Source organism: Numenius arquata, chromosome 8, assembly GCF_964106895.1.
Source record: "Numenius arquata chromosome 8, bNumArq3.hap1.1, whole genome shotgun sequence".
Lineage (NCBI taxonomy): Eukaryota > Metazoa > Chordata > Aves > Charadriiformes > Scolopacidae > Numenius > Numenius arquata.
In genome coordinates this window covers 23,829,996-23,899,681 of record NC_133583.1, presented here as the reverse complement: position 1 = coordinate 23,899,681, position 69,686 = coordinate 23,829,996, and the positions used below count along the sequence as shown (strand labels likewise).

The window sequence follows — 69,686 nt, the reverse complement described above, 5'->3', positions numbered from 1 at the left end:
CCCATAAATTCTGTACGTGTCTGTAATGACCTGTGAGATGCATGAAATTCAGTCTGGGGTTGAAGCTGAGCTCCTTGAACAATTTGTCTTTCAAGTTCCTTTTACATATAAAGCGTGAGCCCTGATCTGAGCACTGTACATCCCACAGATTTACACCACCCTCGGGGACTGAATTTATTACCAGTTCAAACAAAAATATAGAAACCAAACAACAGACATACTCTCTCTCTCCCCGGTGCCCATCCAGCACCCCTCCCGGAGACCCCCAGCCACCCCTTTCCCTCTGATCTCTGCTGGAAAGAGCGAGGGGCGTTCGCAGGAGCGAGGTCGTGGGTGTTACGGGTTCAGACCCTGCCTCCACCAAGTCGGGGGTAGGACCCAGCCTGTGTCCTTCCGTGCCTTTGGGATGGTGCTGGGACATGCGGTTTGGGTCTGGATCCCCAGTCTTTCTCAGCACATGGCCTGTCCAGCTCTCTTCTGGGATGGTCAGGAAGGAAGGAAGTCCCCTTTTTTTGTTTTCCTAGGGAATAAGAGTTTATTTTACTGAACAAGCCCAAGCGGGAGCATGTGTTCAAAAGGGAAAAAAATGCTGATTGGTAATGAATAATATACTTCATTGTTTTACAGAGATGCTTCGGTGTGACTCTGGACTTAAAACTCTGTGAAATGACCAGTAAGAACTCATCTCCAATGTCTTTTTGTAAGTGAGTGGGTTTTATGGATTTTAGGTTTTATTTCTAATTCTCTGCAGCACTAAAATTTTGTCACCTCCTCACCAGTGCTTGCAGTAGACATTTGATGGCCAGGTTTGTTCAAATGATAATGCCAGGTTTTTTTCAGGAACAGAAGTGGGTTGGCCAGACCTAGAAAAATGTAGGGAAATAAATCTTGTCAGCTCTCTGCCCCTCCATGTTGCACACAATGTCAGCAATCCCTGCCTCACCTTGAGTGTCATCGCTGTGCGGAAGTGCAGGAAGTACTGGGAATGTCCCACCAGAGGTTGCTCATGGTGTATGTATTTGGCTTGACCCCTGTGAACCTTATTCTTCAAGTACCTCTGGAAGGGTTTTTGAGGTTCCTCACACCTGCTGAGGGGGTGAGTTACAGAGCACCACACCACCCCCTCTGCCCAAATTCACCCTGCCTCTCTTTCCAGTACAACCAAGCAGTAGAAATGGTGCTTCTTCATCCAGCATAGGTGGCAAACCAGATTTGATGACCAAGTTGATTAACTCATTAACTGGCTGCCCAGGGAGGTTGTGGAGTCCCCTTCTCTGGAGGTCTTCAAGATCCACCCGGATGCAGTCCTGAGTGATGTGCTCTGGGCAATCTTGCTTTATCAGGGGAGTTGGACTAGATGATCTCTAGAGGTCCCTTCCAACTCTGACAATTCCCTGATTCCATGATCACCTGTCTCAGACCTTCAGCAGCTGAGCAGATGTTGTAATGGAGGGCAAAATGGAAGCTGGATTTTTTCATGTCATTTTTCTTTCCTTGATAGTGCAGCTGTGCTCTGAGAAATGAATGGGGAGGGGGGAGGAATTGCCCCCTCTTTCTCAGTAGGTCTGATCTCCGTGTGTGTTAAGAACCCAAACTGCTGGCTTTAGCAAGTCAACTAGGACTTTACTGCGCTTACTCCTCGTTCCCTCTCCTTGGCAGAGCCAGTGCTGCAGCACATCAGAGCGTGGGTGGCCCAGTCCTCCCTGTCCGGGCACAGTGCTGGGGAGCATGCTCTCTCTCTTTTTATATTAATTTTCATTTCAACACCACTGCAGAAGGAAGAGGATCTTTCTCTGTCCTCTAATCAAGCAAAGACAGGTTCTAACAACATCTGCTACATTTATACATGCAGTAAAACCCAGTTTCATCAACCACATACACATTTGGATGACTGTGGTCATGGTTGGACAAGTATGAGAGGAACAATATTGCTGAGCGTCTCTTCACATAATCACACATATGAGTTCTTTAGTCTAGAACTTGTGGTTTTTTTATTTGTATTTTTTAGGACTGTTTTATTTTTATAGCTGGCTCTAAGTAGACCTCTAAATTTAAAATTACAGGATTAAAGCAATTCTTTTCTTTAGGGTAATCTTGAACTGAAGCGATGCATTCATATTTAAAATAAATACTAAATATTCAGAACCCTGTGGCCAACTGTTAGACAAGAGATTTGGTTTCCCTTGTTATTATCTTCACCACTGTTAATAATGCCTCTTCTTATCTCTTCTCAAAGCCATGCTATTGAAATTGGACTGTATCGCCAAATATATCTCCTGTCAGCATGAGCCAAGCTAGGAAGCACAGGCAGTACCTTTTTCATTAAGCTTTCCTACAATCTACTACATTGTCAGGTCTTTTTTTTTTTTTGCAAAGGTAGTTATATCTTTTCAGAAAACTACTCCAAAGAAAGCAGATGAGTTTCACCTGTTTTCACAGGAGCTGACCAAGGTAGAGCATGTCTTTGTGCTGCTTTGCTGATATAGGAAGCCCATTCATTTTATAATTACAAGCTGGAAGAAAAAGCTTTTTTGATATGTGGATTTTTCAGTTATTCCAAGTATTCAAAGCATTTTGAAAGGGGAAGTGCTTGATTATGAGCTAATTTTGTCTTGGGCAATGTCTCAGGAAACAAAAAATTCTGGTAACAGCTCGAAGGCTTAAGGCCGGTCTAAGCAAGTCTTGCTCAACAGGGGTGGCGTGATAGACTGGGTTGGAGGAAGAAGCCAGGGAGAGGCGATTTCTCCACCTGTTTCCAGCCTGCTCAGTGACTTGTGACAACTCTTCTAGTCTTTACTTATGCTTCCTCCTTTCACCTCTGTTTTTGAACATGGACCCTCTGGTTTGCCTCTGTCTCTAGGTTGTCTACCCTTATGTGCCTCAACAGCACCAAGCATGAATGGTCTAGGATCTTGGTTGGAGCCTTTTGTTGCTATTGCATATAAATTAAAATCTAGCCACAAATCCAAGCCAGGTCATCACTTTAGGGGATGCGTAATACACTAAATTTCCTGTTAAGAGTGCTGACAGTCCATTTAGAGGTGGGAGAAGAGCAGGAACGTGCGGGAAGACTGAGAATTGTCTGCTTATCTCATTGAGGAACTGTGCAAACCACATCAGCTCACTCTGAAACTATCCAAATGACAAACCAGGACATCTACTTTAGAAAAACCTTTTATGACCTCTTTTGTTTTTCTTTTCACCTTATACTGAACTGCTCCAGTTTCTTGCTAGTAGGCAAAACCTGTTTCCTTGCTATGAGGTTTCCTTGCTTAACATTGCTGTTCTTGCAACCACATGCACCAAGAAATGCAGCAGGACACCTGCATCTCATTTACAGTGACTTCATTAATATCAGTCCTTCAGGGGTGTGCATCCTAAACAAATAAAGAGAAATGCACTTCATGAAAATGAACACATTAACAAAGCAATGTGCAACAGTGCAGTAGCAAAGCACCCACAGAGAAAGGATGCGTGCTACAAAATGCTTTTGTAGTAGATTCTATCTTGGCCTCATCAGCTTCCTGTACCAAAGAGACCAGCGCAAGGGGCCCAGAGCACGGTGCTGCCTTCCTCTGAGAGCATCACTGCAGTTCCCCAGGGGGCTTGTCATAAATCCACAGCAGTACCTAGTTCTGTCCAGATAAAAAGGTGTAGGGTCAGGACCTTATTTTCATCCTCTTTCTTCATCTTCTGTTATTTGGAAGGAAGCAGGAGCTTCCAAAGCTGAAGAAATAGGAGTCACTGGCAGTATTTGTCATAAAAGCTGTAAACTTCAGACTTGACTTTGTCCTAAAATCTGCTCTTCTGAGTACAGCTTGCTTCCGTGCAGAAGGTCAGCACAGGGATTAAGCATCACATAAGTCCTATTTATACCTTCATATTAGTGCATAAATAAGATTTAAGCTGCTAATAGACCCTTTCTAGCTCTGCATAGAGCTGAATTTCATATGCTGGGCATGATAAGACTAGAGAAAAAAAATATAGTTGTGGCAGCAGCAGTCAAGTTTAAACAGGGAGCTGGAGTTAAATGGAGACTGAAAGTACCATAGTATGAAATGTCCTGATGTCAAGCACATCTCAGAAATGATGTCAAAACCAGGCAATAAATCAAAAACCTTCTCTGTGCATGAGGTACATGGTCTGTTGATCTGTACCAACAAACCACTTCCACTTTGCTGATTGCAACCATGAAGTAAATTACATTAGGTCTTTGTGATACCGGCTGACAGATCAAGGCCATCAGGCCCTACCTGCCTCAGAGTCACAAAATACCTTTCCTGAGGGTGGTCAGTGTAGAATGAAACCAAGCTGTGGAGTTCTGAGCCCTCAGGTACTGCAGGATCCCAAAATAATGCTGCACCCAGGAGCTAAACTTTTTGGATTTGTGACGGCTTGCTCGGTTCTTCCTGGCACAGTTAGGTGAGGATCTGCTTTGATTATCTGTTACCCAGGAGCCGCTGCCTCTTTTGGAGGTGCCCATCATCCTCCTTCTGCACTTAATTAAATTGATGTCTGTCATTTTTTTTTCTTTTTCTTTTTTTTTTTTTTTTTAAATTGAAACTCAGAGATTAAGGGGTTGGAACAAAGCTGGTTTTGTTTCGAGGCATTCATTAACAAATCAATTAGCTGTACTTAATATCATTCCAGCGCAATTTTCAGTCTGAGTGCTTTTCTATTAATTTTCCTATTCTGCTAAAATGTAGTGTTATGCTGGAAGAAAGAAGAGTTGGCAAAGGCAAAAACACAAACAAGAGAGATGCTGAGTGCAAGGGTAAAAGTGAGTGACAATGTGAGCAGATGTGGCAAGTCTTTGATGACTTATTCTCCTCCCCGGACGGGGGCTGGCCTCTGGCGGGTGTCTAATTTGGGAGGTGAGAAGCACGGGGATGAGGATGAAGAGTAACGTGCACTCACGACTGAGAGCCACAGCCTTCCAGGAGTGAGCTGGCTCCAGTCTGAATCTCGCTTCTCCCTCTGAGTTTTGGCCTTCGATACTGCGGTAGCTGAGCTCTTTATACCCACACTGTCATCTTTGCAGCTCGGACGAGACCTGCTGTCAGCACCGAGACTGCAGACAACCCAACCAGTCCTGAAAAGGTTTTTTTCCGAATAACTGTCACCACTTAACATGACAAAGAAGGAATGAGAAATGGTCAGGGTAGAAGTTATGTTTCTGCTAAATGATGAATGATGTGTGACCTTTTAATATCTTTGGCCCTGAATTACTTGGGAGTATCCATGTAAGCGGGTACATGGTGAGGAGCAGGAAACAGTAAGATGGATGGTCCTTGTCCACTGTGCCCGCTGGGACCATTGGCACAGGATAATTGGGCCCAGGGTTTGATAGAGGCAAACGAGACTCATCCATTCAGCTGGATTATTTAGTATTCACCTTCATCTTTTATAAAATGTCTAGATTTCAGTGTGTTTGTTTGGTTTATTCATCCTCCAGCCTCTGTATTGCCTACCAGGGGGCACACAAGGTTCATTTGACTTTTTCCAAAAAGAGAAGAAAAAATTTGAGGTTTTAGGAGAACAAGTGCCACCATTTCAGAGCTGCATTGTGAGCAAGTGAGGTCTTCTGCTAAATCTGAGCAACATGAGGCCCCAGGAGGGAGCACATAACGCGATAGACCCTGCGTGAAAACTGCCAGTCCCTCTTCTCTGACAGTGATGTGGAGATGAGTCCGGTGGATTTCTGAGGCAACCACCGATATCAGTCCTGGGCACAAAGCACAGCCAGGTAAGAACCTGTCTCCAACCATGGCCAAGAGCAGATGTGAAGGAGCATATGTGCTCTAGTGTGACAGCCAGCTGCCTGACGCTCAGAGACATCCCAAGCTAGAGGTAGTACCTGGCCTTCAACAACCCATTAGAAGATTTTTGTCCTAGAATTTAGCTCCTGGGGATTTTTCACTATTTTACAATATTCTGCGTCAAAGAATCCTGTAACTAAACTACTTCAAGGAGAAAGTACCTTCCTTGTTTGTGAGGCTGCCGCACTGGCACCTCCCAGGTCTTGGCCGGGGAGCAGCCCCGAACCCCTCCCTTATCCCTTCCCCCGCACCGAGTGGTACAGAGCACTCCCGGATCTTCCCAGACATCTCTTTTGGGTCTGAAGAGTCTGGCCTGCTTATGCGTCCCTTGCTTGGAAGCTCTGAGCATATTTGCCTCCCCTCTTTGAATGTCCTTTCTTTGAAGCTGCTCCCGTTCACTAGCACTCTTTTTGGAACTGTGCGGGGCAGGGGCAGCTTCATGGTTTTGCAGGCTCATCCCTGGTTTATACCGTGGCATAATGCCTGTTTCTGGTTTGTTCTCTCCCCCTTTCCAGGTGATTTCTTGTATCCTATTTGTAAATATATCCTCCCTGACATTGGTTAACGTTTACTCAGTTACCCCACTTACAGCAGGCACCTGCGTTTGATGGGGGGGGATGGAAGGGGAAATGTTCATACCTTTGTTACCCCTGCATGCAGCCTGCTGGCTGAGAGCTGGAGGGGTACAACAGGCTGTTGATAGGAGGAAAAGGAGTGAAAAAATAGCTCCTTTTGATGTTCTGCAGTGGGAAGTACTTTGGAAGTCTTCAATATTTCCCTGCTGGCTGACTGCTGCAGTGGCCTGGGTGACTTTCTATTTTTACGTGTCTGTCCCCAATTTGCTTGTGTCTGGGGCAAAAAATATTTTCCCTTTCTGGCGCCTCGTGCCATTTTGACTGTCTTTATCAATAGTGATGCGTCACTGCTTTGGTGGTTGGGATTATTTCCTTTGTTCAGGCCCTTTCACAAGCTAGAAGAAGAATTATTAACCAATATCAGCTTCAGGCTTTTTTGAAGTTGATACCAGACCTGTGTTTGCGTATCCTTCAAGCACTACCCTTTGCTAAATGAACAAATTGATGATGTTGCAGAGCATCTGTGCAATTATGTTTGAATACACCACTTAGAGACTATCTGACAAATCCATTGCATGAAGTGAAAAGGGCAAAAGGTTAAAATAAAAATGGCTTAATAAAATGAATCATTGCAATAAGCCATTTAAAACTGCACAAGGGGAAAAGCAGCACTGTGAAAAAACCTGAGCATTCACAGTGAAAAAAATATTATTTGTAAAAATGGACAGTGGGCAGGTCCTTGGCTAGTACAAATAGATGGATTTAGTTACAACTAGTCTGCTAGATTAGCTGAGGATCTCACCATATACTTCTGTTTGATCTTTAAGCATGACATAATTTCTGCCTCCTGCCAAGCCTTAGATAATTGGGGATTTGTATCCCAGCTTTTGCTGTCCCTAGATGTACAGGAGACTTGTACAGTTGTTCAGTTTCATGATACTGTTTCCCTCTTACAGCAGAGTTTATGAGGCTTCATAATTTCAGATGTCTTCTTTTCCCCTGAATGCAAAAGTGAAACTTTCTCCTGGGAGAGGCTGAGGGTGAGCTGGTCCGAGCAGGGACCCTGCCTGGGGACTGCCAGTGCTGAAGTCAGTGTGCCCACCTGGTTTGAAGCAGTGGTCCCTCCCCTCCGGTACAAGCTCTGAGTTGGACAGTCATGTTCCCACCAGCCTCCGTTAAAAGCACACGCTGCTGTAGGTGCGCTGTGGGCTGTGGCTCAGCGTCCCCAACCCCTGGGCACTGGTGTTTGGATTGCCAAGACCCTAAGTACTGGTTTGGTTGCCAGCCGGTGAGCTGGCTCCATCATGGGCAGGGTGGGCAGCAGCTTGCTGCTGATCAGCCTTGGCATGGACTAAGGGGAACAGAGGGGTGGGATGCACTGGCTGGGTTCGTCTTCTTGGCCTCCAGGATAAGGTCCTAGTCTTTGACGAAAAAAACCCCACATGTCTATGTTGCCAAATGCAGCTACCAACATTGAAGACTTCCAAGCTGGGGCTCCAAAATGTGTCCTTGTTTTTTATTCACAGGCAGCTGTGCAGCGGCTGGCAGCGGCACCGCCTGCGGGGACCAGCACCAGCCCCTCGGGTGGCCTGTGCTGGGGACCTGCCGCTCCCACAGCCCCTCCCCTGCCCACCGAGGACGGGAGGCTGAGCCAGCACACAGTGGTGTGGAAATCAGAGAAGGAAGTCTTCAAAAAGGAAAAAACACCCTATGTCATCTAATGGAAATTGCTAGCTGATGTGATGGATAGTTTTGCATAATTTAATCTATATGGATGTTGGTTTTATCTTGCTGAGACTCATATCACTCTGCCCAATTATCATAAGGCAAGGGAAGATTGCATTCCATACCCTATACATGGTGAAAACACAGCTATTTGTGCTGCACTTCTTGTGTTGAGTGCGATGGTGTGCTACGTAAAGCTGTGGGTAGAAGCAATAGTACCTGGATATGAATAAAAATATACTTTGAAAAATTATTACTTCATTAAACATTTTTTTCCCTAAAGTTAGTGATTAATTTGTGGTATTTGTGACATTCAGATCAGAAAGATGTAGTTAAAAAAGAAATGATGCTCTGCTTGTCAGGTCATTAGATACTGGTAAAGGTTCGAGAGAGCTGCCTTGCTGTGGCTGAGTGTGAATGTGAATTAAACTATTCACAGCATGTGCAACCCAGGGAAGTGGCAAAAAATGTTGCCACGAAAAGAAGTATTTTAGTTCAAGTTGGCACCTGCAACAGGAAAAGACATTATTTCTCTTCAGCTAAGTCTGAGGACTCCCAGAATGCAAAACTGAGGCAATTTCAGGATCTGTCACCACTTTCAGATAACAGTGTGTTAGGGACATGGTTGCCCACAGGAGGATGTCATTCCCCAAGCTGACCAAGTCCTTGGAAATGGAGATTTTGGGAATAAACTGAGCTGAAACTGTGCCCCAATGTGCTTGTAGGGCTGAGTGAATTTTGCAGTTGCAGCAACAAAAAAAGCTAGTCCTGTGACTGGATTGTTCTTTGAGAGCTTTACTTTTAAGTTGGGAATAATAATAGAAAAGAAAAAATAATAGAAAAGAAAAAAAAATCTTCGGGAAGGGGGATGCCTGCTCCCCATGGAATCATTTGGAGACCAGGTCTCATCAGACTTCCATCGGTCTTTGTCTGTAAATAGCTCTTCAGTGAATTTTCCCCAATTTCCATCAGCACAGGGACAACCAGCCACTACAGCTGTATTGCAATAGCTGCTTTTTTTTTTTTTTTTTTTTTTGCCTGAGAGATCATTTCTGTGTCAAATCTGTGGCATATTAGCACTTCCTCCCTAATTTCCAAAGTAAGCACTAGGCTTAGGATAATAATGCGTTACTTTAAGTCTGTAATGGAGCCATCACTTAGGAACAGTACACTAATGCTTTACTATATTTCTTAGAGATTACTTCCTGTTGCTGGTTTGAAGGGATAAAGCAAATCCAATGCTCATCTCGTGAAAGTTTCTAAAACAGGCACTGGTATCACATGGGTTCAATCCTCTTCTGAGTTACGCAGATCAAAATCCCCAGGACTCGTTTGACCTAGGGACTTGGCAGTTGCATGTCTGCCAGCTTCGTTACACAAACCGTACCCCGGCACCCTGGTTTGGGACAGACTTGGCCAGAGATAGAGCTGGTTCCACTAAGTGAATGGCATTTCTTTGAAATCAGGATGACATACTTGGTATCGGAGCAAGTTGCTCATGTGTCACCTTTGGCTCTCCCAAAAACCTCCCCAAAACACAGTAAAATTTGTAAAAAAATTGTGATTCTCACAAAAAAAGACAGGATGTATTAAAATCTAGTTACTATATCTGCACATTGGAACAATACTTAAGACTCGTTTTCACCTGGAGAAGAAACTTTAGCCAGACACTAGAGTTGGTCACATTTTAGGTAGATAAAACCAGAATCTAATAACAGCAAGTGTCAGGGCCAGTAGCCTTTGCCCGTGAGAGCCAGAACATTGACTCAGATAGTAGATGGCGTGGCTCTGGTGGCTCTTCCAAAGTAAGATGCTCTGCAGCTTTTTCCAGAAGTATGAACAAGATATGGTGACCCTTAGAGCCTTTTGCTGACCCAGGCCAAGAATGAGCTTAATGGGAGCAAAGTGGAAACGTCTGCATGTGGAGGCAGTATGGCACTGTCATAAATTTAGTGCTTTTTTTCCTTATGGACAAGCCATCAAATTATTATTTGGAGAAACTCAGGCTGAGGACCAAATGTTAAGTCTATTCATCCAGAAGACCAGATAGCCAATCTATTCTAAAAATATAAAAGTAATCACAAAAAAAAAAGACATTTCTTGTCAGCCAGTGTCAGAATGCTTTATAAAGTGATGGACCATGGCTCTTGAGATGACAAGGTGACAGCTTTCCTATATATTACCATTATAAAAACACTCTGCAACTGAATTTCAGTGGAAGACTGAGGTTGGTTGAGGTTATCTGCATTTCTTTAGAAATACAGTATAATTTTAAAGGGTGCCTGCATTAATATGAAGAATTGCATTTATGGAGGAAAATATCGTCACCTCTCTGTTAAGGGTTCATGGTGCCCTCATTCCCTATTCATGGTAACACAAAAAGCTGTTTTCAATTTTAGCAGCAAATATGTACGAAAACTGACTTTTAGTTAGTACTTTTAAAGCGGTACACAGAACCCCTAGAAATTGGAATCTAGGAAAGCAATTGATAATATGGTTTAGCAAGGAGCATGTGGCCTCTGTCACGGCACTGCAGGACCATAGCAAGAGGGAACTGTAAATATCAGCTGGGGTGTGCGTGCCCCAGCCCAGTAAGTGCAGGGCAGGATTGATATTCCCAATAAAATGCTGAGCAAGAGGAAGAAGCGATTATTTCAGCAATAAAACTGTAACACCTGAGTGACAATTTGTGTGAGGATTCTCCTGGGCTATGTTTAAAACCGTAAGTCTCCGGCTCTTTCAGTGGTGACACCATCGTCACAATGTCATTTACACGGGGTGTTTTAAATGGAGAAGCACAGCAGTGTGGTCTCACACATCTATAAGGCTGGAAGGGATTATTATCATTATCTGCTCAAGCAGACATGGACATCACTAGACTTCCCTTAGTTAATGTCTTTTAGGAAAACATCCACTCCTGATGTAAAGATTGCTGGGGCCTGCAAATTCTCAGCCATGTTTGGCAAATCCTGGCTTGATGGTCCCCATCGCCGAGGACACGGGTGCAGGCTTTCTAACTCCATGGGAGCTCAGCTTGGGCCATGCTTTCATGTTGTTCATTAGACCAGCAAGCTAAATAACTGTTTTTCCCCTGACTTAAGGTATTTATAACCATCCACGAAGTAATCCCCTCACTCTTCCCTGCAGCAAATCTATGAGATCTTATTTTTTTCTGGTATTTCTGGCAGACACTTCCCTGAGTCCTTTCCAAACCAACCATTTGCCTCTCACATCAACACCAGCACTAGGCACAGTACTTCAGAAGCTGGCATACTTGTGCCAGTTACAGAAATAATAGGCTTTTCCAGCTGTTTCTCCGTATTTCTGTCTCTGTAGTCATAGGTGGTGTTCATCCTTTGGGCCTTAGGCAGTGCTGGGAATACAAGGTCAGGCATTTCTCCATTTGGACACCCCAGCTGCCTTCAGCCACATCTTCCTGACGTCCCCATCCTGCAATACTCAGGGCTGACGCTCCATATTTTGTTGGTTTAAAATGCATATTGTTAGCCTACTTCCAGCTTACCAAATGAACTGGATTTCTCTGCACCAGTTACCTGTTTTCTTCTGCCTTTGTGCCTTTTGCCTTCTGCCTTTTGTAAGCTTCATCCAAGATAATTTTATATTTTGTCATCAGTAAAAATATTGCATGTTTCCAAGCCTGGCTCAGCAGGAATGCACTGGGAATAGCGATGATGATCCCCCAGTTGCAGTTGCATTTTAAAGGCTGTCAGTCTACCAGTCGTTAATCCATGTAAATCCCCCTGAAAGGAGGACTGCGATTCAGGAGTACGGCTTGCTCCCAGAGGGCTCACGTAGGAATTCAGCGTGCTTTAACTTCTGCACACTGACTTCATGCCTTTAATGGGTTTGTCTTCGTTTTCCAAGTGTTCCCACAGAAGTAGACTCCTCTGTGAGACATCCTCTTTCTGAGGTGGCTGTGACGCACTGGGTCTACGAGAGGCTAAACCTGGTGGGGCGGCGAATGAAACTGAACAGCAGAAGGGTGTTTGGACAAACTTCTGCTTTTGCCTTTGCTTCTGTTTAACTAGTGAAGTACTGGATTAACTCTGAAGGATTAATTTTCCAGAAAAATTAAGTTTATAAAAAACTAGGCATACTTCCCAGAAGTATGGTTACCCCTGTTTCACAGGATGCAAAGCTCAAATATTCAAGCCCAGATTTGTGGAGGTGTTTATATATGTAGTTCCTATGTAATAAGTATTAGATACATAAATAAGAATAAGGCATCCAAAAACCTTTGTCGAACTAAGCCAAAATTCTGGCCCTTGACTAGAGAAGGAAGGCTTTAGAATGATGAAAAGTCAAATCTTTCTGTTCCCACATCCCGAGCTGTTATCCTGATCATTCGATCTATGCTATGGATGCATCAGGGCCAGACTATTACAGGCATGAGACACCATCACACTGACTTACAACAAGAAACCAAGGGAATCAAAGCTAAAAGCTAAAAAAAAATAAAGAAAAAATATAATCAACAGATGTGTATATACGTATTATAAAATATATATACACATAAAAATATATACATATATATGTATGTCTGGTGCTCTGTGGGTTTGTGCATGTATATGTTATATGTAAATTATATCTATTTTTATATATAAAAAATTTGTAAAATATACATGCACAAACCCACAGAGCACCAGACAGAGCTGATGCGCTAAAGCGTTTTTGAACGATTGGCAAACTCCTGAGCACAGCGCTCCGATGTCTGATATAAATCAACCCTGTGCTGAGCAGATGCAGCCATCTAGAAAAAAAAGGGAGTTAAATCTCCTGAAAGGTTCCATTTCTTATCTGAACTCCCTCATGTTCTTCAAGTGCAAGGAGGATGGGGATTTGCAGAATGAGAAATGGTTTTAAAATGCATTATGAGATGGTTCTGCTCTTTTATGAGCCCTTTTCTGAATTCCTGTTAAAAACACAAAAGCAGAAGTCAACACCCCCCAAGATATACAATACAACTCTATTAGGGAAATCTCTGCAGGCACAAGTTAGAGTCCCATTGTGTTATGTGCTGCATGGGAATGAGGGTCCTCTGCTTGGAAGGGTCTGTTTTCTACACAGATAAGATAGCAAATGAGAAGCCAAATGGGGGCAAAAAGAGGCACATTAGTCTTTGTCTCTGCCATTTCCCTGATATTATCATGTTATTCATGGACTGGAAGCCTGAGAAGCAGTTGGAGCATAGGTAGCACCATTTGACTGGTACTGTACCAAGTGATCCTACTTCTTGCAGTATTGAGGGAAACTCACTTCTCTGGGTTAGACAGGTCAGAGATGTCATAAGAACATTCTTCTATTACAGGTAAAAGCCTGGATTTTGAGGCAAGTGAAAATGCAAATCACAATAGCACATGTATACACACTATGACTATATAAACCCTGATTTTTTTCTTTCTTTTTCATTTTTTACTTTTTTAAAAGAAATCCCTCCAAATGAAGCAGTTTGAGATGCATGCAGGCTGGTCCTCAGCTAAATGATCTCTTTGCACTGGTGTTGCCTTATCACTTGTGCAGCACAGGCTGCACCTGCATCTGAAAGCATAGGGTGCTCTATTAGAGAAGATAAGATAAGCCGCGTGTGAGCACTTCTTCTCTAATATTCAATCTATTAATGGAAGAGTGGACTTTGTAACTCCTGCTACTAAAAGCCACCATCTGGGGTGCAGAAAAGCTGCCCAGTTTCCAAGGCACCATCAGAGGGACCTTGAATCCTGCCTGGGGTGGGGAGGAGGGTCCAGAGGGGCATCTCCTGCCTGAACATCCCCATCGCGAGGCCCCTCAAGCTTCCCCTGGGGTCCTGTTCTTCCATGGGGGACACAGGAAAGCCAGAGCTGTGACTAAGGAGAACAGAGAGGGTGGATCAGAGGAGATGATGACAGGACACTTTTATTTATAGTTTAGCTAAAGCGGTGAGAAGGAGCTGTTTGGTGTGTGAAAGGGGAGTGAAATCACACGCCCCCTCCTCAGTCCCTTCATGCAGAGTGCTTCTAGCTTGGGTTTGGCTCTGTGGAGATTACCTGTCCCCTTATCTGCTCCCCATTGCCGCCGGAGACAGTTCCTGCAATTCTACCAAGGAAAACACACAGCCGAGCCCCGTGCCTTGCTTCAAAAGTGCAATTTGCTCCTTCAGCCTGCTACTTGTACCATTTTTTTTTCTCATCCTCACCCTGCCTGCCAAATGTGTTTTATTGCAGCAATTTGGAAATGGACTCCTTAATCTTTCACATTGTTAAGAGAATGACGGTAACTTCACTTCCCACTTCATAGAGAGCAAGGGGAAAATGATTACTGCATTATAATGTGATACTTGCTAAATAGGGACCAGATCAAACCCCTGACAGCTAGAATTTCTCCTCTTGAACTGAGGGGGTTGGGGAGACTCAGGCTTTCTTAGCTGCTTTGTTACTTTCTGGTAAAATTGCTATTATCTAAAACTATCACTGATAAAATGCTCAGAGTAAAAACTGTAGATTATGATTGCTATTCATAAGGTGACTCAGTATTCAGAACAGCCAGTGCTTCACTAGTCATAAAGAAAACCTGTGTCTGCTGGTGGACTATGCAGAACTCCTGAAGAAAAGTGGAATGAAATTTAAATAATTTGATCTGTTGTAATTCATGTATATCAGTTGCTGGAGTGATGACATATCCAGTTGTAAGGAAAGGTAGTGATTTTGTAAGATACAAGAAAAATATCCTCATTTACTTCTCTTCACCTCCAGCTTAATTTACTGCCAATTCAGACTCCTGACCTGGAATATCTGGGTTAGGTTCCCAGATAACTGCCTCTGCCAATAGGGGAATAGAGATGAATCTTAAGCAACTAATAAGGGAAAATTACATGTTTAGGAAGGACTTTTGTCATTAGTAGCTGGAAGCAGATGAGTGCATCCCCATGCTCTTGGGGATGTTAGTCTCTTTGGGAGGAGGTCAAATGCCTACCTTTGGTAATTTCTTCTGTTGTTTCCTCAGGGATCTGCTGGAGTACATAAGCACCTCCATAGTGTGTTTTCAGATTCATTACCAGAATTAAAACAAGGCTGCCTATTAAGGCATAGATCAGGTGCATGACTGTGTGAGATCAAGGAAAGAGTAGGACCATTTACAGCAGTTGTGAGTGCTCTGGCCGTGGGATATGTTGTTTAAATGATACTGTTTATTAGCAGCTGTAGCTGATATTTAAGGTTTACATTTGGTTACATTTCTTCCGGCTTCTGCATTTCCTTGCCCTTTTCTTAGTTTTCTATAGCACTTCATCCAGGTTTGGATGAAGGGAGTATATGGAAGACGCTGTTGAACTGGAGCAAATCCATCAGAGGACAAATAAAATAGTAAGAAAATTAGAAGGGGCAGCCAAGGGAACTGGGCTTGCTTAGAGGAGACCAGATAGTCACTTTCTGGCACCAGAACTTAACTGAGGTGCACAGCAGAAGAACAGTAGACAGCGAGTATAAATTGAAGCAAATGATGGGAGAAAAGGAAAAATATTTTTCATTTAGAGGATAATTGATCACAAGAACAGAAGCCCGCAGCACTCCAAAGACACCACTGACCTTGGAGGTCTTCATGTTCAGCCTGCTTTGAAAGCAGGAGGGCAGGAGACTCCAAGCTCCTTGCAAGCTGAAAGAGGCGCTGGCTCTACAATAGTTTATATTTAAGCTTGGCTCTGTTCAGCATCACTCAGGTTTAATTAGGACTGGGATCAGAGTTAGAGCAGAAGGAAAGGCAGAATAACAAATGCTGCTTCTTGCTGGATCTCCTAGGGCTTAAACTGTTAGTTATAGGCTGGTTTTTGATGCTAATATTATGTGTGTGACAAAATAAGACAACTCGGGCCACTTTGCTTTAAAAACCTTATGTAGGAGCTGAGGTTCCCACATCAGAATTGTCTTCTTTGTTTTGCTAACGGGTGACTGAAATGGCATGATGAAAATGTCATTACCAACTGTGCAAGCAAAGTTATCTTGTTTTTAGAATAATAATACAAATGAAAAGCAATATATAAAATTCAGAATTAAGGTGACACAGTGTGGGAGGAGCAGGGTCAGTCCAATGAGTTGCCTCGGTAGAATTTATCTGAATCTCTCAATGGGAGTAAAGAAGCTAACAAAGTTGTCCTGTGGCAATTTGGACACAAGACCTACTCCTGACCTTGCGACCATTTTGCGAGGAGGCTTGGGTTACCCCCACCGAGCCACACTGCCAGCACCGTCACTGCAACCTGCAAGAAACCAGCCAAAGTCTGGGATTTTATCTTTTATTTCCTGTCTTCTCCAAGGGTGAGAGCCTCTTTCCCATGAACTCAGGGGAATAGACATACAAGAGTCATCTTCAAAGACCAAACCTACTGGGAAGTAAGTTTCCCTTCTCATTTATTTAAATAAGGAATAAGAAGCAGAAGGTCCTATACATAGCTAGAGCTGAGATCTTGTCTGTCACATGTTGTCCTACATACCTCATTAATATTGCATATGTGAAAGTTTGATTCTAAAATACCAGATCTAGAAGAGATTTTATGACCATGAAAGCTGGAGGTGACTGTAGTCAACAGAGGAACTTATGTTTATGCTGGGAAATACTGCTGGAAAATTCTCAAACTTTAGGACATGGCAGGGAATGTTTCCTGCAGGACTGAATCCGTACCTCTGCAGAATACAGTGCTCAGGGATATTGCCCTGAGCGAAGTCTCTTTAAAAGCCCTCTAAAGCAATATCACATGGAATGTCCCTTAAAACCCATTTCTTTTAATTTTTCAAGTAAATACAGTAAACAAGTGCTGCGCAGTTGCGTTGGTGTGTGCAGAGGGCCTGCAGTGCTCTTCCCTCCCATGAGCAAGAAAAATGATTCTAAATGTCCTGTTTTGTTCTTGCATCTTCCAGATGTGCTATCCTGCCATTTCTGGGGCTCCAGAGAAACTCTGACAGATACAAAAAGCTCCACAGAACTTGCTTTACCGTACTTCTGCTTTGTTTTACTGGAGTAGATCAGTTAAAATCAAGAGAGGTCTTCTGGGCGAAATATTCATTTTATGGTCTTCTTGGTTTTAAAATAAAATATGAAATCATCTCTTAGTTCTCTCCAGTTTATCATTTCTTACAGGTACAGAGCAATGTCTTAGGCAACATTCATGTCAGAGTTAGAGGGAGCTTTTATGCTATTTAAAAACCTATCGAGCACAAATCGCCACCACGCTTATGCACTTAATCTAGATGTGAGGTTTGTATATGATGATGCTATGTGAATATGTATTCATATCCATGTGCATCCATCTATCTTTATAGAAAATTAATACTCACACATTTATAAACTTAGTGTTTCAAGTATACAAGAGTGGAACTGATATAAAAACTAAAATTACAAAAAGAAACTCTCTGCTTAGATTTGGGATATAGATTGAACTTCCTGGTCTAGAGAGTCTTTGCTGATAAGGTCTCTGATTTTGCTCTTACAGAAGCAACACGGTTTCTAGCACAGGCTGATGGTCTGGTGCAGCAAGCAAAGACTCTCTGCTTCTCTCTGTAAGGAGAACCCTAGGGTTTGTAATTTGGACATTTTTGCTGCACTAAATTTTATACCAAATATTGAATACAGAGGTTAAAGCTACCACAGAAACTCCCAGGGACAGCATTATTGTCGGACACAAGGAGACAGACCGGCTGCAGTCTGGTTCTGTTGAAATGTTTGCGAACTCCATCTCCTGCTGGTGCTCAGTACTCCGACGTTTGCAGGCGGTGGTGAAGCCGTATCATCTTGAAGGTTAAATGCTTCACCAGCCAATAAAACGTCGATATTTCCAGAGTTCATTTACATCCATTGATTGCTTCTATAATCGTATCAGACATTAAGATCCTTGAGTGGCAGCAATGGGTGACAAATGCATCTGTATGGTATAAGAAAATGGATATATTAATGTGCTTTCTTGGGAATACCATCAGTCCCTTCTGTACCTTATTTTGGCTATGGTTAGCTCCAAAGGCAGACCTCTCTGACTCCAGACTGGCTCTGGTCAGGGCCCACTTTTTCTCAGCTGCCTGTTGGTGTCCTCGGCTCCCCAGCGCTGCCATCTCCTGCCCCGGGCAGCCGAGGAGTCTGCTGACGGCTCTGCACACACCATGGCGGTTAAGGGCTGTATACATCGAGGTGGCTGAAGTTTCCTTCTGTTACAGCTGAAAGGGCTCTTTCAGAGAAAGCAGTGACAACAAAAAAGAAATATTTGCCCAAGGGATAAATGAATAAAGGTTTCTTCCATCACTTTTTCAATACAAGGAGGAGAGATGTGTTGGAAATCCTTTGTGGACTTTCTCATTTGGTGAAATGTTCCCTTCCCTGAATTTTTTATTTGATCATATGTACCCTTTCTATTTTTAGGTTATGTTTCATTCTGCAGATTCCCATTTTTTCTTTTCCTAAATTGGAAGGCTAATTTAAAAGAATGAGACATCATTAAACCCATTGGGTCTAGAATTCTCGTCAAGTAATTTTGGATTTGTAGGAAATTATGTTTTCGGCTTTAACTCTCTAAGTTCAATGGCAGCAACAAGTCAAACACTTCTCACAACTCTTTTCAGATTATGTTTATTCCCTTCTATGCAGTTATTTTAAAGGTAAGCTAATTTAGGAGATTGGGATCTCAGCCTGTGATCATAATCCATCCCAAGATGAAGCCACCGTGCCAGTCAGTAGTTCTTTCCTATCCAGTTTCTGTTGGGCCAACACCTGAGGAGATAACATATCGTAACATTAGGTACCATCTATTTTGTTGGCTAAAGAATACACAGGGATTTTTTCTGTGTCCAGCAGCTAAAATAGAATTTTCCTTCCAGCTACATTGATTGTGTAATAGTTCATTGTGGTACATGTGGTGATGGAGTTATGATGGGACACCATGGTGAGCTAACTCCTACACAGATCATTGTGCATGGGGGTAATTTTTAGCATAGGCAACCCACAGTAAAGTGCAACTTAGTGAACAGATGCAGAAATAAGAAAGTGGGTTTTGGATTCTCAAAGTTTTGTGATCTTGGCATCAGAAATTTTAGACAGTATTTTTTGGATTTGAGTTCTCATTCTCTGCTACTGTGGAGCCAGGTTTCTGAGTTCCAGTAAGTTTGATTATTTATATATATTTTTTCCCCAGCTTATTGCTTGCTGGATTCCTGATTTAGGACAATGTCATGGTTTGTCCTCAAACCAGGACAAAGAAACATGATTTATGGTTAACCTATGTTAACCGAAATTATTAATTTGTAGGAAAGTATGAACATGTCTGTTTTTTCCACATACTCCACTGCCGTAACGGCTCAGTCTGTAGACAGCAAGTACTTGGTAATGAGAAACTCTGGCTACAATATGAAATGTGCCATTGTCTTTACTGAGTGCAGGATCTCAGTACATAAAATTTCAGCTTTGTCATTCATGTGTCTGCAGAATGAAAGAAAGAGGAATGTGCTATTTCAACTGTACATGGCTTTTAAACGGAAAGTTTATCATTTTGAGTGGGTAGCCTGAAATGCGTACAGTTCATGGTATTTTTAGGACATATTCACTTACCGCTCGGCTGTGAACACAGTCTCCAAAGATGTGACACAGTCGTACTGCTTTTTCACTTAATGCTGGATATTAAATACTAAAGCAAAACAGACAACCAAAAATGATGTGTTCTAGTAACCAGACAGTTGACTGTGCTTGGAAAGCTCTCTTGCAATCTTGATACATCATAGAGTAAAAGCTAATTAATGTAATTAATTTAAACTGATGTAAATAATTTCCATTAAAGATCGCAAATTGTACATGAGCATGTTTCTTTCTCATCTTTTTGTCCCTCATTTCAATAGTTACTAGAGCTAGTCTCACTATTAGTTTCTTATGAGATACCTTTTTGTCAGTTAAGCTGCAATGACAGTTAATGGCATACTCTGGATTACGATTTTCACTGGAAAAGTTTTCGTAGAACTGCAGGAACTCTGCACATATCTACAGGCACCTTCACAAAGCTCTGCTGCCTGGCAAAACACTCGCCAGCAGGAATAGGAGCATTCTGCGTGCTTCAGCCAGCTGAACTCTGTGCTCTTCACAGTCAGGAAAATATTTTTACATTTGTTTGTGTACTTTGCTACCGAACCAGCTCCGGCTGGTATTGACCTGGCTTGAACCCCAGCGTAGGAAATTAAATAACAAACCATACATAATTTCACATTTTCGTTCCTCCTTTTCTCTCTCTTTGAAGCCAAGTGACTGGGATCCTCCAGTCTATGGGGCTGGAGCAGTTTTATGCAATTGCATACTCGATAGCTATGCTGTCTGCTGTCCTTAATTACTGTGGAGCACTGTGCTGAGTGACTTGTACATTGACACTCATTTTCTTCATTACTGGTGTTGTCTGAAATGTAACTTTTCCTTCTTCCTGCCATTTCTGTCATTTTGACAACAGCAGTATTATTTCTTAACCATTCCTGAGCCTAGAGAGATGCCCAGAAAGAATTAGTCATTCCTTCTGGCTAATCAGTTTAACAGGATGGCCTGCCTGCCTCTTGTGGGAAAGTCAGCTTCCAATATTTCATTCATGCCTGTGATATTACTTGTAGATACACTCTTTGTATTGCTCTGGTATTTACACACTTTGGGGCATCAGGGATCAGTTTTGTCAGCTGTGATCAGAGGGCAACAGAAACTGGCTAAGCATGCACGGGGGGTCTTGGAGCACTGTTAATGAGTGAATAGCTTGAGTTTTCTCTCGATGAGCAGGTTAGATCTCCCGGCAGTTCCTCCACACATTTATTTGGGAATGGAGCTGGTGGAGTGCTGTAGTGCCCAGCAATTCTCAATAAGCTCAAGCAAGCCATGATGTGACTTGTGGAATGAAATGTTTTCTGTAAACTACACACCTGGCAGACTTGGGTCAGAAAGACTGCTGTTCTTCTTGTCTTTTTTTATTAGAGGTAAGTTATTTCTTGCTTGAATCAGACAGACTTGATAGCCCTTGTTAATATAATTAAATATACAGGTAATTCTAAAAACAATGCACATCAGTAGTAGCACAGGTTTTCACTTCAGGCCAAATATTTAAGCTATCGTTCCTTAGTTCATGCTATTATAGTGTAGGCTGTGACAAATGGTTATTACACAAAACTGCCTGCATCAAGTTACCTGCATAAAGTGTAACTGTATTTTACAGAGAGTAATAAATAGAGGGTAAGTAGATCCACTTGACTTATTCCAACCACCAGCAAATGTACAGCTTCCACTCTCAGAAGCTGCTGATGTCTCTCTTCATAACTCCTGTCAGGAATATATTTTCTTCATTGCCATACTCATTAAAAATAAGCACCTGAGGTTTCACGGAGACTCAATGTACAAAGACTGAGTGGATACAATGAAGTAAAAGGTACTAATTACGGGAGGGAAATCAGCAGAGCTTGGAGTGCTGCCAGATCCCACAATGTGTTTTGGATGACTGTAACTCCAGGGGTTAGTTTGTGGTGGGAGAATAAAATTAACATAAATATCCTAATAATTACTTTCCTTGTCTGTGAAACCAGATTGACAAGTCCTGTGGGGGGAAATAAAGAGCCTTTGCAAAGGTGATGACTGCTGTGCTTATTCTTGCTGGTAGAAATTTAACTTTAGGGAGCACATTGTATCTGTCCTGGCTACTTTTTGTTTTCAAGAGATAAGCAAAATAAGTACATTCGGGAATATATTTCACAGCTTTGGTCAGAGTCCATCTTAGTGGAAAATGTCACGCATGGGTAAGATGTACAACCTCAAACTCATCTGCAAGCCCAACCCAAGCTCTTGCTGGCTTTAATATTTTTTTCGCTAATATGAACTTTGCCCATTTGCTTGGGGATAATTTAAATATTATCACTTGAACCTTGAGTTTATTTGTGAACCTGTGAGTATTCTCCTCTTTATATGCTTTAAAAAAGGCCATCTCACTACCACTGATAACATTATGGACCTATATAAATTCTGTCTGTGGCACCAGACTCAATATCCTGTTGGCCTTGCGCATTGTGTCCTGTAACTTCTCCACCTTAAACTCTCTACATTTACTCATGTTATCTCAGCCCTGACGCTGGATTTGCAGCTCTGAGGAAGAAGTGCCCTGGTGATTTGGGCTGGAAATGCAGAAATTCAAGATCAATTTTGAATATTGAGTAGAAGGCGTCATTGAGCAAGGTCACTGTGGTTTCTTCTGCCTCTTTTTTGGTAGTCTGCAAGGAGGGAAGGGGTCATCCTCTCTGAGAAATGAATATCCCCTTACAGGGTGAACTCTGCCACTTGTTGATAATGCCGGGAAATGCGGCTCTGCAGAAAGCTGCTGCTGTCTAAAATCAGCAGCACTCTGATTTTCACAGCAGATCAGCTTTCCAAGAGCTCTAGGTCTTAACTAGAGAGGAAAATCCTCCTGCTCACTTGCATTTTTATTCCATCATACAATCTCTCTACTTAATGCCTCACAGCGTCTTTTCTTTGAAATTGGCTCCTGATTTTTGGAATTGTTTTCACATTCAGATCTTAACTATAAGAGTAAACTAAAATTTAAAAAAAAACAAACCTATTTGTTAGAGTAAGTCTCACTCTGAACAGTATCCCAATATCTGAATAGCCCTTATTTTCAAGTGGTTTAGGTGTCCTTGAACCCATAGGTTCAATGTGAATTTAGCTCAGTTCCAAATGCTGTGGGACTGCAAAAGGTTTTCTACTTTGAAATGTCCATCTTCCAGCCGATGGGGCGAGGGAACCTGAAATATATCTTTTTCTGCTTCAGGTTCTGCAGGGTACCCCCAGATCCTGGTGTCCGTGGAGGCTCCTATCAGTTCTCCAGGTATTGCTTGCCTCGCTTTGTGGTTCAGCTCTTCCTCAGATAATGGGCCATCAGCTCCTAACAGGCGCCAGGAGCCTTTGCTGTTTTCTTATCCCTTAGAGAGGCACCGTCTCATCCCCTGCAACCTGCTGCCAGGCACTTTTTCATGACTGTCCTCTGATGTCTCTGTCCTGCTGGAAGCCTGGAAGTCTCACACATGCACACTTTTTTTTTCATTTTTTATTTAATGAGCAACTTGCTTTCTGTCTCTCCTTACCCAGTTCCTCCCATCATTCTTTAGTATTTATTTCCCAATTGTTTATGTGTATTCACTCTGATACTGTGTCTCTTAAAACATCTCTACCATCTCAAAAGCTGGTATTTGAGCTCAAACAGGGATTGCGAAAGCTTGGCAAACCCAAGGCTGCTTTGCAGCACACTCTCGCACATTTGTAGTGGGGCCCAGGGCTGTCAAACCCCACGGTGCGATGCAGCATGCATGTTTGTAATGTAAGGATTTGCATGTTTTTACCATTTATTTTGTTGTCTTATTCCTGTAATCAGCACAAACAATTTAAATGGGGAAATAGAATTATCATTATTGGCTTCCCATTATAATACTAAGAAATTAAGCTGGAGAGGAAAGCGTGACATATGCCAGATTACCACAGGCACCAAATCCCAAACCAAACATGAGTTTGTAAAGCCATGTCTGCTTAACTGTAACCAGGCTGATTGGCTCCGAACAATGCTGGAGCAGATAGCCTGTGTGCGAGGGTACAGAAACATTTTATCTTCTATTGAAGACATAAATGGTTGTTTGCAGAATGTTTGTTTTTCCAAGCTACTGGCAAAATGGCATGTATATTGATGCCACTTGGCCTGTCGCGCTGTATTTATTCATTTCTGTTACAGAGGGAACAAAAGTGTTCCCTCTTCAAATTAGCTTAACATTTTCAGACTCTGACGGGCTAAACATAGCTGTGTGTCCCTGTATTTTTCTATACTGTGGCACTGCACTATACTTAAGAGTAGTATAAGAAAATAGTTCCTGAGCTATGGCCTCATGCTGAATCCAACACCTTCCTAAAATCTGGCCACGTCTCTCGGGGGAAAAAGTGTAGGGTCACTAGACAAAAGGAAAATACATTGGGTTTTTTGCAACACATGAGCAAGTCACTTGTTATCAGCCGTGAGTTGTCACTGCATGAGCACAGCAGAGCTCTGCACCATTGGTAGCCAGGAGAGTCGGTGGAGGACCCAACATGGAGTTTGGCATAGGCATGTAGCTTGTCCCTGGCAGAAGTGACTCTCCAGGGCCCCATGTGCAGTACTCCTCACTTCAAAATGAGATTGATTTCCCCTGCCCTGACAAGTTCCCATCATTGCTCCTCTCTTCTGGGAAAAGCAGCCCTTTATTCACACCTTTAATCACGTTTTTATTTGTGCAAGGTCCTTTCCTGTTGTGCCATAGCTGTTTGAGGTCCTTTGAGAACAGATTTTGCAGAAAGCCATTTTATGAAAAGCCACGTAGAAAATATCAACTCGATTTTTCCCTATCTTCTGACGTGCTGACTCCTTAGGCATCTCCAGAGGATTTTTGAGATATAACTTACTTCCGTTCATGAAACGCATGTTGACTTTTCCCCAGTATATTAAATGTATTAATGTGTTCACTGGTCTCATTTGCTAAAACATTTTCTATTATCATGGCTGGTACAGACTTCAGGCTTACCACCTAGTAGTTTCTGAGGTCCCATCTGAAATAAATCCTTTTGAAAAGCTGGTGTCACATTTCCTCTATTTCAGACCTTGGGTATCCAAGAAGATTTTAAGTGAGAGGTTATGCACCATTGTTAAAAATTAATTTGATTATTTCATCTTGCACTCTTGCTGAATGCCGCCTGCTCTTGTTCTTTGGCAGGTGATACAGTGGAACATGCAGACAACACACACCGTCTTGTGTGACCCCTCAGAGAGGGGCTCTGGCTTTCCTCCCTCTTTTCCTGCAGGGTATGCAAAGAATTAATTCAGCTTTTCTGCTATGACCTTTTCTTCTCTGAGTGCTTCTTTCAGATCCTGATCAAGGACCCCACCAGTTCTCTGACAAGCTTCCTGCTTCTAGGGCATCCAAAGACAAATTTACAATTTCTTTTGATGCTTTTTGCAAATTGTTCTTCTACTCTTGTCCTGCTGCTTGTGCCTTGCTCATTTAATCTGCCAGATTTCCTACTTTCCTCATTTGGGCAAATCTTCAGATTTTCGAAAGGATACCTTCTTGTTTCTAACAATCTTTTGTCTCTGCTGCTTAGTCCTGCCAGCTTTTCCTTGCTGGTCCTTTCCAAGCCCTTGCTGACAATCAGGTGTCATGCGCCTCCAGCCTAGTGGCCACCAACAGTTTCTGGTCTGGCTGGGAGGGTTTGACTCTCCTGGCTCTTCCTCAGGGACTGTTTTCTAACAAGGTCCTTTTCACAGAACCACAGAATAGTTTGGGTTGAAAGGGACCTTAAAGATCATCCAGTGCCACCCCCTGCCCTGGGCAGGGACACCTCCCACCAGACCAGGTTGCTCAAAGCCCCATCCAACCTGGCCTTGAATACTTTTACCCGGTTCCCCTTTCTGAAGTCAGTGCAGAGGTGATGGACTGTCTGGCTCCTGCTGCTCTTGCAGAGGTTGGATCTGGAGTATGTTGTGGTCTGTAATGCAGAGGCTCAGAGGTGGCAGCCTGAGGTAGCTGGTGTGCTCTGGGTCATTCCCCCTCTGGAAGGTTCCTCAAAGAGCTGCTCCATGCAGCAGTCCTTGAGTGCATCTGAAAATGCCGTCTCCCAGGCAAACCCTGAGCCACAGAGGGGTGGCTGAAGCCATCAGTAACTGCTGTGGCTGAAAGAAAAGCCAAGGGCTTGAGGTTCCAGTTTCCCAAAGCCTGGGTCAGGTGAACAGCCCCCTGCCAAGAAAAGAGGCTGCCTTCTCCTTCTGGTTTTGCTGGGCTAGCAGGTTTTGCTGGCACACCTTGCTGTCGGAGCCAGCAGAAGGCCAGGGGTGAGGACGAGGAGAAGCTGGGGGCAGAGGGAAACCACCTCCTTTGGGCAGCAGCACACCATGGATTCAGGAGCACCCTGGGGTTGGGAAACTTCTTAGAACCCAACAGATTATTTCACTCTCACTTCTAAGGGTCTAGTCTGAGGAGGACTTTTAACAGTAACATCTATGCATGTGTTATCTGATTAAACAGAACGGCAAGAAGGATAGTAGCACTTCTTTTCAGGCATTATTGAATAAGCAAGATGGCCTGCTCCAGGCTGTGAGCAACGGGGGGAAACCCAAGGGTGGTTGCCTGGGGGCTGAGAGGCAGGTGCTCAGCTGGAGCCAAGGGAGAAGTGGGGGCTGGCTGCAGGCAAGGAGAGAGTCAGAGACCAGCTGGGTGCTGCTGAAGGGCTGGGAACCTGGCACAGCCAGGCTGGAGATGGGGAGCATGTCCCTGTCCTGCAGCCAGACGGGCTCTGCAGCCACCGGCCACCGGGACTGCCGCCTCAGCACCCTCCTGCCCTTGGCATGCCTTGAGCCAGCCCTAATAACAGGGATTAGAAGAAAGGCAGCGCCTTAGGGTAGCTTACCCAAATCCAGCAGTTAAACAGTCCCTGCGCAAAGGCAGCAAGTGCCTGGTCAGGGTCTCACAGCTTCCCCCAGTGCTGGAGGCCAAATCCAGGGTCCAGCAGGGAAAGACGGGGCTGCAGCATGGAAACGTCCATTGTTTTTAAGATGCACTCTATGTTCTCTTCCTTCTCTGTTGCCTTTTTTTCTTGTGTTAGTTCCCACTGTACTGATGAGATTTTTTTTTTGCTAAATTCACAATGTATTTGCATGGGAGGGGTGGCTTTAAAAGCAAAAGCACGTCACCATTGTTGATGATGGCAGATGACAGCACCTTACTTGGGCAAAATCACCTTTTGTTACAGCTGGATTTCAAGTGAGGATTGTAGACATTGGCTCAGTGGAATCGGCCACCTCCTTCATTAACAACATCAGCAGCTGTGTTCAACTTTAACTGTGTAACAGCAGTTGTGGTAACAACAGCCTAAGGAAAAAATCACTTCTGTCTTTGGTATTCCTCTGGCTTCACAGACATGAAGGACTTGATTGCATGAGCTATAGTTCATTGTTGACTTCAATTAGATTGATAAGTATTTGGCATTACTGAAAATACTGACCTAATTCATAAGCTGCAGCATTTTCCAAAAGGCTGTTCTTTTGCTATAATGTGACCAATGTGATTTTGCTATAATGTGACTTTTGAAATGTGTTTTAGTTGTAGAGATGGAAATAGCAGTCCTTTATATTTGCAACTTTTCCACTGACTCCCTGCCAAATAAGCTCACAGGGAAGAGTGCTCTGTCCCGTAGCAGAGAGTAGCTGTGTCACTACTACCCATGGGCAGAGTCCTGCTCTGGTTGGTGCTGCCAGGAGAGCCTTGTGAGATTTTTCTCAGTCTGTCTGGGTTTGGCGCGTCTTGAAATTTCATCTCTCCAATCTGCTCCTGCAGACTTTTTTTCTTCTAATTCCATGTGAAAAAAAATAATGAGAGGGTAAAACAGGCAGAGCGAGTGTTAATGGTCGCAGAGCTTAGTGTGGGCCCCAGCCTGTATGCTCAGCACCAACATGCAGAGCTCCTTCAGCAGGGGAGTTGGACTAGATGATCTATATGGTCCCTTCCAACTCTAAAAATAATTCAGTGAAAAAAAAAAAAATTCAGTGAAAATTCAGAAGAGCCTGCTGTTCACACGGTGCAAACCACTGAAGTTCTAGTTCTGTTTGGAATCTACTGCCAGTGTCAGCAAACCAATGATCTCACCCAATGCTGCTGGGACCCATACTCACCCCTTGCAGGTAGAAAGTGACTGCGGATGATATAGCCAGGGTGTGACTGGCACAATACTACACCTGGAGCGAGTGCAAGGCGTTCAGGTGTCACTGAATAGCCTCTGCCATGTTGGTGCGTGCCATCCAGCGCCCAGGTAGGAAGATGATGGATCTTGGTACTATCCAGCAAGTTTAGTGTCCGATCCCAGTGAAAATAAACACAACTTTGAAGACCACAAGCTGCACGTTGGTGAGAGGTGCAGCTCTGGGCACACAATGGCACAGGGGCAGTAGGCAGCACGTTTGGAATGAGAAGACCAGACCCATGAGACTATCCCATCCCACCCCACCTGAGGCTTGGCAGGCTGCACTGGGGGAGCAGGCACGGCAGGCAGCGGGGCGGTGTGCAGGCAGCGGGGGGGCAGGCAGCGGGGGGGCAGGCCGGGCAGGCAGCGGGGGGGCAGGCAGCGGGGAGGGCAGCGGTGCCGCACCCCCGCCAGGCCGCTCCAGGGGAGCTGTGCGGGTCGGGGGAGGACGGGCCGAGGCGCGGGTGCCGGTGGGGGCGGCCCCCAGCGGTGTCACAGCAGGGCGCTGCCCGTGCCCCGGAGCCGCAGCGGGCAGGGGAACCGCTCCGGCGGCGGCCGCTCGGGGCTGGCGGGAGCCCGGCCGCCTCCCGTCTTCCTCCTCCCGCTCCTCCTCCTCCTCCCTCTCCGCGGTGCCGGCGGAGGTGCCGCGGCGGCGGCTCCCGCGGGACGGCGGCCCCCCCGGCCCCGGCCCGGCCCCGGCGGAGGCGGGCGGCGGCGGAGGCGGGCTGCACCTGCCGGGGCGGCGCGGCGGGGCTCGGCGGGGCTCGGCGGAGCCATGCCGGCAGCCACGGCGCCGGGGCTGGACCTGCCGCGCACCGCCGCGCCCGGGCGGGACGGCGGCGGTCCCCGCGGATACACAGGTACGAGCTCGGCCCCCGGCCCCGCGGCATCCCGAATCGTTCCGCGCAGAAGTTCCCTCCTTCGCCGCACCGGGAGGGGGGAGATGCCGGCGGGGGCAGCGCCGGACCCGGGCAGGGTGCGGGACACCCCCCCCCCCCGCTCCCCGGGTGGGGATGCGGGGTACCCGGGGCAGGATGCGGGGCCGCCCTGGGCAGAGATGTGTGTCCACCGGGAAGGGGAGCGGGACCTCCCGGGCGGGGTTCTGACTCCCTCCTTCCCCCCCTATCTCCAGACCCCCATCTCCAGGCAGGGCACCCTCCACGGTATCCTCTGCGCCGGCGGCGGGGCCGGTCCCTGCGGTCGCGGGGATAGGGGGGTGCCTTGGCCACCTCCACCTCCTTCCCCGAAGTTGTCAGGGTCACAACGAGTGTCCCGGAGCCGCCCGGGCTGGGGAGGGGGCCCGGCGGCGGCGGGGCTGCGCTCCGTGTGCCGGGCGGGGAAGGACGGCCCCCGCGGGGATAGGCTGCGGCGCAGGGTGCGGGGCCCGGCAGGGTGCGGGCTGCCCGGGCACCCCCGGGTAGGGGCTCCGGCGGGCCTTCCCACAGCAGCACCCCCCAACCGGGGCCGCTCAGCCCCGGCGCTCCGGGGGCGGTGTGAGGGGACGCGGCCCCGAGGCGCTGGGGGGCCTGGCCAGGGGCGACCCGCTGCCCGGGCCTCTGCTGCGGTTCAGTTGCTCTTAAATCGGGTTAGTTTATGATGAATTAATTTATGGGAGTTTGGAGTTGGCCACCGGGGTGCAGCAGTGGCGAACGACCCACGGCCATGAGGGCCGGGCAAGCGTGAAATCCAGTGTACTTGTGAAGAGGGAAGGGGGACAGCCCGCATCTTCTCGCAGCCTGTTGGAAGCTGCCAGTCCTCAAAGAGAAACCATCTCTGGAGAAATGTAAATTGACTGGGTAGAAAATGATGATAGTGGTGTTTTAATGGAATGGAATAATACACCGAGGAGTGGAATGAGAAGCCAGTCAAAGCTTTTTTGCTTCGTTTTCTCTCTCTTCCCTCTCAGTTTTGTTACTCAATTTGATCATGTGGATTATAACATCCTTGCAAAACGTGTTTGAATCAAATGGTTCTGATTAACTTCATGATAACAGGAGTTGATAGAGGGTCTGGCCCTGCCACGCACAGGGTGTGCACACTGTCTGCGGGCTGTAGCCTCTCTCAGTTTGGGGGTCCGGGGCTGTGGCCTCCATTGCTGATGGTTTGGCCAGCGGGAGCTGCCTGCTCACAGCCCCAGTGAGCTCGGAGGCTTGGCCGTGAGGTGGCCGTGAGGCTTGGCCTCGGTGCAGGTGGGATGGAAGAAGCCCGCTTTTGGCTGCTTTCGGCACAGTGCTGCTGGCCCAGGTTTCTCCCTGGCGTGCTGCAGGACACAGGACAGGCAGGGCTCTTCCCTGGCTTCAGTGCAAGCAGGGCTGAGCGCTCCTGAAATTCAGGGACCTCCTTCTTCTTCACAGCCTGTCCCCTTGTATCCCTGCCATTTAATTTGTGCGTTTGGACCTAATCGACTTTATCAATGACCTGATTTTGTTAGGCTGATAGAAATAAGCGGACATGTTTGGGCTAAGAGTGTAGCAGTACTTTAAATTGCATCCACTGAATGTGCTTAACTGCATTTAATTTGGTTTTAATAGAGCAGTTAATTTTAAAAATGTGAAACAAGTTCTGGGAAACCTACTTAAAGAATTAGCAACTGAAGCACAAGTGAAGACCCTTTTTCTCTGCTTTGATGCTTATGTTACTAATTATTGACTTTTTTCTTTTGTAAAATCATGTACTTGGATGCTTTTATTTGTTGTTGTCAGATTGTCTTCTGGGGCTGGGTTTGCCCACAATTAAGGTGAAGTTTGAAGTGGCACGTCCCGTGTTACCCAGCCTTTTTGTTCCTGCCTAGGCTAATCGTGCCCTATGGACATCTGTGGCAAAACTCACAGACATGCAGGATCCACCAAAAAAAATATTTGGCATTCAGATTAGAATTCCTCCTTCAGTTACTCCCTCAGATATCTACAAACCTGGCTTCTCTCAGCCATGTCTCCAACCGGAACAACAAACACCATTTTTTTCCAAACCAGCTGCACCAGTAGTGTGGAGTGGGGGCTCTCGGTCAGGTGCCGGGTTGGAGTAGGCAGGATCAGGGTACGGCTGTGCTTGTGCAACATCTGTGGTAGGACTAGCGGAGATGCTGGCACACAGGGCTTTGCCAGACCTTTGCTGAGTGTCGTGCTCCCTCCTCCCCTCTCCTGCTACTCGTGGAGGTTTGTCTTGGCCTTCACCATCTGTGTGGATTTCACCTTCGTTGAATATCCATTTGTTACTACATGTGTATTGCGTTAGGTAGATGTGCTGCTGTTAAATCCGAGTGGCTTAGCTGAAATTATGAGTACTTGTATAATTTTAAATTAAACTCTTGTTCAGGACGCTTAATTTAAATGCAACCATGTTATTTATGCAGCAGTATTTGCTGGAGAAGTGACCTCTAGAGAAAGCTGATGACAACTGTTAGACAGTACCTTTCATTGTATCGCGTTGTTACTGGCGATCATTTTTCATGCTGCTTTGACTGAGTGTCCCCCTTGTACAATTTCAGGCCGTGAACAGTAGGGTGATAATAAAGATTTGCATGGACAAACTTCCTCACGCCTTCCTTTTGCAGAGGGTGAAAAAAAAAAAGTGGGAAGATTGCCATTTGAATTACCATGTGAATGAGAGAGGTTAAACGAAGTTTCTTGGCACAACCTGTCACACTTAGAGAGTCTTACAGCTTCCTGACGCACAGCTGTGAAACTCAAACACCCACTGCTCTCCCTGCTCTTGCCTGCTTTTCCAGGATGGGTTTCTCCCCCTGGCAGCCTCACCTGGAGCAGGGCGAGCGATGCTGCCCTGTGCTTGTGCTGGGAGCAGGAGCTGTGGGAGCCTGGCTCACACCTTGTGTCCCTCCAATATCCTGCCTATCCCAAGGATAAAGCCAGGGGAGAGTGTAGCAAATGTCTCGAAGCTGAGGAGAAGCCTTCCTCAATTCAGCCTCTTATATTTTTAAATGATACAGATGCTTTCGTGTATTTTATATCGTACCGTGGTTGTTTTGCTGTCACAGCAGCATTACAGTACTACTGCCTTTCTGCAGTAGTTTACTATGGACAGATACTCATCGACCAGCTATTGCCAGGCTCGTTATATTATCTGGAAAAGCCTCTGAAATGCTTGTGTCAGCAGTGACCTGAGCGCTTTCCTGCCCTGCGGGAATTGCCATGAAGTGGGGGTGCTGTCGTCAGCCCAGCTGCTGCCTTCCCACAGAGTTGCTGTGGCCTCTGAAGCTGCTCAAATTATACTGGGGGCTCTTGGGGTGAAATAGGAAAGAGATGGAGTAACAAAGGTGTTTCACTATTGTTAGTCTCCATGTTGCTGAGGCTGGGGCCTCTGGCCCTCTGTTTTTGCAGGGTGGTACCTTGGTTTTTGCTGTGGTTCCTCCCTCATTCCTGGATGCAATCCTGTTGCTCTGTCAGAGCAGGGCAGCACATGCTTCTGTACACATCTCAGAGCATCTGCGAACTCATCACTGCAGCCAAAGGGAAGGGAGGAAAGAAATACAGACACGAGAGAAACAAGCCTTACGCCAGGTTATAAATGAGTAGGTCTCACTGCTGAGTTGTTGTCTGCAGTTGTGGTTCTGCTTGGTCCCTCTGCCTTCCCAACCCGGGAAGAAGAGAGGCTGCTGAAGGTGAGGTGGAATGTGCTGTAGGACTCTGTGAACACTTCCTCCAGACCGAGCTGTGGAAGAAATTATCTGGCAGACACCATTTAAGGGAAGAGACATGATCTCTGGCTTAGGACAGACACAAGCATCAGTTTGCTGGAGGATGGAAGAGATATCACCACATATTTGCTTGGTTATGCTCTGGGTGACTGTCAGTGGCCATAGTGGGGTGCAGCTACCAGGCTGGATGTATCTTTGGCATGACTCGAGGTGTCTGCTCTTTTGTTAGGAGCAACTTTTTTTTCTGAAGTGAGTTTCCTTGCCAGTGCAGAAACTATGAAATCGTGTCACTGAGAACTTAGAGCTGCTCTTCCAGGAAAGCAAAAGCAAAGTTGTTCTTCAAAGCCAAGAGCACTGCTGTTCTGCAGAAAGGCTGCGAGGAGGTTTCTCGCCTTGTTCCTGCGATCCTGAGATGCGGCCCAGCTTTTAGGCGGGGAAAGAAAACATTAATCCCAAATATCCATTTCCACAGGGCAGAATGTGACACAACGTGGAATATATGGGCTTATAATTTCTGCAGGGTTATTTCTCCTTCCTTTTTCTCCCATGAGATCAAAGTGAAACCTTTTATTAAATAAGGTGAAAGAAGTGACAGTTGCAGTATTTCAGCTAATTGGTTTTATCTCCAGTACAGCAAGATGCTAATCTTAGTGGTTAGGACTTTGCACCAGGCATTGTTACTGCTTTGACAAAATGATTTTTGTGCTTGTCATAAAAACTCTAGAACGGTACAAAATAGAGAAGGAAAAGAGTTATTAGGTCTTCTAGTACAGTCCTCCACGGTGCAAGATTTTTCCCTGTGGTATTCTCCAATACTTTGTCCTATGTACTCTTAAATTACCTAGGTTATAGAGATGAATTATGTCTAGACTTCTGAATTTCAGCTAGGGAATGAAGTGAGCTGAACATTTTGGACCCAAAACGTTGATATTTCAAAAATAAAAAAAAAAGTCAGCCTCAAAGCACAGACACAACCCCACCCAAATGACAAAAGATAATCCAGCACTTCCTGGGGCTGCTGTGACCAGAAAGGTGGTCTATTTTGAAGGACCCAAACCCGGCTGGTTTGGCTGTTCCCGCTGTGGCAGAGCCAGAAGGTCTTTGGACTCCCATGAGAAAGCAGAGCCTCCCAACACAAGTCTGCAGTAAAGAGAATTTTAACTATGCTGAAATTAGCACTACTTAGCTTATTTAGTCATGGTTGCCACTGACTTTTTATGTGCCTGGCACTACAGAATCTTGCCTTCAGTAATTTGACGGGGACAAGCCAACATGTAGGATGCATTTAGGCATTTTATTGACACGCTGTCTTTCAAATGCAGGCACAGATAAGCAAGCATGTCACTCTGAGGAGCAGTTTTGACTAGCTCAGTGGATCAAAAGATTGACAGAGAGATAATTTTGCAGTCTTGGTGGAAGTCTGCCTCTCTCACACTTTGTTTTGTTTTAAGATGACGGTGAGAAATGCAGAAGTTGCAGAATGAGCAACCGCTCACCAAAATAAATCAATTCCTGTCTCTGTTGAGGGTCCCGGAGATGGGTTTGAGCTGGTGCATGGGCAGGCTGGGAAATAGTGTTGGGGAAGGTATTTTGGGCTGGGGTGGCTGAAGGAGGTGCAAGGGGGGAGTTTTGTTTGATTCCTCATGTTCAGGAGAGTGGAAATCTGCGCTTTCGTGTAAAAGAGCAGAATTATACCCAGGGGAGTTTCTGCTCAGAACTGCAGTAATCTCTGAGACTGAGACCTTTGCTAATGGGTTGGTGTCCTGGTTTGAGGTCAAAAGAGGTGTCTGGACTGGACACACTGGTTTCACTTCGCTCTAAAAGAGGTGCCCCATGAAGCCAGTGGCAGTTTTGCAGAGACAAGAGAGAGCTCTGGTGTTTGGCCTGTTATCATTAACAAATACAGAAATGTAGATTGGGACTAAGTTTTTCACTCATTTTAAATATGAATCAGAGACTATCATTGCCCTGTATTCTGGCCATCCAAAAGCTGCCAGTGGTTTAGCTGAATTATTTGATGCAGATCTTCATTTCTCAGGCATGTGCAGTACAAGGGAGGGAAAGGCATGGGGCTGCTGTCCTTTGATCTCCTCGCTTAAGCTACTTGTCATTCTGCGTGTAACTCACCTGCAATCATTGACTTTTTTAACGGGAAAAAGTAAACACAATAGACTGGTTCCCTGTCCTCATACTGGCATCCTTGTCAATCTTCATGCTGCCTTTCTCTGATTCCTATGGCCAGGGAGGCCAAAAGCAGATGTGCTCATTGACTCGTACTGTTAATCATTGCCATGCTTGGATGGTTTCTGGCAGGATGCTGCGTGACTTTCACACGTTGCAGTTTTGCAGGTTGCTTTTGTGTCCGTGTCCAGGCTCCTGGCTGTGTGCCCCCCTGCTGTCAGGGGTGAAGCCCAGGAACAGAAAAGCCAAACCCAGCAGCACAAAAAAAAAAAAAAAAAGAGAGAAGAAAAATAAAAGGTGATAAAACCGCAGGGAAGGTTTTTAAATCTGGCTGTTAGTTTCTCAGTCCATGAATGATTTCTATCACCATAATAAATTGCATGCTATTGCTAACTCTTTCAGACTGCTGTCTAAAAAAATCAATTATTCACAGAAATTCTTGCTGACAGTTGTGAATGCCGGGTCACAGCTCTGTGGTGCGCATGTAGCAGCTTAACACAGCAAACCAAGTACAGGAACTGCTTCAGTTTGCTATTGGGAAGGAAAAAGGATGTGCAGAAGCCAAAACAGGCGAGTCGGGGAGCAAATGCAGACCTCTAGCATTCAGGTTGGTTTTGCTTAATAGGATGGCTGGAAATTCCCTTAGAAAACTAACAAACCTGTATTCAATAGTCCATTTAAAAACGAGAAATGAGTTTCAAAGACAAAGGTTGAGAAATTTCTATATTCTTTACAAATAAGTGCCTTGTGCAAATGCAGTTCCTATGCTTTGGAGCTTTTTGGCCAAAAATGAGTGTGTAACCATCAAGTAGCAAGCATTTCTGGTCCACCCAGTTTCATGTTGGAGGTGAATTTTCTGATGCCTGAAGCAGTTTTTGGCCAGCTCTAGACCCTTCCCACTCCAGCATTTTTCGGTCAAGGCGGTGTTGGTCCAGTGCTTGCCTCATGCCTTACTCCATGGACAGGGATTTCTGCCATCCCCGGAGGTTGTGCTTAGTCTGGCAAACATCATGCTGAAGCAGGAGGCCACCGGCTGCATCGTCAGGGGACATCTGCTCTTATCGTTGATGTTCATTACCCTGAGTGTGTTTGCGTGCCGCTGCAGACAAACCAGCCCCAACAGTTGCTGCCGGCAGATAACCCGGGGCCATCACTAGCTGTACAGGGCCAAACACACAGCTGGGCTCGGGTCTGTTCCTTGGGGAGCCTGGGGTGGTGGTGAGGAGTGGGACCATGACAGGGTGCAGGCGACAGACACGCAGAGATGCTTCCCTCTGTCCCAAGGAACATTGCAGGAGGAGGCCCCAAAAGGCAGCAGCGCGAGGGGTTCTGCTCCATCCAGCTCTCTGGTCAGGCATCCTTCATCTTTCCTCCTTCTATGGCTCCTAACAGACACATCCTTTCCCTGTGAAAATAGGTCAGAGGTTTTCTTTTGGCTTCTCCAGTGGCTAACTTGAAGCCCTGCCTATTGCAAATTAAATGGACTATTGAAAACCGTACTAATCTTACAAGCTCATGTTGCCAGGGCATCCTATCCAGACTCATTTTCCCATCAGATGTGTTCAGATAATCATTTCCTATCCTGTACCCTTTAAATCCTGAGATTCTTCACTTAGCTCTGCCCAGCTCTGCCACTTGGCCGTGCAGCCCACTGGGGAACACAAGAAGCACCAGTGGTTTTTATATTGACTCTGTAGAGCTTAGTGGACAATATTGCTGCTGGTTTCTCTCTATTTTACTTTCCTCATCTGCCGGAAGCACTAAAGCCTGAATCTTGCTCAGTTTACCAAAGCACTAATGAAATGTTTGGTTTTGTGACAAAACTTTATAATTATTAAGGAAAGCCAGAAAAATGTTGGATTTGCTACCAGCTGTCTTCCAGGGTAAATATAAAATTGATCCACTTAGGTGTTAAAAAAAATTGTGTGCTCTACAGAGAAAAAGCCAAAGGGTTTTGCAGAGCTCCTTAGAGATGCTAAACCATTTTGTAGGTGAAAAGCCACAGAGATGAAGTTTTTCTGACAGCGAGCCCTTTTCTTGGGCCCATTGATAGGATGAGTGCTGATAAGGTGTTTGTATTAGAACTGCCTGGGCCAGGTAGTTTTGACGTTTCTCTGCTTTCTGCATTTTAAATGGAAGAAAAGCAAGAGAGAGGATTCCGTCAGAGCATCCCCTTTCAGACAAAAGGGTCAGGTTTTCCAGTTCAAGTTCCTACAAGTGAGTGCCTGCAGCCTTCTCCAGACCCCAGCAATGCCCACCACCATCCCTGTGTGAAGGGAGGTTGCTGAAACAGTTCTGCTGTCGTAAGCGGTTGTTGGTTCTTGCTCGCATCAGGCTCCCATACCAGCATGGAGAAGGGCTCGCCAAAGACAGATGACCAGTAAAACTCATCTGTTTTCCTCTTGATACCTGATACTTCTTAGCAAGGTGCTAAATATTGAGTTGGATGCTGAACTCATGATTTCCCAAAATCATTGGCCTTCTGTAGCGTATTTGTTCAACTTTCAGTTGGCACTGGTTGTTTTCTTGCAGTTATTGTGATGATGAAAAATGCTTTAAGCATTGATCCATGGCAATCTCTTATTGCAACTGTGGGCAAGGGGAAATTTTAACATATCTGGTCACCATGGTTTGCATTGGAAAATATACGGGGTGTGGAGCCCACGTATCACTTTGCACCATCTGCAGAAATGTTACAGTTGGCTACACAGGTTTAACGAATGAGAGATTATTCATGAGCATGGGGAAAAACTAATGATGAAAGTTGAAAATATAAACCTACAACTTCCCCAGCATGATGTTTCGTGAAGGACGCTTCCAGCAGCAAGGATGTGCCTCTCAAAGCCTGGCTGAGGACAGAGAAGGACCTGATGGAAGAGGGGAGGGGCAGGGATGCTCCTAGTCTTTAATATTCCCCGAAGAGGAGGAAAATGATACAGAAAGAGATGCCTGACTTCAAATCTCAAATTCAGAGTAGAGCTGATTGATTAATTTATCTTGCTTTACGTTTCTCACATCCCTGATTCTGTTTGGCTTTCCCTAAAGATGGGGCGACAGATCCTGGGGTAACACTCATATCTTGCTTTGGATTTGAACCTCCCCAGAGACTGCGGATGAAGAGATGCACGGAGGAGGCTCAGGACCATCTGTAGAAGACTGTGGTATTGTGTAACCAGTTACTTCAGTTCTCCTTCTTGTAAATACCAGTGCTTATTATGCAAGAAGCCGTGCTAACAGACTGTGGAGGCAAGCACAGCAAGGACCGGACCCCTTGCTGCCTGGTGGAGACTGCGTGCTGGGACTTGGCTACTTGGCTCTCTGGAGCGGTGGGTTTTGGTTGCATCCTGCTGAGATCCCCTGCCCGTCGGGTCTGTCTGCTCCAGGACATTTGGTACATTCAGGGTCTCAGCTGACAAGCAGGTGAAAAGTTCATTTCAAGTTACTCCTCTTAATTTTATTCTCTTTGGGATCTTTGTTTTAGAGTCCAGGCCACTCTGCACTGTGCAAATATGTAATTTATTTATTATCTGCTTTAGAACGACAAAGAGGGGAGACCATCAGCAATATTAGCTCCATTCACTAAACAATCAATCACAAAAGCAACTGTTGGCATCACTTCCATGGGTAATTTTTAATTGGGAAGAGTTTCAATTAAGGCATAATTCTGGTGCGCTCCATAGTGGATATAGCTATAAAATTACTTTTTTTTTTTTTAATATGGAAGTAATGGTGAAAAGTTAAATAGGCGAACGCTTCTAATTTGCTTTAGGTTTAACAGATCCTTCCTGTTCTCAAAAGTTGCACTATTATTAACTGTTCTGAAGTGTCATAACCTATTTTTTCAATTTTGTTGGTAAACAGACTAATAATGCATAGAAAACCCATCTGTTCTTGTTTTACTGGTGACTTCATCAAATACCTCATTTTTCATTTAGCTCTTATTTCTCATTTAATTGTTCCCATAAGAAGAGAAATATTCAGTATTGCCCTCATTGCAAGATCCAAGAGTAAAATCTACAGATGAGAATAACCTGACTTTGATGTAAATTGGCAAAAAAAATCAATCATGGAGATGGCAGTACGGTGGCTAGAACAAATCCTCTCTTAAAAGAGTAACATAAAAGGCATGAATAAGAATAATTTTGCACCAATCCTACACATTATTTACGTTTGAAGTAGGAGTGGATGGCACATGTTGTCATCAAACCCTAGTGTAGCACTTGGGTGCTATGTAGCTTGGATTTTACATGGATTAAAATTGATTGCAGCCCTCTACTATTTCAGAGTAGAGTTGGGAAGTGTTTAGTGCTGACTCCTGAGTCTTGCTATATCTTGTTAACTGCAGTGAGCAGCTCAAAAGCCGGATGAAAAATGCTGGGAGAGAGGAATGAAAAAGGCTCAGTATTGTAAAGAGAGATGAACCCAATTTGTCTGCTTCAGATTGGGATGTAAGATTTTGCAGCAGCGTAACGTGAGGGTTTCTGTTGGAGATAGAAGCTAAGAATTTGCTGCTATCTGATAATTTTTGCTACCTTAGCAGGCATGAAAAGACCCTGAAGTAGGCTTTACTATCCTTCATCCACCACAGGGCACCCTGAGTTGTTGAGGACCACGCAGTGGTCTGTACATTCCTGTGTGCTTTCCCATCTCTCTGTAGGGATGGCAGCTATAGGGGATGGCAGCGCTATAGGGGATGGCAGCTATAGGGGATGGCAGCGCTATAGGGGATGACAGCTCCATAGGGTGAGTAACTGGCAGCCCTGTGGGAAGCAGGTGCAGCCATCCAGGTACAGCTTGCTCCTCTGCAGCCCCGTTGACGAGGTGATGTAATGACTCGCTCACGACTTCTCTCCAGCTTCACACCAGCTTTGTCCAGTTGGAGGATGCAGCTCAGGAGGATCAGATTCCTGCTGAAGTGTCCCCAGTGTCCAACAGCTGATGGGTCTGGGCTTCTGCTCATTTATCGGACAAGGTGGCATTGATGAGCGCTCCTGCCCCTCTTGTGTCAGAGCTGCTTGGTGTTTGACCCTGTGCCGTTTCTTTTTTCTGGATGCATTTGCTTCTCTCTTCTTCTGTATGTGCACCTTTCCCTGCTCCAAGCCAAGAGGGATCCTGCTCTGTCTGAGGAACCAAGCAGGGTGCTGAGATGTGTTCACTTCTCCCGGGGGCTCCTGCCTCTCTGGTGGCCCTGTGCAGGTCGTGGTGAGAAGGAAGGCAACGCTGCCCAAAACTCAACCGATGAGACTCCACCTGGCATGGGAGTCCCAGCACTCCTTCACGCTGCGGAGTTACTGCATGTAGTTCATTACCTTGCAAACAGTGTGTTGAGAAATCAGTTTTACTTACGAATCAGACAACAGGAAAAAAAAACAAGGGAAGTTGGTAGGACCGAGCCTAAGGAATCTGCTATGGCGCAGGTGTGAGCAAGAGCTCATCTGAGTATGGATGTGTACACAGGAAGAAACTCACTTCAGATACTCCTTTCCTCGTCCTCTCTTAATTACATGGAAATTCCTTATCAATGATGGTCTGTGAGAATGACCAGAAATTGGGTTCCCTCTTTCACAATTTTAAAATTAATTTTTCAATAGAAACCCAGAATGTTTTATAGGGATTATTTTTACTTGGAAATTTCTGTATTTTCTGGATTTTCTGTAGGTACCTTCAAATTTCACTGTCTGTAGTAGTTCAGATGGTTCCTCCATGGGACTGGCCTGAGGGAACCAGGGTTCCTCCATGGAACTGACTGCCCGCATGGCTGCTGTTGCATTCTTGCTCCATCAGCCTGCGGAGTCTGCAGGTCCCCAGGGCAGTGGTGGCCAAGCCTGGCCCTGCCCTCTGAAGGTGGTACTTACAGTCATGTGTGTGCAGAGGGTTTGGTGCATGGGGTTTGTGCCACCACTGCACTTCTGACACCTCTCCCAGGGGAATAACGTTGCAGGGCCATGCCTGTGTGTTGGAAGGCAGACAGGTCTGTGACAGCCTTCCAGCGTCTTGGCTTCATAGAGACTCTCGGAAACCAGTGAGATGTAGGAAAGGTCAAATCATGCCATTGCTGATGTGTGCTTTTGTTAAGAAAGGTGGAAGCAGGTCGTGACCTGGTGCCACCAAGCAGTAGGAAGTCTCCATAGCACGTGTCCCAGTGGCTGCGGCACAACTGGGGACCTCGTTCAAGCTCTGCAGCTTCCGGAGGCTAGACCTTGTCCCCTCTCTTTTACTGCTGGGTTGGTCTAATGTTTAACACTAATTTCATAAAAAGCTGTGCCAGCCTCTGAATGTTTTAGTGGGAGGATGAGGGCTCCTGGTCGCCATTTGTGGTTGCAGCACGTTGTGCCATGAAGAGCCCAGCCCCGGCAGGGCTCACAGCCAGCTCTGCGAGGGACCGAAGGCACGGTTGCAAGGGGACCAATGCTGGGGCCAGGCGGTTTCACTCACACAAAATGCTTTACTGCATCTGCTTTATTTCATATTTCACTTCTCACTGCTTTTCTTTTGCTTTTTCTCATTGCGAGCTCTTCCAAGAGCTCTTCTGTAAGGCTGCCGCGGATGTTCAACATTATGCCTGTGACTTCAGGGATGCTAATTTCTAAGGCGTGCTTCTGTATGAAAATGGACTTGCAGAAATAATATCAGCATGTTTATTTTCTGCAGGGTTTATAGAACCTAATGTTCTGTCTCTTTCTGGCATCTGGTTATTCCAGCGTGTTTTAGTTGCATTAAATAGTCAACAATAAGCAACACACAGGCTTGCGCTACGTGTGTATGGGAATAATGAGGTGAGGTCATGGATTGCTCCCTTTCTGCACAAACAGCAAGTGGCAATCTTGATAACTTGATAATGCTTTCAGGTAATTATTGCTGTATTTTAGATCATTTTGGTACATACTTATGTGATGTATTTGATTTTTAGTCTCTGTGTTTCCCTGTGGAAGGAGCACAGGAAATGTTTAATGGGCAAGTATGCCTGGGTTGCTCTCTCATTTCTGTTTTCTTATCAGCAAAACATAAATCCGCAGCTTGTTGACAATGAAACCATATGGTAACTCTTTCTGACAAATTGATTTTGCAATACAGATAATCCTGGCTGTGCATGAGAAGAGATATTTTGGATTATTTTGTCTTAATTCTTGCATTACTGTCTATTTTTCAGTGCTTGGAAATTATGTATGTGGCTTTTTCTGAACACAGTGGTTTGGGTGAATTAAGAATTTATGTAGTACGCTACACTTTAGTGTCTTTACTTTTGGGACAGTTATTTGTCATATGAAATAATCTGTTTATTTGCTAAATGCCCTCCTGTGTTGGCAGACAGTAGCAGCAGATTCAGATACTTGCTGAACACTGGGTATCCTCTTAGTGTGAGGCCAAGCTAAAAATGCATTTGTATAAATCTTGCTTCTTGCTTTACAAGAAGCTGCAGAAGTAGCTACAGGAATTTGAAGGTGTTCAGGTCTTTGTGCCCTGAAGGTAACTGGCCAGGGGATGGCTGATGGCCATCTGTGTTCACCAGAGCTGATGTGTGTGGTGGCATGGTACCCGCAGTGGACCAGGCGGTTTGTTAAGCTTTTTCAAGGAGTAAAATGAACAAGCGAGAGTCCTCACAACTTCTGTTGGACTTCAAAATAAATAAAAAATGTGTATTTCTGGCCTTTGCTGCATAGGGGTGTGTCCGCAAGTGAGATTTCTTCTTGAGTTTGGAAGTAGTAGCCAGTATCTGGAAGTGTAAGCAGAGCATGAGCCTGGGCGTGGAGAACAACGGTGAGGATAATAGGAACTGGAGACACGTATCAAGTCTAGGAACGATGCCATGAAGCTAATCACAACTAAACAACACATCATGAATTTTCATGTTTACTATGAACTGCGTAGAAGTGGCTAATAGGCTGTTAATTCCCCCGGCATTCCTCCTGGCTTTAGGTGCTCGCTGTCAGGCATGAATCTGTGGAGTATAAGATGCAGCTATTGCAAAAGCTACATGCACAATAATTAGAGGGTTTATTAAATTTTGCATTTATGGGTGCTAACAGGTACTGCAACCCAAGGTGTGAACATGATATTTTCTAGATATTTAGAAAATAAATATAAATCAAGATGTAAATCTGATCAGAACAAATGTTTATGCAGTATTTGTGTTTTACTTCAGGAGGCAATGCAGCCTCAGACACCTGCCTCAGCTGAAAACAAAAATATATTATACTTAATAATAAAATTCTTGACTGTAGTAGATTTAGTGAGATATGAAAATGCCTGAAGAGTATTCAAAGGATAAATCTATATGGAACATCAGCTTATATAAATACAAGGATGGAATCTTACCTGAAGATGGTAAGATCTGGAGATGGAAGAGTAAAATTAACCTAGCAGAACAGTGAATGCAGCAAGTGACGCCAAAACCATTACAGATAGTTAATAGCAAAGGATGCTGGAGCTTACAGGAGAGATTTTACAAATGAGTTATTAGAAGACAAATGCTGAAGAAAACTAGGGCAGATTTTATCCAGAGATATTAAATCCAAACTTGGATAAAATTCACAAAGTCATACCAGCAAAAATCCATCTATGCATTTCAGAAAAGTATTGGTAAAGAGCAAAAAGTAGTGGCAATATTTAATGTTTTGACTTTGGTGGGAAGAAATTGTGTTGAGAAGCTCTTGGAAGAAGAAACGGTATTTCTACTCCAGCCAAATGCAGGTACATGAAATACAGTTGGTGAACTTTCAGCTCCGCATCTGTGTAAAAACAGGTAGTGAAGCTTTGACAAGTTTAGCTCTCATTAGCTGTCGTGAAGATGAGCCTCTGGGTTCCTGCCCCACTCACATTCATATGGGAATGATCTGGGGGTCACCAGATCAGGTCACCTGGGGGTGACACAGCGCTGCTGCTGCAGCCCTGGCCAAAGTGAGGAACAATCCAATATCCATGAGTCACGGGCTGCTAGAAATCTTTGTAAAGCTCAAGAGAAGAAAAAAAATTGTAAAATCCCTGGCTGAGGAATAATGCTGGCAATGTCACTGAGATCCAGAGGTTTTAATCCCTCGGCATACACTGTAATGGGCAAGGATTGTGCAGGAAAGAGTCAAGAGCAGCTGAACCAGCTACAGCTGCATGTGCTAGTCAGGATGGTCGATGCTGGATTAAATGAAATATGTCCTGAAAAAAGGAACCAGTGCCAAATGATCTGTTCTTCGGAGAGCAGAGGCTGAGTAACAAGTCCAGGTAAACCGGTAAGTCTGCTAGGAGCATCTGAGGAGGGCTGCTGCGGTGGCTGAGCAGATGTACTTCAAATCAAATTTGGCTCTGAATTACTTTCTGCATCTCATGCAGCTGCAATTGTCACTGATGTGAACTCTAAGTATCTGATCCAGTATCTAAAAATAGCCTTGAAAGTGCAAAATGCAAAAAGTAGATATTTTGCAGCTTAGGACAATGGTTTTTAACAGTAAGTCACTGAGTGATTAAGGTAAAAAGAAAAGCCCGAACTTGTAATACTCGTCTGAAGTGAGGAAGAAGGTTGTCCAATGCACATATCCCATGTGTTCCAGTAACGGGATATTGGAGGGAAGGACAAGAGATGGAGGGAAAAGACTCTCAAGAAAATATTTGCTCTCATTGAGGCAGATTGCTGCCATAGTAAGAGACTGAAAGAAGTGGCAAAACAAACAGAAATAATCTGCATGGAATTAAAAAAAGGCATGTTTTTCAAAGCTAGTTCTAGGTACATATTTACTTAGTGGATTATACCAGTAATTGTCACTGTGGCTTTTGTTTGGTCTTTTGCTGAGATTGTTTTGGGTTTCTGTTCCAGAGGACTGGGGGTTTTAAAAGCGTAAATTGAAGGCAGGTAGTAAGCCTGTCTGCTGCGGTTTGATTGCAGAAGCTTAACGTTAATTAATGACCAGGGGGAAGTTTTAGTATTAAAAAATAAAATAGATTTGCTATCAACATGTGACTCTGTCAAGATGTTCTCAAGGAAGCTATTAAAACTCTACACTTCTTTTTGTTTGTTAGTGTGGGAAGCATATTTTCCCCCTTTTAATTTTTTTCTGTGTCATCCTCGTGCTTGCAACTCTGGTCTTGCAGCTGCCACGAGGTTGCCCCTGAGTCTGCCGAAGTCACTTGGAAACCCAGTGAAAGATAGGGAGCTCAGCCCCTGATGCAGAAGCAGTGCTGGTATTTAGTAAATGTCAAAAAAATAAATAAAATTCTGCAAATCAGTTTCCAGATTCTGTCAGTGCACATGTACAAGACCAGAAGAATGTATTTATTGTTGTTATCTTTGAAGTATATCTGGATATTCTACATTGTCTTAATGACCAATCATTAAAATGTGTTTAAAATGAGTGTGAAACAAGGAATGTTTTGACAATAAGTCCCAATGTATAAAGTTGGTAGCTGATGTTAGGTGGCCGTGAGGAGAACAGCTCCATGACTCAAAGAAAGCTGGATGAATGACAAAGAGATAGAAAGAGGAAAGCCAAGTGAGCAAAAAATGTATTAAAAATGAATGATACTCTATAAAGCAGAGCTTGTCACTGGAAAATAGAGATCAGCTGAGTGTAGCTGTGCCGTATGTGTATGTCTCTCTCTGTCCCCTCCCTGTAGAGCGGCTTTTGAACCCAGTGGCTTGTTTCAGCCACGACCAACAGAGGTGCAGTGCCCGTGAAAGACAGGACGTTCCAGTAGGGTCATGGAAAGATGCTACCAAGCAGACTGAAATTCTGCAACATGTGATCAATCCATTAGATCTTGGAAAGCTTGCATAGGGGCAGATGTGTTACGGATACTCCCAGCCCAGAGGGTGCCAGCCTGAGAACTTGATTAAACACACAGTCCAAGAGGACAGGGGTCTGTAGGAGACCACACCACTCACAGAATGACTCTTTTTTTAAAAATAGATGTTCAATATGTACCAATCTAAGTAGATAATGTTGCAACATGAGTAAAACCCTGCTTTGTGCCAGGGGTGAGGGCAGTGGAGCTGCTGAATGGCACGGAAGGGGGTTTGGCCTTGGGCTGGCACTTGGCAGAGCAGTCAGCATGGCCCACCCCGAGATCTGTTATTTGTTTGCACCATTAGCTTGGACTGATTTTTTTACTGATGGCAGTAAAACTAAAGAGGACCCTCTCTTTTGGCTCTGGTGCCGCATTGTCTCGCTTTGTTTTTGTTCTGCAGGGCAGTGCAGCCACGTCCTCCCTCCGCAGCTCGGCACTCTGCAGATCCTTCATGGCAACGGCACGGCCGTGGGGACAGTGATCACGTTCCAGTGCTCCGCTGAGCACCAGCTGGAGGGACCGGGCGTCATCACCTGCGTTTGGAAAGGGAACGGTACTCAGTGGACAGCTGGAGTGCCCTCCTGCAAGCGTAAGGTTCCTTCCAAACCATTCCCCGTCCCTTTGGGCTGCATGGTGTGTGTTTTGCCCTGCCTATATCCTGCAACATTTGGATTAATTCTAGACATCTGTGCAAGGAAAAAGACAAATTCGATTTCCTTCGAAGTTGCCCCCACTGACTGTAATTGCGCTCCATATGTGTTCTGACATAATTCATTATCATGACACAGAAAAGACTCGGTTGGATTTATGCCTGATCTCACATCACTGACACCGGTAGTGTTGCACCCAGAGTAACTGCGGCTCTGTATCTACAAGCTGTATCCTTCTTTAAAAATGACCAACTAATGTGCAAGCATATTTGCAAACCCTCTCGTCTCCTGGAATTCTTTTCTGAAGATTTTTTTTCTGCAAAAAAACCAGACTGATATTTTTGAACAATTTTAGGTTGCCGCCTGTGGGCAGCTGCATGGGGAAGTTACCATATTGACAAATCGTGTTTGAATGGCAACAACATTAACTACCTTTCATGCTGTGTTCCTTCTTATTTATTATAAGGTGGTTAGTAATTTGAGTAGAAGTAGGCCCAAGCAAAACATGGTACCTCCGAGCTTTGCGAATCTCGGTCTGTGTCTCAGACCTTTTGCAATTTCAAATCATCAGTAGGTGGGTGGCTCTTTTAGACACTTAATACTCTCTCACAAACTCAGCTATTCTTCTCTCTCATTTGAGAGTTTCCATTAAAGAAAAATGAGAGAAATCCTTCCCTCCAGAGGCTGCAGAAATATAAAGCTTTGTGTGGAGCTCCTCTGAACCAGTTCTGATGCCGGTCATCGTGGTGTTGGAAGAACTAGATGAGTTTTGAAGCAAGACATACTTAGTGCTCCAAATGAGTTGGCAGAGATCTGCCTTAGCTGTGCCACACCACATTCCCACTCCTCCTTTTCCCTGGATAATTCACTTCCAACATCAGATCACTGAGGAGACTCAGCCCTGCAGATTCTGTCCCTTCTCCATCCTACATCCTTCCCCAAACAGAGGAAGACCTGTTGTTTGCTGCCTGTCGAATAGGATGTAATTATATGGACCTGTCCTTGCTCTAAAGGGCTTCTTTAAACCCATTTACTCCGGTCAATATTTGGTTCTGCAGCTCCAGTCCTTATTAACAATTGCTTAGAAGAATCTGCTAGCTTATCTACATTTGATGTGCCGACAAAGTTGTGCTTTTTAGCTACTGCAGCACCAAAGGCATTGTGTTTGTTTAATTGCAGTGGTGAAATGCTTGTGAACAATTCATTAGTAGCTTATAAACAGGAGATTTTTAAATAGCCCAATTTGAGGCTTGCATAGCTCTAAGCTGAAGCCAATATACTGTCGTGTCTTGACACATACTAATGTGAAAGTCCTCACTGAGCTATTTTTAGCAGAAGTGTGAAGCAGGTAGGTTTCAGCATGGTTTAGTGAAAATGTGAAAGATAAATTCATGGGTTGACCTTAGAAACGTGCCTCTGTGTTTGCTTTGCTGCAGCCATATCAAAATACGAGACTTTTGGATTTAAGGTCGCAGTGATTGCCTCCATCGTGAGCTGTGCTGTCATTCTGCTGATGTCCATGGCTTTTTTAACTTGTTGTCTCATCAAGTGTGTGAAGAAAAGTGAAAGGAGGAGGACTCAAAGGTATGTCAAGAAAAGATTTTTAAAACTGGTGTAAGACTGTACATCATACAGACAATTGCTGCGATAGCAGAGAGCTTCAAAGGACTTGGTGCTCAAAACACCGCAATGATGTTAATTACGCAAAGTCCTTAAATTGTAGGTCAGGCTTTAGGCATAGAAAGACTTGGAATTCAAGAATATTTAGGCACCTAATGTCTGTTAATATCAGATGACCTCAGCAGGCCTGAGCAGATCTGGATTTACCCAGGATTCTGCGGAAGCTGAACATACAAGGCTTATGTGCTGGCCCAGTCTTCTGTCCTTGAATTATTTAAGATTGGCTGCATTTTCCCTTCTCTCTCTCTTTTTTTTTCCTTTGCTTTCCTTCAACACTGCTGGGAAAATTAATCTACCTGTGTCGAAACCATCAAAGCCCTCACCCTCTGGAAAGCACACTTAGAACTGTCACAGCTGCTGCAGAAGGCTTTCCATGGAGACCTCTGCTTCATTTCCCTCTGACTTCTCCTGCTGGTTGTTCCCACCACTCTGCACAGCTCAGTGGGGTGGCTGACAGAAAGCTGCACTTCTGGTTGATTTTAAGCCTCTTTTTGTTTCAGAGAAGTGTTTGGAGTGAGGTGGGGTAGCGGTGGAGCAGAGGGAGGCTGGGGGGGACACAAGTGAAGGTCTCTCTGCTGAGAGCTGTGTTTTATCTAGAGCTCTGTGGGAACCAGGTCAGGGGGGAAATCCTGTCACTTTGAAATCTGATTGTAACCAAAATACACTTCTGTTTCCCTTGAAAAGATTTTGTGAGGCAAAAAAGAAAGTCTTTGGTGTCATTCATAATATTAGGTTTTCACTGATATCATGAGATAATTTTTGAAATGAAAGGGTTGATTGGAATTTTTAGAATTGCCATGTTTCTTTTTGATACGACTATTTATATAAAAGTCCCTGTTTTTTGTTTATTTTAAATGGAGTTTTGTCCAAATTCACATGACTATAATGACATGATATTTTTCTCTTATGAAAGAAAAGCCGTTCACACCAGACACTCTGATCAGGTTCTGTTGTAAGGACATGAAACGATTCCCTTTTGTTGGGAGTTTCAGAGTTCCCTGCTGCTCTCTGTCCTCCCTTCACTGCCTTCTGAAGCAGGTGCTCCAGCCCAGCCTGCCCTGAGCCTGCACCTGGGTGGGACATGGGGGCACTGTGGACATTGTGTAGCTTGGCCTTGCTGTTAGAAAGAAGCTGAGATGATGGGGAAACCGTCCACATCATCATAGAATGATTGAATGGTTTGGGTTGGAAGGGACCTTAAAGCCCATCCAGTGCCACCCCCTGCCCTGGGCAGGGACACCTCCCACCAGACCAGGTTGCTCAAAGCCCCCTCCAACCTGGCCTTGAACCCCTCCAGGGATGGGGCAGCCACAGCTTCTCTGGGCAACCTGGGCCAGGCTCTCACCACCCTCACAGCAAAGAAGTTCTTCCCCACATCTCCTCTCAATCTCCCCTCTTTCAGTGTCAAACCCTTCCCCCTCGTCCCATGGCTCCCCTCCCTGATCCAGAGTCCCTCCCCAGCTTTCCTGGAGCCCCTTTAGGGACTGGAAGGGGCTCTAAGGTCTCCCTGGAGCTTTCTCTTCTCCAGGCTGAACCCCCCCAACTCTCTCAGCCTGTCCTCACAGCAGAGGGGCTCCAGCCCTCTGAGCATTTTTGTGGCCTCCTCTGGCCCTGCTCCAACAGGTCCATGTCCTTCTGATGTTGGTGGCCCCAGAGCTGTAGGCAGCACTTGGGGGGGGTCTCCCCAGAGCGGAGCAGAATTCCCCCCCTTGCCCTGCTGGCCACGCTGCTGGGGATGCAGCCCAGGGTGTGGGGGCTTTCTGGGCCTCCAGCGCACATTGACAGGTCCTGTTGAGCCACCAACACCCCCAAGTCCTTCTCGTCAGGGCTGCTCTCAAGCCATTCCTGTAGAAGCTTGTCACGTGAGAAAGAGTAAGGCATCCCTGTAGGCAGCTTGCTGGACCCGCAGCCTGTGCTGCAGGGTGCCAGATGGGGTGGTAGTGCTGCTGCAGCTGGCAGCATCCAAGGCCACAAGAGCATGGGCGTCTGCAGGTAGAGAGGATCTCTTTTGTGAGGTCAGTTGTTGTAGCTGGAAAATATGGATCGACTTCTGGATGCACAAAGTGTTAACCCAAAGAGAAGCCGCAGGCTTGATAAATTAATACAAAATAAGAATAGTTGGTAGGGGATTAGTTAAATTAGCATCTCTCAGAACCATCACTGAAGGAAAAGTTAGTCTGTACCTTTGGGGTAGCGAGGATGTCCTCATCTTGCCTTGTGCTTTGAAGTCTGCCTGTCTGCTTTTTTTTTGGCTCTTTTAGTTGGTCTACTAGAAGAGATCACCTCTGCCTGCAAACCTGTCTTCCAAGATATCTATTTGATGATCTTTGAAGTGCCATCTTGTCTTTTATCCCGGAATTTGGAGACAAAAAGGACAAAGGCTGCTGAAAACCCTCACATAATTTAGCCTCCTCACAGACCTTGTCCCTCTGCATGAGCATAGCTGCCATTTTCTTTGGTAGGAGCAAGATCGCATCCTACATAACACCAAAATCAGCATCGCCAGCCCTCACAATCTAATCTTGTCCCATCAGCTAGTGTGAATGTCTGCGATTATGTGAATCTTAGACTTTTAAAAACAAGAAAAGAAATTGTGATATTTTTTTTTGCCCCAGAGTTGTAGAGAGCAGCATGAAAAGCACCTTGAGCGTTTCCAAAAGGAAAACCTGAAGGCAACCGAACAAGCCCTGCTCTTAACAAAGGCAACATTACCTGTCTCCTCCGTTTTGAAGTCAGTTCATCTTTTCAAGCTGCCTGGTGATTTTTGAACCCTTAGGAATGGCAGCGCTGCAAAAATTCACAGAAAATACTTTTTTTCTGAAATAATTTATTCCATAAAATGGGGATAGTCTGTAGTCTTTTCATGTACAACAGGATCTGCCATGATGTGGTATCACTGATGAAGGTCCATGAGAACATTGACAAAACATCATGCCTTACGTGACTTTTCCTATTACCTGTTGTCTCAAAATCCACTGAATCAAACTGACATAATTGTTGGATTTTTGTTCCTTTGAACCGTCCACAGGTGCTCATAAGAAAATTGCTCTTTTTTTGTTTGCTTGCTTGTTTTTTTGAGGAGTGCTGGACAATACTTAAAATAACACTATTTTAAAGAATAATATTTATGCTATTTAGGAACTCCCCACTTTAAGATATTTAGGCAGATATTTAAGTCTCTGGAAATTTGGCTTAGACTTGACGTTCAGCATGTGTTTAAGTCCTGTCTTCAGTAAACCAGGATTTAGATTTAAACTCTAGTGAGTCAGGGCTGTGGGCAGATAAAGGCTCAGATATACAGCCATTTATCACAGTATTGGATTTTATCCCTTGCTTTATTCACAGAGATATGCAGCTGTGGTACCAGCTCAGAACTGAAGAACTAGAGCACATGCAAGCTGCTTACTTTGGTTTTAAGGGAAGAAACAATAACAACAACAATAAGAAACTCAGGAATAAATCCGTATTTGATGATGTGACTAACATGGCTTACGATAACCAAGGCTTCTACAGGTAAGGCTATTAAAATACAGTGGGTTTGAATGAGTTTGTTGAAAAAATTTTAGAAAGGGGATTCCTCAAACATGCTTTTTAAAGGGGTGCCCCTGAAGAGGATGTGATCCAGTGGATTGTCAGGGCTTGTCCTTGAACTTGTCCATCCTGTGGGGAATTGATGTTGCCAAAAGGTGAGACAGCAGAGAAGCTGAGCGTGACCTCCCTCCTTACACCTTTTCCTCTGTCCCCAGTAGAGCTGGGTTAAGCCTGGTCTGTGGGGAGGTTGCACCAGATTAACGGAGAGAGGTTTTTAATTGGCTTTCTTAAACTGATGCTAAACTGCAGTAGGGAAGTCGCTGCCCTGTACCGGTCGGTGGTATCAAGGTGCCAGCTTGCCTAAGAGCCTTAGGAGAGGAGCCAGATGGGGACACCTGGGGCTAGGTACGGCTCAAGGTGAGCATCGGGTGAGCACTCTTTATCCCTCGGTGACCGCCAAAGCTCTTTTGAGCAGTTTTGTTACCAGGGTGCACAGGGAAAATACAGTGGGATCCTCACCTGCCCACAGCAGGGGAGGCCTGGCCCTGGGGCCTTCGAGAGAAATGTCTACTCTGAAATAAAGTGCATCACGTACTGTGGATGGGGGACATCAGTATTTTTTGTGTCAGTTCGAAGTCACATCTGAAAGTGTCCAGATGTGTTACGTTGACTGTGTTGTCAACAGAAGAAAAACAGAAAAATGAATATGTGTTAAATTCTAATCACTGTTTTGCTATTACCATTCATATAAATTCACGTCATTGTGTCCTTTACATCCTTTGGGTTCTGTTTTGTTGTCATGTATGATAATATATAGCACAATCTTTGTTTGCTTTTAATTCACTGCTCACTTGTACAGCTTTTATGTACAGCAGTATCTGTGATTTGTAGTGGTTACCTGCAGAAAACCATTTTATGCAGATTATAAACCTACTTCCATGTCACAGTGCAGCTGGAAATTATATTCAAATGGCTGCTTAATCAATTCCTAGCTTTGGGTAATTTCAGAAAGATGTATACAGCTCATTAAATGCTGATTATAACCTAAACAGTTTTTAGAAGACTCAGGAAGCAGTTTTTAATTTTGGGCAACTTCAGTCTGCTACGATGTTAATGTTTTGTGTAAGTGTAATCTGCTTTTAAAATAATGTGGATAAACTTATAAAGGGCTGTAAACAGAAGTTAGTGCTTTGCTGGAGCCTCAAGTTCCTGGGTTCTTACCTGCACCACTCCATGAAGCAAAAGCTGCTGCATTATGTTTACCAAATTATGTACGCTTTTTAACTGAAAGTAGCAGAGAATATACAGTTCTTCTGGATAAACAGCTTCTCTGGGGCCAGAAATCAACAAATTTATTATTTCTTTAGAAAATGGGAGAATGTATAAACTTCAGTGGGAATTGCAGAGGGCAGGAGAAGGAAAGCCTGTGAGCTCTTCTTTTTCCCACGTAGAACAATACACATGCTGTGTTAAATACTGGTGCACATACCCACCTCCTGACGTGTGAGGTCTGCTGTTAATCAAGGTCTACTCTATTTCCAGCACACAGAAGTGATGTGATCCTGGTTTATCACTAGCCGGAGCAAAAATCAGGTAGGAGAGCAGGTCTGTGCACCACAGAGCCAAAAATCTGGCTGTTTCTCATGTGGAGAACGGGTGCCACTTCTAATCGGAGATGGAAATGGAGATTGAAGCTGTGACAGACTGAATAAAACTGTCTTGGAATTGCTCTAGGAACAGGTGTGACCCTTTATCAATTTGTACCTTGTTCCCTTTCTTCACTCAAATAAGATCTATTTAATCAAGGTTAGTAAGACATGCTAATTTCTCCTGGTTAATTCTGTTAAATGGATATAAGCACAGGATGAGATGTGGGAATTCTGCTAACTTATTTCACACCAGTTCTTGAAGACAACGAATGATCTGTCGGCTTTGTGTTTCAATTGCAAGATTTATTTTTTGTGCATAGCGAATAAGGCTTAGTTTCATCATCCTCTGCACATCCAGCTTACTGGCAACAGCAGGACAGTGTAGGCAAATCCCTGGGGAAGTGCAAACATGAAGCTGGCTTATACTGCAAAGACCATTGTGAAAGGACATGTTCACTACCTGGGTTATTTCTGTAGTACCTTTCTTTGTTTATCATGGGCATTGTGGCAGCCTATGCTTGGAGGAAATCATAGAATGGTTAGAGTTAGAAGGGACCTTAAAGATAATCCAACGCCACCCCCTGCCCTGGGCAGGGACACCTCCCACCAGACCAGGTTGCTCAAAGCCCCCTCCAACCTGGCCTTGAACCCCTCCAGGGATGGGGCAGCCACAGCTTCTCTGGGCAACCTGGGCCAGGCTCTCACCACCCTCACAGCAAAGAAGTTCTGCCCGAGATCTCATCTCAATCTCCCCTCTTTCAGTGTCAAACCCTTCCCCCTCGTCCCATGGCTCCCCTCCCTGATCCAGAGTCCCTCCCCAGCTTTCCTGGAGCCCCTTTAGGGACTGGAAGCGGCTCTAAGGTCTCCCCGGAGCCTCCTCTTCTCCCAACTCCCAACCCCCCCAACTCTCTCAGCCTGTCCTCACAGCAGAGGGGCTCCAGCCCTCTGAGCATTTTTGTGGCCTCCTCTGGCCCTGCTCCAACAGGTCCATGTCCTTCTCGTGGTGAGGCTCCAGCTATGGTTTGTTGCTGTAGTGGTGGGGCTGTTACAACGTTGATTGTCTGAGGACATAAATAAAGGCATGTGGCGTGGTTGGAAAAAAGTGGCAAAACTGGGGACAAGCAAGCCCAAAAGAAAGCTCCTGTGTATGTGCATGTGAACCAAAGCATGTGTCCATGGGCATGAACACATGGGCTTTGTCCGTGGGCAAAGATAATTTAACCAAGGCTCCTCAAGGAAGGTTTAGACTGGACATTAGGAAGCATTTCTTTACCAAGAGGGGGGTCAAAGCCTGGAAGAGGCTTCCTGGAGAGTTGGTCGATGCCCCAGGCCCATCGATGTTTAACAGGCATTTGGACAGTGCCCTTAATAATACGCTTTAATTTTTAGTCAGCCCTGAAGTGGTCAGGCAGTTGGATTAGGTGATCATTCACGTCCCTTCCATCTGAAGTATTCTATCCTGCCCTGCCCTGTCATTGTGTTAATGTTTCAGACATTTGGAGGAATTTGTGCAATGCATCGCTAGACCTCTGAGCAAATCGGAAATCCTACTGTGTTTTTCTAATAAGAACCTGTCCTAGGCAGCAGAGGAGGCTGCTCGTTCTCTCCCTGCTTTTCCAGGGCTGCGCACGCGTTGCTCTGTGCTGCAGCCATGGGAAGCGGCCCACAGCCCACCGGTACGGGGAAGGCTGAGAGCTGAGCGGTGCCCTTGTCTGAGAAAGGAGTGGGTGGAGGCTTGGCACTTCACATCGGTTTTATGATAGCATTTCCTTTTCTTAAAGGAAAGTGTTCTGCTGCTTCTTCATGTAACCTATGAAGTATCTGGAAGAGTGAGAACTCCTCCACCCTTGAAGAAGACCCTCTTGAGTATCTCTCAGCTTATTTTTGACTAGAAATGGATGCAGGTCAGGCTGCTTTTCAGACTCTGTTGAAATAGATTTAGAGATTAACATTTTGATTCACTACTTCAAAGATCAAAAGTACTGTAAAAGCAAATAAAATAAAAAGCCAATTCTTTCAGGTAAGCCAATATAAAATAAAATAAAAAGCCAGTTATTTCAGACAGGTAAGATATTTGTTATGGTTTACAGAGTAATTTAGCATTAAAATCTATCATCTGTTAAAGTGGTGCCTTAGTTTGCTGATGAGGTAATTTTGACTGTAATGAGGTGACATAATGTGGATGCAGAATGCCGATGTATAGAAGTTATAAATAATGTAGAAGCCCAACTGTTGGACAGTAGAGGCTCCAGTGTGCTGTTCTGGACCTGTCTGCCACAAAATGAGATCTTTTTGCCCTCACGTTTGAAACATGGAACAAATGTGATGAATATATAGTTTTCCAGGGAAACGCTGAATTTTAATGGCAACTACTCTAATTATAATGAGCCCCATTCTTGCTTGTTGGCTGCTTGAACAAATTGTTTTAAAATGCTGAGAAATATGCCTACAAACACCTGGGATCATTATCTACAGAGTGCAGCCGGTGTTGATGCCACCTCTTTCGTTTGGATGTAAGGAATCATAATGAGGATAAAAGTCCCTATTTTTAGTAGAAAGTCTTATATGCAGGAGCTGCAAGCATTTGCAGCATATTTTCTCTTTTATAACATTTGAAGAGGTAACTAGTGTTGAGCAGGGAAAGCCAAGTTACAAGGCATGGGGCCGCTGGGAGGGACGGGTTTTCCCCAGCATTGCTTCTCAGAAGTTTAGGGCAGAGATAGCAGGTTGCAGTGAAACGCAGAGGTTTGAGACAGATTAGCTTAAGAAAAGGGTCTGTCATCTACGGGAGGGAGATTAGCTGCAGCTCTGGGCCACGTAGCTAGAGGAGAACAATGTGCATGAACCTTCAAAACAGACCCCAGGAGGATTGCTAGGCAGACGCAGGGCTTGTCAACACGGGGATATACTGGGAATAGCTCTCCCAGCCTGACTGCAGCCTGTATCAGGAGAAAAGCCTGAATTCAGTAAATTATATTTGGGTCTCTAACATTTTAAGATTTGAAAGTCTTTCCAGTTCTGTATGAGAACGAAACCAGGACTGTTGGCATTGTTCATCCAAAGTGGGAGACCTTCTTCAAAGCAGCAGGGAGCACCACACCAGCTTAGGGTTAGACTGGCACTGGGGGTCTTGCCGGGAAGAGCCCTGAGCACCAGGGACCTTTGGTATCGCAGAGCAGCTAGCACTTGAAATGCCGTGCTGGGTTAAAGAGATTTTTGAAGTGGATATGTTCCTGAGCAGGATATGATATTTTTGAGTTAGTTGTTTTCTGATGAAAAATAAGACCTGACCCTGCATTTATCTTTCTCTGGAATAATTGCTTGGGCAACCACCACCTGAGATGAACAGTCCTCTTCCATCCCCAGCAAACACCCGTGTGGGAGAGCTTGGACTTAGTGGGCTGCCTGAGCAGGCAGGTTGTCCTCTGCCCCGTGACAGGCACAGGGTAAAATACCAGTAAAGAGAAGCTTAATGGCAGCTGTCCTTCCTCTGTGCCAGCTACTGGTCACATTTGAGAGATGCAGGTGAATGTCACCAAGACATGGTATTAAAGAAACTGGTGTTGAAAAGAAGAGTGGGGTCACCTAGGGTGGGCACGGGAGTGGGCTCACCCGCAGCCGTGGACTGGCTGTGGCTGCTCCTGGGTGACCAGTTGGTACAGGTGGGTTGAGGCCACTTTGGCCTTGAGAGCCCCTGCTTGGAGTAAGGCGGAGAAACTTGCTTGTGACTCCCAAACTGAAATAGCAGTCTCCTCTTTTCCTCTGAGTAGTCCCAGCCATGCTTCTAGCAGAACTCATGAAAATATGCACAATCTGGGGTGTAACCTTTGGGAGAGCAAACTGCAAACCCTTTTTGACATGCAGACATTGAAGAACTGGGACTCCACTGTTTGAGCCGTAGCACATTGACACATAAGCACGCACAGAAAGGTAGCTGTCCCAGGAGAAATGCAGAGAGCTAGTAGTAAGAAAAAGCTGAGAGAGCTTGTTTCAGTTTGCATCAGCTTCCTGATTATGGTAAGAAATAGCCACACCTCGGGAAGCCTCAGTTTTCTTTGCGTTTTCAGCACAACAGTCTGTAACCTGTCCTGGAGTAGATACTCCCTTGAATTGGGGATGTGCTGTTATATTTCAGTGGAGAACTGATTGTCCAGTATTTTCCACACTCAGGGAGAACTGAATTTAGCTGTAGACTAACTCCTTTTTATCCTCTGTCAGCTGACAACCAGAAAGAAACCAGTCCAGCTCAAAAATACATCCAAAGAGCAGCAAAGAAATTTGGTGAATTTTTTTCTCTGGTGTGGAAGCATTTGGAAGAAGTTTGTGCATTCCAAATTTGGCCTGGTTTGAAGTGAACTATTTTACACAGCTCTAGGTCAAGTTATAAAACATTCTCTATGAAGTAGCTGATCTGACTGCAGGAGTGAGTCAAATGGAAACCTCAGTAGGTTTAAAGTCCTCCTTTCAGATATCCACTACAACTGGAGCATATTATCAAGAAGAAAAAATCTCTTCTGAGGAGAAACAGGGTAGTATATTCTCCCACAGAAGATATTTTTAGTACCTAAAACTTTTTTACCAGAGCACTTTCTGACTACAAGATGCATTACCAGTGTACCTGGCAAAAAGCAAATAAGGACAATCCAACCGCAAAGATATCCAAGTGAAAAGGTTTTGCGAAAAACCCCAAAGCCGACATGCTCTTAGGAGAGGCAACTCGGTGTTTTCAGTCAGTCCAAGAACTCATCTGCAAGGTTGGTAAAATTAGCTCATACCTTTGGCCTCCATAGTAAAACAAAATGTGTTTTCTTTTTCCTCTTTGATTTAGTGGCTAGAATGGTTGAAATTTTCCACTACCTTGTGTAAGGGGTTGCAAGGAAGGCGCGAATCAGAAACTCATGTGTCTCTAAAAAACCTTCATGTCTGCCCAGGCTTGCTGAGGAGCATGGCTGTAAGCCAAAGGAACTTCTAGAAGTATGGACAAGGTGGGGTGGGACACTTAGCCACATTCCTACCTTGCCCTCTGCCCCCTTGAGGGCACTGTCCCAGCTGCTTTTCCCTTCGGAACACCTGAGTAGAAGAGATTAAAAAGCTGAACGATATGATGCCCTTCTACTAGCAGGATAGTGTGGTGTAGATTTACCACAATGAAAGGGGTCAACACCTGAAGAAGTACCCACGTTGAGAGACAGGCTGCTGCAAAGCTTAATGAAAAACCTAAGTAGAAGAAGAAAAACCCACCAGGACACCTAGAATGGCTGTCAGGAGATGCATCAGTGGGAGAATTAGGGGAGCAAAACATCTTCTAGTGACTTAGTGCAAGACTGTTAGATGTCCTGGGGAAACCGATCTGTCTGGGTGCTTGTGAAGGTCAGCCAGAGAGCTAGACCCTTCACTCCCCCTGAAAGATCTATGTGTTTTCTTTTATGATTGGCCTTGCTGTCCGAAATAGCTGCCGTTTGTCTGCAGGCTCGGCTCAGCCCCGCTGTCTGCTGAGGCTGCGGTACCTGTGCGGGGGGTTTGTGGGTGTCTGTGAATGTGCCCCCGGCGCAGAGACAGGGCTTAGAGCACGGGGAGCCGCCCATGGGCTGCTCCAGGCCTGCAGGAGAGAGAGATGTAGGACCCGTCATCACCATGGTGTTTAATGCATCCCTACCTAAAGCGAAATGGCTGCGAAGAGCAAATGACACATTTGATACAATTGTACGTAATTAATACAGCTCCCTACACAGGTGATGGTTGATTGTGAGGCTCTTAGGCTGGAGGGGAGGAGACCCAGCACCGGAGAGGGACACGTTTCCTTTTCAAGCTTTTACATAGATTGTCCCACCCTGTGAGTTGTCCCACCATGAGCTTCTCTGTTCACGGAGGGGTTTGTACCCTCTGGTTTGTTATTTCTGTGCGCTGCGTTCCCCACCGCCACCTTTCAGAGACTAAAATCTTCCAGTGCCTTTTGACACGTGTATTTCACAGAAAGATGAGGCAGGGGAAGTGAGCTGTGGTTTCACCTTGGGGCCCTCTCACAAAGGGTAGGATAGCTGGCTGCTAAATTATACTGATTTCTGAATTTCAATCTTAATTGTCATCACAATGAGCGTGGAGGGTGTGTGCACAGCAACATGTGCTTTCAATAAAGCTGCTATTATTGTTTTCATAATGTCTTCCATGATTACCCCAGGGTCTTGTACAAAGTTACCAGACATACAGCAACAAAAAATCCCCTCCCGTCCTGCAGCATAAAAACCTCCTCAGAGCTGGTGCCAGCACCGGGCAGCACTGCGGCGGCCCCGCTGCTCTGAGTTCTCACACTCCTCAGATATCCCGTTAACAGTGTTTTCCCCTCCAGCTAGGAACAGCTCTCAAGTCACACAAAGCAAAATTCTTGTGAATCCTCTAAAACCCGTAGACAAATGCTATGGTGGCTGTTCTTCTCCCCAGATGGGAGCTCTGACTTTATCTGTCAAATAAAGTCTGTCCTTGTCACATGGACTGTGCATCTAGAGAGGCTGTTCAGCACCGGGCATCCTTGGGTGGCTTTGCATTTCCAGATAAGAGTACACAGGGAGGTCTTCTGATCCTCTTACTGTGATGTTTTGAAGTAGCCCAGCTGGAAACTGGAATTAAGGAAAGTTGAAACGCTTGGAAGAAAGTCACACTTATTCAGGAGCTCCCGAGGATGACAGTGCAAACTGAAGGGTGCCTCTCACCGAGGCACATTTATCTGTCCCTCGTCAACACTGCAACCCTCTTAATAGCTCTTCTCAGCCTCCGCTGAGGTGGAACTCCCTGTCCCTCTGACATCCGCAGGGTTGGATGTACTGCAGGGAATGGAGGGTGCCTACTGCCACCTCATCCTGGACTTGTTTCAGTCAATGGAAGCTTAATAGTTCCCAAAATGGGAGGAAGAGGTTGCTTAGCCAGGATAGTTGTCCTCCAAGTACAGTTTTAACCAGTTTGGATTTCTGAGTTGGTGGTGGACGGTGGATAATTGCAGAGTTTCACAATCCAGAGCGTTATAGAAGAAAACATTAGAATGGGATGAATTCTGCCCAGGTAAACTATATTGCACAATAACCAGAATACTGAGATTTGAACTATAATCCTGGCAGGGCTGTTTGCAAAGGTTGTGGCTGCCCCATGCAAAACTTTACCCCAGTTCTTCTCACTCTTTGGATTTGATTTTTATTTTGTAACTATTGACTACCACCTCAAGAAGACAGTACTGAGTTCCTCCTGCTATATAAAAAAAAAAGCAAGTTGCAGTAGCAAGTACCAAGTATCTCAGAAGATCTTGTTTCAGCAGTAAGGTCTGCAGCATTACTCCATGTAGCTTCTGTTCCCTGATGGCAAGCCACATGGGTACTTAGATGTGTGTTCTGGTGTCCAACACAAAGATACTTGAGGGCTTGTTGATGCACCAAGATTAAAAGGCACAGTTAAAACAGTACAGGTGAATAGAAAGTGGGTAAAGTTACCAGCCTCTTTTTTGAGAAATACATGAGTTTGGTGTTGTCAAAATTACAGGTGGGTGAATCCTGCCCGTCTGAGCACCTCCTTGATGAGTATACTCTGACTACAGTGGTACAGTGCCTTCTGGCATCACATGCAGAGGTGGTTTAAGATGCATTTACAGTATCTGACAGTAGCTCATGCCCCAAATAGTTTTGTAATGCAGCTTTTCAGTGAAGAGCAAGATTTATTCTCCTTTGCAGGAAAGATGTATTTGTGGTATACCTACTCTGTACCAGAACAGCAAGCCCTCGGCTATTTGGCTTTATTTTCTGTTATTCCCCTGTGGTTCCTGTATGTATGCACATTTTGTATATGAGCATTTCTACACCCAATAACTGCAGCTTCTGTTTCCTGACTAGCTTTTCATGTACAAAAGGGTAAGACACACGTCGGGGATGTGGGTTTGCAGGATGCTGCCTTCAGTGGCCACGACCCGTGGCACCACAGGAGCCTCATGAGCTCACTCACCTGCAGTGAATCTGGGGCGAATGACCTCAGCATCTGCCCCGCGTGCCGGCAGCTGCCGTGGAGTAACTGATGTTTTACACAAGCCCACGCGCTCAAACTATGGACTACCCCGAAAGGGTTGTGTCTTACCTGCTCCTGGCTGACAGAGCGGTGTGCGTTAAGCCAGCTGCATCCATCGTGCCTCTTGCAGCAGAGTTCAAGAACAAGCTGATCCCATCCCCCCTGAGTTGTGGAACAAGTTGTGTGTCGTTACTGAGCATCTTTTCAGCAACTCTGCCATCTGTGTCTGCCACTGCTGCTGCTCTGCCCTGGCCCCCCACTGCTGGCTTATTTGCTGTCTGGGTCGGTAGCCTGTGCTGGCTTAGCCCGCAGCTGGACAAACCCTCCTTTCCTGGTGTGGAAAGGTGGGATGCAGGATGGATCCACGACCGCCAGTGCTGCAAACACACACACAACTGGCGAATACAGAGTCCCAGCCTGCCACCCCTTCTGGGAGGGCGAGGAGGGAGCCAGGTCAGGCAGTCAAGGGCTAGCACAAGCCACAATGTGACTGTGCTGCATGGGCAAACAACACCCCAGATCCCACCGAGCACAACTGGCTCCGTGCTCCCAGCAGAGCTTCGCCAACTGAGCACAGACTTCCCTTCTGCATCAGCATTCCCACGTTCTTAGCAAGGTTCTCCCAATAGCATAGCATGAAACTGAAGCTGGGGACTCATTTGATGGAAACCAAATGAATAACATCTGCCCCAACCCCAAATAAAACCAGCCTCACAAGTCTTTTCAAGGTCTGCATCAGCTTCTACAGAGACACAATTATTTGCCCCACTGCTGCCAACTGGTTTTAATGGTAGGAGAAGTAAGTCCATATGTTACAGCACAAGTTGTTTGCAAAATGCCTGATGTGCAAATAATATGGATTGGAAATTTCTGTATCCTCACCAGAGAAATGAAAGAGAAATAACTTTTTCCTCCATGCTTACAGGTTCCAGGAGCAGTGGACTCGGGACATGGGAGCTCCTGGGTGTTGCAAAGACACCGATCGCCTGCCTCAGTTCTCCAAAAGCAGCAGTGCGCCACTTAAACAAGCCGTACCAGGACAGGGCACTGTGGTACAGACAGTGAATTCAATCCATGTCGTTGAAGTCTATGGACATAAGAATAGTTATAACAAACCGAGTTGTCAGATACCTGGATAGCTGGTGGCTGAAATACTCCTCTGGAATATTGCTCCTTTGGACCAAAATGAAATTTGGATAGAAATATGTGCCTTAAAGACAACACAGGAAGTTAATTATTCATGTGAATTCAAAAGTTTTCTATATTCCAAGATGTATATTTAACAGAGATGCTTCAAGGTCTCACACAAATAAAAAAATGAATGTTGAGGCTGGCAGTCCATAGCCATTCTCTATGGTGTGCTATGTATTGTGACTGTGCAAAAGCATAATATCATTCTTCCGTACATCTAGAGAGAAATGGTAGCCAGTTTGTATATTTGCCTCATACAAAGTCACTGATGATAATTATACATTCGTAAGATTGCAACCTTCTTTTAACCAGTGTTTTTGTAAGCATTTCAGAATGAACAATTCCCCATATTTTTACACAGTAGTACGATAGAGCTACAATAAAATTTTGTTTTTAATTAAAAGCCCCCATTGTTTTGTATGAGGAAGGCCTTTTTGTTTAATTCCTCTGCTCAGTATTTAGAGCCCATGTGAGGCTGGGTGCAGCAGAGGCACCTCTTGGGATCCAGCAGCCCATGGGAGCAGGGAGGGTGGATGGTGGGATGTGCTGCCACCCCAGCCCGCACTCCTGTGGCTGGTGGGTGTGTGGCCAGCGAGCACCCCCAGCGGGCTGCCACATGGGGAAGGCAAGCGGCTGTCCTGCAGCAGCCTGCCTTGGGTGATGGCTGCAGCATCCCTGGGAGAGCACACCAAGTAAAGGGGTGATGCAGTTTTTGGTAAACCTGCCTTCCTTTCCTATTATTAATCTGTTCACTGTGTGAGGAAACAAGGTGGTTTTTTCCTTGTTTTGTCCATTTTGAAAAGTAACTGATACGACTCCTACTCTGCTGTTTATATGCACATACATGTATATGTTATAGTTACACATTATGATTATTTTTGTTCAAGTTGAAACCTTATTTATTCTCCTGCCATTGGCTGTCTAACGGGTATTGTCATGTTCCTGTCATGATGGAAATAACGATCTTATAGTAAGCCCCAGTAACTGTTTTATTGTATGTTCTGCTTTTTATGAATTAGGTACCCTCTTAAGACCTTCAGGCCTTAAGTTTCAGTTTTGACATTCAACTTACTGTAGCTTGCTGGCAGACCTGTTTCATCCTGGCCATACTTGGCAGAGATGAAAAACGTGCTGGAAGTTCAGCCATGTGGAAGCCACAGCAAAGAAGCTTTGGTTTTGTTCCTAATAAGCTCAGTTCTTCTATACATTGCAACGTTGCACCCCTGCAATGCACTTAATATGTGCTGCAAAAAGGAGGATGTTCCAATTAAGTAATCCATTCATTAAGTTAACACTAACCATTTTGTCTGCAGTTTTTAGGTACCTTGCCAGACCCAGCCAGCATCTGTACCCAGATGTGCTCTTGCACCCCACGTGGAGTGTTGGCGGCGCACGGGGCTGGCACTGGCCCCATGTCTCCTCTGGTCAGCCACAGGCACTACCATCCTGGCCACAGGCAGCTTGCAGGGTCACTGTTCACGTCTGGGAGGATGCAAAGGGGTCAGAAAGTTCTTGAGAAGATGCCTTCAGTCTCTGTGCAAGCAGTCCCTGAGAGGGGCCAGCTGGAGGCCCTCGCAGGGTGCCCTCAATTGGAAAATGAGGTGCAAAGATGCGAAATCTCTGCACAAAGCTATGGTCTCCTGCTGTCACAGTGGCAGCTCTTCCTTGCTGCTGGCACGGGGCTTTCTGTCAGGAGAGCTGGGAATGGCCGGGCTCCATCCGCTGGAGGAAGGCACTTCCCAGTCCTGTTTGAGAGAGAAGGCTTGAACAGCATCAATGGTGAAAGTCTGCAGGTGGATGAAAATAAAACCAAAATGTGTTAAAGGTGCATAGAGGTGAACAACAGCTGGAAAAACAAGCCAAACATCTGGGATGCTCCTATACAAATGGCTGGGATGTTAGAATTAAACACACCAAAAAAAAAAAAAAAGTTAAAGACTTTCCACATAATAAAAGGTACAACTTAATAAAAATTACAAGTGCTTGTGGGACAAATGATAGGACTAAGATCTTGACATGGTAAATGATAGCTCATTCCAGGTAGGGCACATGGGAAGAAAGGTCTGCACATTCTCTGAATGTACCTGAGAGATTAAATGCTTGTTAATTAATGTCTCTGGTTGGAGAACAAAGGGTGAAGGAGCACGAGCTGCTGGGCGTTCAGCACTGACTGCAGTTAGGAGAAGGAGCTGGCAGTTTACGTGTGGAAGTAACAGAACCATCTTTAATATTGGAACCATCTTTAATATTGGGTGACTTTGTCTAATTCTCTGTTGGAAAAGTGTACCAGCATCAGGTGTTTGTACATATGTCATGGTGACTGCTTTATTTCTGAAGGTGATGGGGAGCGGCAGCTACTTCTGACTATAACAGGGAAAAACTTGTTGAAAATCAAAAGAGACATTTGGGTGAACATGAAAATAAGTGACATCACATTTTTAAGAAAAGTAGGAGGAGCAACAGAAAAAGGAGAATGGGCTTCAAAAAGGAAAATTTTTGACATACTGAACTAACAGGTACAAAGGATCCATGCAGAAACAACCTGATGGACGGAGCACAGAAGAGTTGGCAGTCGCTAGCAGAGACTGTTTAAAGGCATGTCAGGCAAAACGATGCAGAGGACAGCAAAAATCTGATACAGCTGCCTCAGAAACTCTGAGGACATGAGAATTGGAGTGGGAAAAACTCAAAAAAGGAAATGTGGCAGATGACTGAGGAGCAGCACAAAAAGAGGTGAGTGGAGCTGTTCAGAAAGTTAATAGGGAATGTGAGTTACAGCAAGCAAGGGAAATGAGAGAAACAAAAATACAGTGGAAGAAATGGAAAGTAAAACTACAGGTAAGGTATTTCTTGGGAAAAGCAAAAATGAACCCAGAGATGACAACCACTGAATGTCTACTTTGGATCAGGCATCACTGAAAAGTTCACTGGTTAATGCAATGAATTTTAACATGGGACTAGGACTGCAGCCTAGAATAAGGCAAGCAAAAGATCAGAAATATTACAAGAAATTTGACTCCTTGATGAAATTCATCCTAAAGCACTAAGGATTTAGCTAAGCAATACTTGAACCATCACTGGTACAGCTTCAGGAAACTGTGAAGGGACAAGGGAGGTCTTAGAAGATGGGAAAGGGGAAATCTAACCTTAATAAGGGGAGAGTGGAGAACCTCCAGAAGTACCAGAATGAAGGTGCTTCTCTGATACCCAGAAAGAGCGTAGGAGAAATGATTAAACAATCAATTTGCAAAGGCAGCACATCTCAACCAAGGATTAAACAGAGCTGTAGGCACAGGAAGGAACTGTTCTACTAGTAATATCATGCCTGACTATTTAAAAGCAGATACAGTACATGTGGCCTGATTATGCCTGATGCTGCCTCTCTGCAGCTTTTTTGAATTTCCTTCCTCTTCCACATCTCTGCGATTATGTTAACTGGATTTCATGATTTAGCTCCCTGGTGTTTTAGTTTTATCATGTGACATTAAAATGCAATATGATTGCAAGTCACTGAGTGAAATGAACTCACTTGTTGGGATGTCCGGGTCAACACACAGCTTGCGAAGGGAGCCCCGTTACCCTGCTCTACAGAGGAGGCCAACCCGAGTAAGGTTTGATGGGGGAAAGTAAAACCTTGAGATCACAAGGACGTTGATAGCCATGGGAAGCAACAGCAAAGGTAGGTAAAGTTCCTGTCTCTGCGCCAGAGCACTGGACTACTATCATTTATTTAGGCATCTAACTCAAGAGGTAGCAAAGTTACAACAAGATAAGGAAACAACACCCATACTGGTTTTGTAAGATTTGTGGCTCCATTCCCTCTGGGACCGTGCTTAGTTTATGACGGCTGCACCCCTTGGAGTTAGCTTTATTGCTCATGTAAACATTAGTTATTGTCAGAGGGAAAATAAGTGCTGTGCAGGAAGGAGATGAAAGCAGCTGAGAATCTAAAATAGACATGTAAAAACTCATATTTATTAAGTTAACCCTTAAATGTTTGCCAGCCAGTGATTTCAAATGGATTCAGGCTCCCATTTCTGCTACAGAGGACTTGCATTTCCTTGTGTATTTTATGGAACTGATGGCTTGCACTTAAAGAACAAGTTAAAATGCTACAAACTACATAAACAAGCACAAGACGCCCCTCCTTGCATGGATGCTTGTAATTTAATTGATGTGTGTTACAGAATGGCAGGATAATTCTTCACAGATTAAAAATCTGACAACAGTGTTTATCAGAGCAAATGCTTATTTGCATTCCCCTCACCCTGTTTTTTAAAAGTTTTTACTTTCCTCAAGTAGGCAACTCTGCTGAGGCTGTTGGCAGGTCTGTTGGTAAGCTTTGGGTGCTTGCAGGAAACCAGAAAACAGTTTTTAAGATCTTATGCTAAATACTAAACAGGGAATGTTTTTTAAGCCATCTGACATCCCATTTGCTATAGGAGGGTATCTGATCCTTATTTCCTTTTAAATGAAAATTCGTTCTTTGAAACAAAGGGAAGAATGCATTTGCCACACTGGAAACCTGGAAGGGCTGAGCCTGGTAGGCGCTGACTAGGAACCCACTGCACTCCGTACCTTCAGCAGCACGTCCTTAGAGAAATATCTCCTATGGGGAACACCTACTTGTATTTGTGGGATATCGCAGAGTATGGTGTTGCCAGATCCTGTGATTTTTGTCACAAGTCTCGTGATATTTCTTATTTTCTTAAGCCACAAATGGTAGAGTGTATATGTATATGAAAATCACAGCTTCTATTTAAAAATGTGTCTCACACTTGTCTTTGAAAGGAGACGTTTCAGTCCTGAAGAGTCAAACAACAGAAAAACCACACAAGAAGTTTCTTTGGTGGTGATGACATGATTTGGGGGAGGCCTGACTTGCAATACTTGACACTGTCAAATGTGTGAATAACCTTGACATTGTGTGTGAATGACCTTGTCTTCTATGGTTGAAAGAAAGGGAAAGACAATGTTTTGATCTGGATGGAGCAATGAAGCTTGGGATGGACACCAGTGTATCTACTGTAGAGTTAACATTGCTTTCATTGAGCCTTCCACGCAGATTTTTGGCCCTGAAGGCTTTCTCCTGGACACCTGGACCTTGGATATTATCCTGGAAATCTCTAAAGGTGCTGTTTTCCTCAGCATGCTCTGCTGCTGTCAGTCAAACTTTTGGTTATGGGCTAGTATCACTCAAAGTTTCCACGAGAAGTTCAGGACCCAGAGGAGAGGCAGGACTGTGAAACTGGTGGCCGTGACAACCTGCAGGAGGTGGCTGATGCCAGCAGTGTGAAATGGCACAGGACCGGAAAGCAGGAGCCCTCTGAGAAAAGGCAGAGATCCCTAACAATTTTGCTCCCAAAACATCCCAGTCATCACTGATGTCTTGGAAGCAGAGTAACTAAATGAATCTGCTATAACTTATTCTCAGATGTAAATGGCTTTTGCAACTATTTAATTTTTTTAACCATGTCACACAGCACAACTTCTTAATAACTTTAATTAAATGGTAGATGTAATTGAATCTTCTGCTTAGAAGGACCAAGAAGAAAATCTGGCAACATGCCAGCTGGTAGCTTTAGAGATGACTTACAGTTGCATCCTTTCATAATGCTGGTACCTCAGCAAGAAGCTGTTAAACTGTGATACATATTTTATTTTGTATAGGCATTTCTTAAGTGTTCTGTGGAAGTTTCAGGGACGAGCCACATAAACATTACCTAATGACATCTGATAATCTGTTTGACAAGTTTCAAATACAATATTTAAATACTGTAGTGCAATAGTTCTTGTGCCCAGAACAAACACCCGAGGAAAGACTAGAAAGCAATATCACCAAAAGTCCTGGACAAAAGTCCAAAAAAGCTAGTGATATATGTTTAAAATATCCTTGGGACTTGTTCCACCTCACCTTGGGCTCATTTCAAGAAACCTCTTGACAAGTCAGGCCATGGGCAAGAGCCAGATAACAACCTCCAATGGGGTAAAGCAAGGTTCCTCTCTGACACCTTACTAAACTCTTGCTGGGGGTGGAGCAGTACCTTTCAGATTTAGGGTGGTATTTTGAGTTACACTTCACAACACATGACTGCATAAAATCTGATCAAATCCCATCACCCTAAATGATACAAGGAACCACATTTGTTTCTTCCTTCAGTAGCATGAAGAGGTGATCTTTCCTACTTATTTTTTTTAAGGACTATTATTATTAAGGGATAGACCAATGATAGAGCCAGTGCTGAAAGGCCCAAAAAGCCCCCGCAGCCCGGACTGCATCCCCAGCAGCGTGGCCAGCAGGGCAAGGGAGGGGATTCTACCCCTCTGCTCCGCTCTGGGGAGACACCGCCCCAGTGCTGCCTCCAGCTCTGGGGCCACCAACATCAGAAGGACACGGAGCTGCTGGAGCAGGGCCAGAGGAGGCCACGAAAATGATCAGAGGGCTGGAGCCCCTCTGCTGTGAGGACAGGCTGAGAGAGTTGGGGGGGTTCAGCCTGGAGAAGAGAAGGCTCCAGGGAGACCTTAGAGCCCCTTCCCGTCCCTAAAGGGGCTCCAGGAAAGCTGGGGAGGGACTCTGGATCAGGGAGGGGAGCCATGGGACGAGGGGGAAGGGTTTGACACTGAAAGAGGGGAGATTGAGATGAGATCTGGGAAAGAACTTCTTTGCTGTGAGGGTGGTGAGAGCCTGGCCCAGGTTGCCCAGAGAAGCTGTGGCTGCCCCATCCCTGGAGGGGTTCAAGGCCAGGTTGGAGGGGGCTTGGAACAACCTGGTCTGGTGGGAGGTGTCCCAGCTCATTGCAGGCGAGTTGGATTAGATGACCTTTAAAGGTCCCTTCCAACCCAAACCATTCTGTGATTCTCTGATTCTATAATTATTCCATGACCAAGAGCCATTTCTACTGTCACTACACACCAACTTGTACCAGCTGGTGGGAACACTGTATAGTACCCAGCACCCTGCACATGAAGATATTTCAAAAGCCCATCTCCATTCCTGGTAGCTAACGCTAATGCAATGATGGAAACATGAAACTCTTCTGGCACAGCAGCAAGTGAGGCAGTGAAAGTTCATCTGGTGTAAAGCAGAGCAGAAGCAGCTTGTTCCCTGGATCCCTGATGCTATACTTAAGCATATGTGTGTTCACACTGCTCATGTGTTCCAAGGTCAAGGTTATACAGAAACACTCAGTAGTGTTTCCCACAGGAGGTGTGTTACATCTATGAGCTGGAGTCTGCAGTAGCTTCTAATCCATGCCTAGATGATGGCTTTTAATTTCTGAAGCCGGTGGGCTGCGTGTTGGCTGAGCACCATCCTGTCTGTCCTTACTGGCCTGTGGGGGCCAGGTGAGGCACCGAGCTGGCAGGGTGATGACTTCCATGTGAGGACAGTGCAGACAAAGGGGCTTTGTTCTCTCCCTGCAGCTCTGCTGAATGTCAGT

The 69,686-nt window shown here is 45.0% G+C and overlaps 1 protein-coding gene across 1 annotated transcript; it reads left to right on the top strand.

Annotated features, from left to right (window-relative positions):
• The first annotated feature begins 28,648 nt into the window (after nt 1–28,648).
• Nucleotides 28,649–62,646, top strand: SUSD3 (sushi domain containing 3). The gene is made up of 5 exons (XM_074152524.1): nt 28,649–28,758; nt 45,907–46,095; nt 47,593–47,740; nt 51,182–51,349; nt 61,982–62,646. Exons 1-5 carry the CDS (start codon nt 28,674–28,676, stop codon nt 62,193–62,195), a joined length of 804 nt encoding a protein of 267 aa, XP_074008625.1. The 5' UTR covers nt 28,649–28,673; the 3' UTR covers nt 62,196–62,646.
• Nucleotides 62,647–69,686: the final 7,040 nt, after the last annotated feature.

Coding starts and splice junctions, on each gene's coding strand:
- SUSD3 (XM_074152524.1), top strand. CDS start 28,674: ATGCCGGCAGCCACGGCGCCGGGGCTGGACCTGCCGCGCACCGCCGCG. Junction 28,759..45,906: donor CGGTCCCCGCGGATACACAG/GTACGAGCTCGG, acceptor TTTGTTCTGCAG/GGCAGTGCAGCCACGTCCTC. Junction 46,096..47,592: donor TGGAGTGCCCTCCTGCAAGC/GTAAGGTTCCTT, acceptor GCTTTGCTGCAG/CCATATCAAAATACGAGACT.